The sequence below is a fragment of the Papaver somniferum genome, chromosome 3, assembly GCF_003573695.1.
Source record: "Papaver somniferum cultivar HN1 chromosome 3, ASM357369v1, whole genome shotgun sequence".
NCBI classification, from domain to species: domain Eukaryota; kingdom Viridiplantae; phylum Streptophyta; class Magnoliopsida; order Ranunculales; family Papaveraceae; genus Papaver; species Papaver somniferum.
In genome coordinates, this window is record NC_039360.1 from 156,306,423 (window position 1) to 156,378,511 (window position 72,089).

At 38.0% G+C, this 72,089-nt stretch overlaps 3 protein-coding genes across 3 annotated transcripts; 1 reads left to right on the forward strand and 2 right to left on the reverse strand.

Moving 5' to 3' along the window:
* Window positions 1-19,045: 19,045 nt before the first annotated feature.
* Window positions 19,046-20,251, reverse strand: LOC113360152. Its single transcript, XM_026603692.1, has 4 exons — window positions 20,128-20,251; window positions 19,742-20,038; window positions 19,375-19,700; window positions 19,046-19,162 (listed from the first exon to the last, which is right to left on the reverse strand). Exons 1-4 carry the CDS (start codon window positions 20,249-20,251, stop codon window positions 19,046-19,048), a joined length of 864 nt encoding a protein of 287 aa, XP_026459477.1.
* Window positions 20,252-21,313: 1,062 nt separating this feature from the next.
* Window positions 21,314-60,216, reverse strand: LOC113360153. The gene is made up of 4 exons (XM_026603693.1): window positions 59,983-60,216; window positions 59,645-59,907; window positions 22,219-23,179; window positions 21,314-22,096 (listed from the first exon to the last, which is right to left on the reverse strand). The coding sequence occupies exons 1-4, from the start codon at window positions 60,214-60,216 to the stop codon at window positions 21,314-21,316; spliced, it is 2,241 nt and encodes a 746-aa protein (XP_026459478.1).
* Window positions 60,217-67,826: 7,610 nt separating this feature from the next.
* Window positions 67,827-68,952, forward strand: LOC113360154. The gene is made up of 2 exons (XM_026603694.1): window positions 67,827-67,910; window positions 68,365-68,952. Exons 1-2 carry the CDS (start codon window positions 67,827-67,829, stop codon window positions 68,950-68,952), a joined length of 672 nt encoding a protein of 223 aa, XP_026459479.1.
* The last annotated feature ends 3,137 nt before the right edge of the window (window positions 68,953-72,089 follow it).

Sequence of the window (72,089 nt, forward strand, 5' to 3'; positions counted from 1 at the left end):
GCACATTTAGCTGCAGTTTAGAACAGTCGTAATTGCTACAGTGCCTACGACATTAAGCTTTTATCGTTATCTATAACTATTGAGTTTGTAACAAATATAAGTGTTACAAACCCGGTTTTATTATTGCATCTCCATTTTCATCTTTGAAAACACCCTTTGAGCAATAAAAATGAATTTTGAGCATGTTTCCAAAATGCGGAGCTAGAATCCATCACTGGGACGACGAAGGAAGTTGTTTTTCACCCATGTGGTAATTCTATTTAATTCCTTTATGACTATTTGCACTATTATAATTGACTGATGATTTTTCTTGATTATTTGTGATTTCATTTGATGTCGCATGCTTAGTCTTAGGTACTTTTGATGCGTCATGCTTTTGATTTACATATAATTCTTTATAAAATCTACCTTGGCAAAGATTTAGAGTCGATGTTTGTTATTTTATGAGCTTTAATTGTCCGGAATTAATAGTTGAACCGCATGAATGTGAGAATTGGTGGAATCCCGAGTCCAAGTCATCTCTTCATCCCGTCACGATATTTGTATATATTTTCCTTATTTTTGTTATGAAGTTTTAAAACAAATTCTCAACAAGTCTGAGTGAACGAATCATCTTACTACAACATCATTGAAAATAACCATCATTTTTGGCTCCGCCGACGCGGACTGGTGTATAGATTTGTTTTTAGGTTTCATTTTGATTTTTATCATATTTGTTCTTTTTATGCGTTTGGTATTTTGTGTTTACTTTCAGATTTGGAGTTAAGCTAAAAAAAAAGAGAGGAAAAGAGTGTTGAAAAGAAAAGCGAAGCCAAATAAGAAAGAAAAGAGAAATCCAAAGGAGTAAAACAAGAAGATTTTTGTATATATATATATATTTTTTTTTAATTTTTTTTAGAAACTGTAATTAAGGTAATATTTTTGTAATCTTTTATTTTTGGACATTTATTTTTGGACTTTATTATTTTTAAACCCTAAAGAAGGGTTGGTTTAAATATAAACTGCACAGGGAAGGACGGCGATTACGATATCTCCTCGGCCCCTCGGGTTCGTACACTGACATTGGAGTCAGTGGCCCGAGTCGACTTCAACGGTTCATCCCTCGTCTGAGCGGGAGGTAAGAATTCTAAACACCCGCGAATCCCCAGTCAGCGGGTTTACTGGATGATTTTGTATGCATATATGTTAAGGACCTGAAATCGGATTTAATTTTCTAGTAAAGGGCAAGGCATGGACAAATCAAGATAAGGACTAGGATTTCAACCGTTTCCTTCTTGCCCGCCTTAGGAACACATAACCTACGCGAACCTAAGCCTTAAAATTTGGACTAGAACGAGACTGATAGGGTAACGAGCTTAATAGGAAAGTCGTTCGAAAAATATTGGTTGCTCTATTGTGCATACTTAGAAGTTCATGATGGTTTCTGTAAATTGAATGCGCCGCCTTGTAATGCCGGTGAGGCCTTGGGTATCAAAGCTCCACTGAGCTTCCCTCGCCTCTATTCAACTTACTTTAACTCGGATTGATTCCAGAGAGGATTGCTCAGATTGTAACGAATTCCTTTTCAAAAGAATAGAAGCTGGTCTAGAAACAATCTAAGGGAGCCATCATGCTTTTTGTTTTCTAGATATAATAGGCTTGTTGTGGTCGAGTCATCCTTGTTTGTGTTTGTGTAGAATTCCCTTGCAGTTAGGATGTCAAACTGGTATTGTAATAGCCATCACAATGAATATGAATTTCCAACTGAACAATATGGACATCACTCTTATTATGACCACAGTGTGAATAATGGTTTGGAACGCCATCCTTTTGAAGGATATGGGTCATACCACGGTGAGCCCAATTACTATCCACACGCGTATCGGTCATACGAGCAAGAAGATTATACTACTAGTTCTCCGTCTCTAGAGGATACAATAAAACTTTTGAAAAGTAGTCCTTTTTATGATCCTTCTGTTCCTATTCCTTCTCTAGAAGAGTCCCTCAGGGGTTTAGCTGAGTTGACACGAAATTTAGCTGAATCGACATGTAAGTTAGCTGAGGTGAATAATGTAGTTATGGACGAAAGAACTGCAAAAACGACTGAATCTTTAGAAGATATCCTCAATATATTAACTCAAAACTTAGATCCAACACTAAGGGAAATTTCTTTGGAAGAGAACCTTGAGAGGATAGCTGAGTAGACACGTAGACTTGAGTTAGAGACAAACGAAAGTATTGCTCGAAATAACTTGAATTGCCAATATAGTGTATCCAATAATACCCTTGATAATGAAGATAGTTATTCACATAATCAAGATAACGAGGTTAGAATTGGTAACACTACTTGTTTAGATGAGGTTCGATCATTTTCATATTATTTTAATGATGATTATGATGAGGATAGTGTTGATGAAGAATCAGACACATATAGGCATAGTGATCAGGAATTTGTTACTCCAATTGAGCTTTACAATGATAATATTATTTCTAGTTCAAATCCAAATAATTTTAATAATTGTTCACCTATTCAAAAGGAAGAGGATTTGACTGGAAGTATCCCCGTTTTAGACGACGTAGTATTTCCTTATTACAAAGCCAATGATGGTTTAGAGGAACGTGTATATTTTGAGTCTAGCGATTTAACAATAGACTTAAAAAAAGAATACGAACCCGTCGATGTGAGTGACAGATAAGTTCAAGTCTCCACATACCTTTTTGTCGAGAAGTTCCACCGATTCCTTGAGTAGATATTCTACTTGTATGATGAATCGCCATGAAGTCCTTGAGCTCAACTACACTTACTATCCTAGTCCGAGACTTAGCTGTAAGAGACTAGAAATCAAGACTTATAGTTTTGATCACTAACATTGACAAACATGCTTGAGATTGCAACGCATGCGAGTTTGACCGAGCAGTGCTCTAACAAATATAGTGAGAATGCCGATCTCACGCAACTAATCAATCGAATAAATCCGACTATAGTTGGATACCAGACGATCAAGGTTTGTGCACACACAAAGATATGAGAACTAATAAGAAATTTTCTTCGTCTTCAAATATTCTTTAATCTTTAATAAACACCTGCACAACACCACTTGATTCTCTTATGATCAATCAAATACAGAACGGAGTTTGTTAACAATGGATTCTCACAAGATGTCTTTAGATCTACGAACAGTTCTAAAGATCCCGTCAATACTTCGATCTAGTTTGAGTGAATCTTATAGCAGAACAGAAGATTCTCAAGAATAAACAAACTAGGTGTAATAGTTTCAACAACTGTTAGTCAATCAAATCAATCGAAAACCAATAACACTGTAATTATCTAGTTTCCCACCAACGGTACTCGTAGAGCTTCTTGATCCCACAGAAGTCTTTAAACGAGTGGTCGTAAGAGATTTCACTTAATTAGGATACTTTCTCTCCGAATAGACGGATCCAACAGAAAAAACAAGAATTGAAGTTTGCTTGGCTCTTAGGATAGTTTGCTAGAAATGCAAACATAGGTATTTACAGACCAAGGATGTTTGGACACCAAGGAATTTCCAAAACCGAAAATATTGTCAAGATATGCAATGAATAGCGAAATTCGGTATTCCTAATTCCAATAAATGCTTGTCCAAAATTTCCGAAATCTCTCAATAGAAATCTCCAATTAGTAAATGCACATTACTAATTTTTATTCTCTAGAGATATGCATTTAATTGCTGGTAAAAAGCATATAAAACCTTAATTTCATTCATTCATCATTTTGAACCTTCCATTCTTAACAAATCTTTCCCGTCTTCATCAAATTCCTTCTTTGTACTCACCACAAACAATCCATCCCTAATTCTTGAATAAATCAGTCTCATGATGGTGCCGCCTCTCCTCTCTTGATTTCAGGTGAAACTAATGATACGAGAGAAATAAAGCTTCTCTGAATTCTAGGTTATGTAAGAATATGCAAGTGTATATAACCACCCGGGTAGAGTAGATAAGGGCCAACCAATAATATATTTCTCTTGCTTCTCTAGACTAAGCTGCAATGGTTGGCTTGGCTCCAAATAACAGTTGCACAGGAAATGACGTTTTTGCTCCTTCTTGATCCAAATGGAGAATTTTTTCTTCTTCAAATTCTTCCACCAACATCAGCCGTCTCTAGGGCTGCACATGGGTCGGGTTGGGTCGGGTTTGGCCTCACCCACCACCCGACCCACTGCTGGTGGGTAACTGAACTTTTCACCCGCAACCGACCCACCATAACAATGGGTCGCTTTTCACCCGACCCATAATAAGGAGGGTTGGGTCGGGTCGGGTGGTGGGTTACCCGTCATAACTTGCAAATTACTTGTATCATGATTCATGAAGAATTACAGAATTCAAGTGTAGAAAATTAAAGTTACTTAAAAATGAAGGAGACAAATATTTTCCATAAACTTCTTTGTTAACACCTAATTTACTACTAGGGGTGGATAAACCATTTCCGACGAGGCATGCTGATCAGCTGATGAAGCAGCCATTAATCAATTTAGGGAAGAAGAGTCTCCGTGACTCTGTTTCTGAGAAGAAGAGGCCGAAGTGATAGGTGTGGGCTGCGAGTGCGATGCTTAGTTAGGGTTAGGTATTTTATTTTTTCAATCAAATGGCTGAGATTCATTCTAGGATAGAAAATCTAAGGACTAGCATGCTAGGGAATATTGGGCGGGTTGGTGGGTCGGTTCGGGTGAAGGAAGTTCCTACCCGCAACCGACCCAACATACGGTGGGTTTTCACGTGCCTCACCCATAGTCGACCCATACCTAGGTGGGTCGGTTCGGGTTCGGGTATTTTTTGACGGGTGTGGGTCGGGTCTGCGGGTCGAGTCGGTTATGTGCAGCCCTAGCCGTCTCTCATTTCACAGATCCACTCTTCAATTTCTCTACATCACTAAAGATGTCATGCTTTTCAGACAGATGAATTTGCATCACTAAAGACGACATGCTTTTCAGACAGAGATGAAGAAATAAAAGCAAATAATGAGAAATAATTTCTCTCCAAATTAACACATGCACGTGAGAAATGACGCTTCCGCATTTATTTTGTTCCAAATGACTCCAAAGTACCTAAAACTCAAAACTAAACATAAGATACATAATTTACAAGAAAACTTAACAAAGAAAGCATAAACAATAAATAAATATCAAGGTGTTTTAGACACCTATCATATATATATATAAATTTATATATTATATTAGTTTTTTCCATCCCTATTTAAAAAAATGGATAACTCTTCAAGATCTCAAGAAGTGGTGAATCTTGAAGTGGAAGAAGACTTCAAAGGATGCAGTTCGGTTCAAGAACTTGTTTTGAAAAAGATGATTGCAAGAAAAGAGTACAACTCTTAGATTGCTGAATCAGTCAAGGATTTGATTCATTTTCAGAATAATTCTAAAGTCAATTTTGCAAATCCTCAACTGCAAATAAATCATCTCATTGATGGTCAGACTAAAATCCTTGAAAAATCAGAAAGTCTTGATAAGGAACCAGAAGAAGCTCCTCTCGGATTGCATCAAAGCCAGGCAACTTCACGCACTGTTGATCGAAAGGTGAATGTTCTAACTCATGAACATGGAGTTTCTACGGTCAAAAGAATCAAGGATATCGATAATACCTATTATGACGGAGTCATGGAAAGGTATGAAGTTATCAAAGAAGTATGAATCTTTTATTTTGTCTAGGAAACTTCTTATGAGAATTTATTCTTGTGATTTAAGAAGGATAACTAGGGTTTGGAATAACATGTATGTATATTGTGATTACACATAGCTATTGCCAACGGATTTTCATCTTGCAATACTTTTAGATTTATTTATTTAAATTCTAAGTTATTTGGAAGATGATTTTGCAGTATTAATCTTTATTGGTTTTATATATTGCAAAAATATGTTATGGAATATGTTTGTTTACGTCCGTGAACTATGAATATCTCATATATGTCAAAAGTTAAGTCTATTGTGTCATTATGCAAATATTGATGGAAAATAGAATGAACTTTTGAATATTCCGCAGTATTGATCTTTCCTTGATCCACTTTTATGTGAAAGTACTGTATGGCTCCGTAAGTTTTCTTATGTTGAGCACTTCCGATTAGATTAATCAATAAGGTATCTTGTGGATTAATTTATTCGAGTTTTCTGGATACAAATTCATGTTTCATGTAATTTGTTGATGTTCAAAGAAATCCTTCTTTTCTTATAAAAGTAAGGTTGCTCTTTGATGCGTGTCGTAACCACAACAAATTAGTGAATATTTTTACACTCAATTAACAAGTAATATGGTGGTAGTTAAGTTCGTTCCCACGAGGAGCAAGAGGTTTTATTTGTCTTATAATGTCACAAAAAGGGAGGTTTTGGTTTTAGATTTTATAAAGCAAGAAAAAATAAACAAAACAATTAAAAAAATAAAGTTGAAATCAATAAGAGAGACAAGATCAAGGAATCTTTCTTCATTGCAAAACAATGATTCAAGTTATGTTCCTTTCCACTTTTTATTAGTCATGGATTATCACCAACCGTAGATATAACAGCTAGATCAGTGTTAACCCTTAAATTCCTTATATCACCGGGCATGGAAGTTCTCGACTACCGGATTCGATTTACCAAACCACCTATTAGTAGATCACTCAAGATGTAATTTAGTTAAACGCATTAAGACTCATGAATTTATTAGGTCGATACTAGTAGTTAGACTCTTAGATCAAGGTCTACTTGCTAACGTTGTTTTCACACACAATTGCTCCACGGAATCCCTCTGCAAGTTCTCGTGTTGTCTACTTGTGTAAAGAGTCAAGAAACGATTACTTATCCCCTAACTTTCACTATCTTTAGATCAATTAACAAATCAATTTAGTATGCATCCTAAACGACCTATCAATCAAGCATAAACATTTTTATTAGCAAAAACAAACGATAATCATGTGAAAACTTTAAAGTAGATTTAAAACAAAACTCAAAACATGTCAAGAACTAGGAATTCATCCTCAATCAATAAAAGTATTAGCTACACATGGTTTGGAGTTCACAAAGAATAAAGAAAATAGAAAGCAAACAAAAACCAATGTGTAGTGTGTGTAGAGCTGTGTAAAAGTGTAGAAGTGTGTAGTGGAAAGTAGAGAACTTCTCTATTTATAGGCTTCAATTTCCTTGCAATCCTCTTAGGAATAAAACCCCTTTCCTATTCAATCTCCAAGTCCTTGTGTTTCTCAAATCTTCTTTCCCCTCTTTCCAAGTTCAAGCACAATTCTTCGTCCAATTCCAAATCTAAGTCTTCACATCCCATGAGAGAAACTCACACAAAATCTGTTATTTTGGGTGCCGGAAAAGTCCTTAGGATCACCGTAAATCTTCCGGCAAAGTCACCACCGCGACCTGAGATGCTTCTCTGATGACAGAATATTCCGTCACAGTGCCGTGACACTTAACTGTTGACCTAGCGGTCCTTAACAGTCAAGGGTCAAAGGGAGAGGGTGAGTTATCCACCGAGTCAGCATCTTACTCGGCTAACTGGTCTTACTCATCTGAGTTAAATCGGTCATCGACCGGTACGAGTTGACTCGCCAAAGTAGAAAACTGGCCGAGTTCTGGTTGTATTTTTGGTCATTTTCTCAGGCCAATTGTAGGTCGATTTCTTCACCATTCCTGCAATATTTCAATTCCTAACATTCATCTAAGAACACGACTTCAATTTAGCTCAGCAACTACTCTTGAATTTCAGGTAACCTGATTCCTCTTTCCATGAACTGCTTTCGACTCAGCTGCACCACCAATTATAGCAGCAAACTTCATTTCTCTTACTGCAGACTCATATCTGATGAGAACCCCATGAGTAATCCTCTTCGAATTTCAATAACAACCACAATCTATTCTTCATAACCCATGTATCATTAGCAGCATCAGAAGCTTCAGTTCCTTCATCTGTTCTTCACAGCACCACTGTTCTTTAATTTCCATCATCTAGTTAACCTTCAATTCTAGTGACAGCATCATTCTTCACTGCTTCACTCAACGACTGCATAGTATCTCAATTTCTTCCATCTTCTTTTGATTTCAAATAAAACCCTGTTAGGGTACCGACCCTAAACTCGTCATAAGCCCATGGGTAGAACTCAACTCGAAAATCGGTTGACTAGAAGAGGGAACCCATTGACTTATAAACTACCAATTAAGCCCCATCTAACCAATGTGGGACTAGGATCCCAACATCCAACACGCTTCCAGACCCAACGTCCTCGTTGGCCCACTCTATCGACACTGACCCGAAGGTAGCCCTTTCTCTTATGGCGGCTTCACTTCCCTATCAGTATTCAATGCGGGTAACAACTACGCCCATACATAGGTGCCCCAACACTTTAATCTAGCCTATAGGTCACCCCTTCCGTGAAGCAGGCATGGGTCGTGGTGGTTGGCTCTGATACCAATTTTTAGAGTACCGACCCTAAACTCGTCATAAGCCCATGGGTAGAACTCAACTCGAAAACCAGTTGACTAGAAGAGGGAACCCATTGACTTATAAAATACCAATTAAGCCCCATCTAACCAATGTGGGACTAGGATCCCAACAAACCCACAGATCCCTTTTTAAGCTTCTTCTCAATCCACCACAACAACGGTTAACAGATCGAACCCATATCTGATTTACACCAACAACAATTATATGTTCAATTCTCTCTTTCAACTCACAGCATCGAATTCTTGTTTCATTCTTTGTTCACGACCAAACCCTAACAGATTCAATCCATCTTCCATTTTTCAATTACTGTAAATCTCAGATCCCCTTTTATCTTTAAAACACCAACACAACCCCAATTTTGTTCTTTGTGGCATCACGAAGATCTCCAATTTCTTCTCTTGGTTCTTCCTTACCTCGATCTCTCTGAGACATCAGCACAGCCGCTGTTTTCAGGGAAGTAGTGAATGATGAGTGAATGAGAAACGAGTTTCTCGATTTAGGGTATTGAAGTAGGGCTAGTCATACAACACCCGGTTCTTGGTAAGGGCCAACTAAGATGGCATCCCCTTAACCTTGGATCGACACCCAATAGTGCTTGCTTGTGAATAGACAATTTTGCCCTTCTTTCTCAATGTTGGATGATTTCTTCTTCTTTTCTTCCACATGAATCCAAGGTACCTAATAACTCAAAAACACGCGTAAAACGCATAATTTACAAGAAAAATAGCAAAGAAAGTATAATCGATAGATAATAAAGAGGGTGTATTCTACACCTATCAAATTCCCCCACACTTAGACTTGGATAGTCCTCGAGAAAACTAAACTAATACATACAAATCCATTTCGTCGAGAATACGGTTAAACTTAGCACGTATAACAATCCTTTAAACCCCTAGGTGTCCCTAGTGGACGAGTTATAGTCTCGTGAGGGCTTACTGGAGATATACCCAAAAAACCTACTCCAACTTCAAAGCGTTCCAGCATCCCAAGCATCCAAAGAGCTATGAGGACGTAGAGTTTATGCATGCTAGTAATAAAAAGTTAGAAATACTGAAGAACATATTGTCATTCTTAAATGTTGAGTGAGAAATAACCACACCATAATGAGAGAACACGTGTTTGAGAGCGATCAATAAGCATTTCGCCTCGACTTCTGCCTCACCAAAAAGGGTTTTATGAAATTACACTCAAAAGATGCACTTTTTATGGTTATCACATGTGTACAGGTAGGAATGAAGAGAGAAATCCTACAACACGTTGAATGGTGGGAAGGACAACTTCCGAAATATTTTAAAAACCCACATCTTTTAACGTTTTGAAAAACCATTTTTCTGACGATCTCTAAGAAAGGAAATCAACCACTATTATCGAGGATGAAATTACTTACTCACCTTCACATCTGATTGAAATGATGATAACACCACTCTCACAGCATCCAAAAAAACTTCTTCGACTCCTCGTCTTCATCTTCTTGGTCTTCGTCTTCGGCTTCAACTATTGATGACAAACTCTCGAACTTCGTAAATCCTTGACAATTTGTAACTCTCTTCCTCAAAATCTTTGTCGCTTGAAAGTTCTTAATATATTTTTCCTTCCCCACGGCTTATTAAATAAATAAAAACCAAAAATAAAAATTTCTCTTGTCATCATTTTTTTTATTTTTTTTTCTTTTTTCGTTCATTTTTTTTATTTTTGAAAATAGAATTTTTAAGACAAGAGAAATAAAATACAAAAAAAAGTGAAAATAAAAGAAACCATGGCCGTGGGAAAAGTACTTTACCGCTTGATTCGTCACAACTTGTATCGTCCCGAGATCATAAACTTCAATAATTCTCACCTTTTGCTTTTCTTTGCTCTTGTAAATAAGTCTTCAACATGTATATATAATTCCTCTCCTTATCTAGTTGCTATACTTGAATATGAAGTTTGCTCTTTTCTTGTTCCGTTGCTTGTAAACCTTGAACGTCTTCAACTTTCCTTGTAGATTTTGATGTCGCTCCCTTGTTGACGATGATAGTGTTTCTATGGACTTGTTGTTGTCGAGGAAGAGAATGGTGCTAAGTGCAATCAAACTACAAGAAGGAGGTTTTTATCTATAGATGTCACCCTTATGATTGAAAAAATTATCACTCAAGAGATCAAAAATAATGCTGAAAATTGGTGTGAAGTTGGGTAGCTCACCATTCTACCCATAATTAACGTATGGTGACACACACGCAAAAAAAAAGAACTCTTTAGTTATGTATAAAGAAATCTGGTCGGTGTCTCACATGATATAAATACGGGTAGTCTCCACTAATGATTGATCAACAACTCTAATAATGCATTTCCCTCTGCACCTCATTTGCCACGGGCATGATTAAATCCATTATTTAACACTCTAACAAGTAAGAAATCCGAACGTAGTTCCCTAACACTACCAAGTTCGGTTATGTCGGTCAGAATTCTCTATGTAAACATACCTAGAAGTATGCTAGTGACTCTAAAACCTCTACAAGTTGGAGGTTTTATGCAACTTTTTTTTTTTAACATATGCTTAACCACTCCCCCACACTTAAACCTTACATTGTCCTCAATGTAATTGAATCCTCCTAGCAAAGTCAAGGTAGGAAATCCTAACATGATATGAAACAAGAAAAGTAAATAAACAAAAATAAAAAGAAAAAGGATAAGAAATAAAAAACCTATGGGTTGCCTCCCATGAAGCGCTTGTTTTAAAGTCGACGACCCGACTTAGCACTTGTAAGATTCATTCCCCATATACTAACAATCTTAAAATTTTGGGATCCATCCATATTACCTGTTTTGTAAACAATAACTCCATACAGATGTTAGCACAAGAAAACAATAGTGAAATTATCACCCGATAGAAATTTCCCCCACACTTATTCTTGTCCACACTCATAAGTGTACAGAGAACATAAAATTTGGGAACTTCTATGGATTCCTCTTGGCAAACCTGCATAGTGTTAGTATCAAGTGTTTCTAATGGTGGATATCGAAAAACTCATTCAAAAATACTTTCGAAGCACATCATTCAAACCAATAAGAGGTAAAGGAGAAGAATCAATATGCAATGGAGTAGACAAACCTTGCACAATTTCTTGTATTACGGAATCTTCTTCATCCTTAAAGAATTTGAGTGAATTACTTACCTCTTGCATATCATGGTCCTCTATCAAACCTTGCAACCATTCTTCATCATTTTCTACTTAACTAAAGTCTTGACATCATTAAAATCATTGGCAAGTTCAATCGGGTCTTCCGCGAATTCAATCAATTTGGTTTCATTATCAAGCATCATCTCTTCAACATCTTCATCATCGGAATCGGGCCATTCACTAAAATGATTTTCGTCGGTATAGATTGTAAGATCTTCTTCTGTGGGTGTTACACCATTTATAACAATAGGTAAGTCACACCCAATCTCCTCCCTTTGAATAGGCGAAGGATGGTTATTATGATCCGGAGTTGGAATAGCTTTATCCTTGTTACAAGGATTTTCAAAAGGTTCAAAATCATCATCGTAACCCATAGAATAACGTTTATCATATTCCATTCTTAAAGCTCTTTTAGCTTCAATAATTTTTTCATCTGATGATGGGCCTTCATCGATCAATTGATAGAGCCTTCTCTCAAGTTCCCTCAAACTAGGTTGCCTTACACCAAGGAGATCACGAATAGGTTTAGAAGCATAACTATCCTCACCTCCTAGTGATTGTTCACTTACATACCCGTCATAAGGTTGTTGATATGTATGAGAATATCCATAAAGTCTGTATCCTAAGGATGGTTGGAAGTTGCCATAATGTTGAGGTTGTAAACCATATTGATTGTTGTAATATGCTTGCTCTTTTCCACCATACATGGAAAACTGGTACCTGAAATTAAAATTCTAGAAAACAAAGTTAGAAACAAAAATAAAATCTAAAAACAAAAATTAAACAAAAATAAAAACAACTAAAGTTGCCCGGTGCTCCCCGGCAGCGACGCCAAAATTTGATGTGTGTCGTAACCACAACAAATTAGTGAATATTTTTCCACTCAATTAACAAGTAATATGGTGGTAGCTAAGTTCGTTCCCACGAGGATCAAGAGGTTTTAGTTGTCTTATAATGTCACAAAAAGGGAGGTTTTGGTTTTAGATTTTATAAAGCAAAAGAAAATAAACAAAGTAATTAAAAATATAAAGTTGAAATCAATAAGAGAGACAAGATCAAGGAATCCTTCTTCGTTGCAAAACAATGATTCAAGTTATGTTCTTTTCCACTTTTTATTAGTCACGGATTATCACCAACCGTAGATATAGCATCTAGATCAGTGTTAACCCATAAATTCCTTATATCACCGGAAACGGAAGTTCTCGACTACCGGTTCTATTTACCAAACCACCTAGTAGTAGATCACTCAAAATGTAATTTAGTTAAACGCATTAAGATTCATGAATTTATTAGGTCGATACTAGTAGTTAGACTCTTAGATCAAGGTCTACTTGTTAACGTTGTTTTCACACACAATTGCTCCACGGAATCCCTCCGCAAGGTCTCGTGTTTTCTATTTGTGTAAAGAGTCAAGAAACGATTACTTATCCCCTAACTTTCACTAGCTTTAGATCAATTAACAAATCAATTTAGTGTGCATCCTAAATGACCTATCAATCAAGCACAAACATTCTTATTATCAAAAACAAACAATAATCATGTGAAAACTTCAAAGTAGATTTAAAAAAAAAAAACTCAAAACATGTCAAGAACTAGGAATTCATCCTCAATCAATAAAAGTATTATCTACACATGGTTTGGAGTTCACAAAGAATAAAGAAAAGAGAAAGCAAACAAAAACCAATGTGTAGTATGTGTGGAGGTGTGTAAAAGTGTAGAAGTGTGTAGAGAAAAGTAGAGAACTTCTCTATTTATAGTCTTCAATTTCCTTGCAATCCTCTTAGGAATAAAACCCCTTTCCCATTCAATCTCCAAGTCCCTGTCTTTCTCAAATCTTCCATCTCCTCTTTCCAAGTGCAAGCTCAATTCTTCGTCCAATTCCAAATCTAAGTCTTCACATCCCATGAGAGAAACTCACACAAAAATCTGTTATTTTGGGTCGCCGGAAAACTCCTTAGGATCACCAGAAATCTGCCGGCAAAATCACCACCGACAACCTGAGATGCTTCTCCGTTGACTGAATATTCCGTCACGGTGCCGTGACACTTAACTGTTGACCTAACGGTCCTTAACAGTCAAGGGTCAAAGTGAGAGAGTGAGTTAGCCCCGAGTCAGCATATTACTCGGTTAACTGGTCTTACTCAGCTGAGTTGGATCGGTCATCGACCAGTACGAGTTGACTCGCCAGAGGAGAAAACTGGCCGAGTTCTGGCTGTATTTTTGGTCATTTTCTCAGGCCAATTGTAGGCTGATTTCTTCACCATTCCTGCAATGTTTCAATTCCTAACATTCATCTAAGAACATAGAAAATTTTTGATGGGAGCGTTTTTTGAAGTGGGCATGGGGGACAAATGATATGTTGACACATGTCTTACATATCAATGAATTCTCTTTCCAAAAATACCAACACCAATTAAGAAAACAAGTTTTCTCTCCAAAATACACTTCTTTTATATTTTTGGAAACAGAATTCATTGATACGTAAGACATGTGTCAACGTATCATTTGTCCCCCATGCCCCCTTCAAAATAAGACCCCATCAAAAAAATTCCCATAAGAACACGACTTTTATTTAGCTTAGAAACCACTCTTGAATTTCAGCTAACCATATTCCTCTTTCCATGAACTGCTTTCGACTCAGCTGCACCACCAAGTATAGTAGCAAACTTCATTTCTCTTACTGCAGAATCATATATGATGAGAACCCCGTGAGTAATCCTCTTCGAATTTCAATAACAACCACAATATATTTTTCATAACCCCTGTATCATTAGCAACGTCAGAAGCTCCAATTCCTTCATATGTTCTTCACAGCACCACTGTTCTTTAATTTCCATCATCTATTTAACCTTCAATTCTAGTGACAGCATCATTCTTCACTACTTCACTCAACGACTGCATAGTATCTCAATTTCTTCCATCTGCTTTTGATTTCAAATAAATCCCACAGATCCCCTTTTAAGCTTCGTCTCAATCCACCACAACAACGATTAACAGAGCGAACCCATCTCTGATTTACACCAACAACAGCTACATGTTCGATTCTCTCTTTCAACTCACAGCATCGAATTCTTGTTTCATTCTTTGTTCACGACCAAACCCTAACAGATTCAATCCATCTTCCATTTTTCAATTACTGTAAATCTCAGATCCCCTTTTATCTTTAAAACACCAACACAACCCTAATTTCGTTCTCTGTGGCATCATGAAGAGCTCCAATTTCTTCTCTCGGTTCTTCCTTACCTCGATCTCTCGGAGACATCAGCGCATCCGCTGTTTTCAGGCAAGTAGTGAATGATTGAGTGAATGGGAAACGAGTTTCTCGATTTAGGGTATTGAAGTAGGGCTAGTTATACAACACCCGGTTCTTGATAAGGGCCAACTAAGCTGGCATCCCCTTAACCTTGGCTCGGCTCCCAATAGAGCTTGCTTGTGAATACACAATCTGCCATTCTTTCTCAATGTTGGACTATTTCTTCTTCTTTTCTTCCACATGACTCCAAAGTACCTAATAACTCAAAAACACGCATAAAACGCATAACTTACAAGAAAAATAGCAAAGAAAGTATAACCGATAGATAATAAAGAGGGTATATTCTATACCTATCACTCTTGTTGTTCTTTCGGGAATGACATTTTATGGGGGGAGAGTTCTTAATTGAACTTGTGCTTAATTTCCAAATCTTTGTAGGGGGTGCGGCTGTGGAGTATTGTAGGAATTATCTTGTATCTTTATTAACTCCTTGGTGAATACACTAAGTTTCGACTATGTGAAATCATCAAAACAAAGTTGATATGTTCTCTTTTAGTCATTAAGTATCTATATGAGAATTTTATTATGATCTCGTAGTTTTCGTACCCTTTCCAATTTATATTGACAAAAAGGGGGAGAATTATTTTGTAGTTCACACTACATACATATGGTTTACAGATCATTATGTAAGGGGGAGTGGTTTTCATTGTGAGATGAATTATTGACTAAGGGGGAGTGATACATATCACCATAGTATTATTGTCAAAGTTGTGATGCAATTGGACTTTGATGTTGTGTAATAATACTATGACATTGTATAACAATTTTTGAGAACAACTACGGATCTTCAACAACAATGATGCTGAGTCGAACACATTCAGAATCACTGGAGTACTTGGAGCGTCAAAGAATTCAAGGATGTTAAAGAACCAAGGAAATCAAGCATGATGGATGAGAAGTTACAAAGTTTATTTATTTTGTAATCCATATGTATTGATAGTTTTGTCACTAAAATTGACAAAGGGGGAGATTGTTAGAGCACTGCTCGATCGAACTCGCAACCGTTGCTATCTCAAGCTTGTTTGTCAAGTTTAGTTGATCAAAACTATAGTCTTGATTTGTAGTCTAATTATAGGAGTTTCGAACTAGGATAAATTGTGAAGTTGAGCTTTAGACTTCACGGCACTTACAACTAAAGATGAAGATCTACTGAAGAACTCGGAGGAACTTCATCAACAAAAGGTATGTGAAGACTAAAACATATCTATCACTCAGAAGTCTATTTTATTGTATTATATCCCCTATTGAGACAAAAGTCGTATAGTGATATAGACTTTCATATCATATACATTTGTTATTTCGAGCTGAGTATAACTTGCTTATCTTTTTTTTTTTTTGGTAAATCCAATTGTATTAAAAAATAACATATTTACAAAAAAAACTTAGTTGAAAGAAAAGAGGTTAGGAAACCCCAAAAAATTTCAAAGTAAAAACGAAAATAAGATGCATTTGGATATTCCACAGAAATTAAGAAATCTGGTCTATCCTCATAATTTATCCCCTTCTCATTTGGTAATAAGCAACCTTTTTTGGCCATAGTATCCGCTGCAAAATTTTCCTCCCAATACGTATGCTCAAAATGAATAGAAAGATAATTACCTCTAATGGCCTGCCAACGCTGTCTTGTGAACCATGGTAATATATTCAAATTGAAAACTTGAACTGTACTTTGAGAATCAGACCTTATGCAAACCCGATTAAAACCCCACTTCACAGCCCATTCTAAACCAATAATGACTCCATAAATCTAATCCAAATAGTTCGTAGTCATGCCCAAACCGATACTCATAGCACCAAGAACATTGACTTCACTATCTCTAGCAACCACCCCCATACCTGCAATACCTGGATTGCCTCTAGCCTCACCATCACAACATAACAAAAGTTCATGCCGACTAGGTACACTCCAAAAACATTCCACCGACACATGAGTTTTAATATGCATGTGCCTTACTTTAAAAAAACAAAGTACATTCAAGTCACTAACTGAATTATACATACAACCCCTTAGTCTTCTACAGTATTCATGAACTTGGTTAAAAACCCGTACGTTGTTGGAAGAAACACCAACTAATCATATTGTTCTCATAAACCAAACTGTTCCCCGTCATCCAAATTTCATACCGAATCACCAAAATTGCAAGTAACCAAATATCCTTCACCATTCTACTGCACCCCTTAGCTACGACGTACGCCCTTGTAATATTGAGATGAGCCTTCAAACCAAGAACCCCTTCAATCCAGCTCCAAGCTCTCTTAGAAAAATCACAATGCCACAGCAAGTGACCCAGAGATTCCTCATCCACATTACACATACAACACTTATTAACAACCTGAATTTTAAATCGACTACGAACCTTATGAAGTGTAGCACAAGCGCCCCTCAACCGCTTTCAATCACGAGCCACCAATGATGGATGCACTGACGTCCTCCAAAGAAGTTGAGCTCCTTCTAAACGAACATACTTCTTACACACCAGTTTTATTGCTGAACTGACAGTAAAACTCTCATCCAGGTTCGGTTTCCACCTAATGGAATGGGCAAATCCTCCAACTCCAGGCCTGCAGCAAGCAACGTATACCTGCACTCTTCGGTCAACTCCCATCTTTCATCAACCAAAAAATCACCAACCATGACTTCACGGTCCAAACTCCATCCCCAATGATGCCTGCCACAGACTCTTCCCCACACCAGACGTCTTAATAAAGAACCCTGATTTTGGGCATACCAAAATCTTTCTAGGCATACAAAGTAATAGTCTAACTTGGGTGACCTTATAAGGGGTACCCTATGGGTAGTTCAATTACCTATATACCCTTAAATCTTTTAAATTACTAACAAACACAAAATCAGTTTATTCCAACCTTTCTTCTTCTTCCTCATCTCCTCTGCCACTCGCCGAACCTCCTCTCTATTTATTTTTTCATCCACCATCGCCGAAATTGATTATCGTCGATTCGTGAAAAGTTATTCGATGATTCTTAATAAGTTAATCGAACCTCCTCTCTATTCGTGAAAAGTTAATTGATAATCGTCGATTCATGATACAAAAACCTAAAATTAAGTTTAGATTTGCGCCGAACTGTTCTTGAAACTAAACCCTGAAAGTGCATATAAACGGCTCGGCTTAAAATGCATATCAGTTTTGAGCCGAACTACAAAGAATATCATAAGGTTAAATACTACAAAGGGAAATTAATAGTTATGTTCGGCTCATACGATAATCATATTTTGTGCCGAACCGTGAACATATAGAGGTTTCGGCTTATACGATATTCTCAATATGTGCCGAAACGTTAATAATAATATGTTTGGCTCATACGATTTTCAATATATAAGCCGAGCCATTGACAATTTTTATTCCATAACTCTCAGGAGGAGGTTCGGCTTTCTATTAAACTTTCATACAAGCCGAACTAGTGTCTAGCAAATGGGTTGGAAGTAGTAAATATTTGTTCGGCGCATACTGTAAACAGTTTCAGCGAGCCGAACCGTTCATCAATTGGTTGGTTCGGCTCATAGATTTAAGCCGAACCTCAACCTCGTTCGCCGAACCATGAAGAAATTAACCATTTGGGAATCATTGTTATAGTTGATGTGTATTTTCTTAGGTTTTTTAGATGAATTATGACCCTCCTCATCCTCCATTGAATCAAGACGAAATTTTTTCTCACTTTCTCCTTCTCTTTCTCAATCAAAACTTTGATTTTTTTCCCCAAATTTTTTCATCTAAACAACCTTTATAATTCTGAAAATTATCTTAATCACTAAACAAATGTTTTAATCACTAATCCAAATTACTAACACTAATACGTAAAGGGTAAATTAGCCATTAAAAACAATTTGGTTAAGAGGATATCTGATTTTGTTATTTCACATCCCTTTTGTCTTTATTCAATATGCCTAGAAAGATTTTGGTATGCCCAAAATCAGGGTTCTTAATAAAATGAGGTCTTTTATCCATCCCCAATAAGCATTTTAGAATTTTCTTCCACCAAAGCATGGACCCACTAACCCAAGCAATATAGACGACTTAATGTAAACCAATAATTGTTCGTTGTTCATGAAATACTTAGCACGCAAATAACGAGCCCAAGTCTTGTCCGAATTTTTAATTTTTCACCACAACCTCATTAGCAGTGCCTTATTCGTAACACGCAATTGAGTTAACCCAAAACCACCTTCTTCGTAAGGCGAACAAATTTTATCAAAACCAACCACAAACGATCTATACCCCTGAATCACCAGACCAGAGAAAATTGTGAATAACAACTTCACACTGGTGTATAAACTTTTGCGACCACTTATAAACTGCCATATTATGGATAGAAAAACTAGCAATCACCGATTTCACCAAAACCACCGTGTCTTGAAAAGAAAATAACTTACCCTTCCAACATGCAAGATGATTTTAATTGTTTTCAGTCACATTACTAATGTGAATATACCTTACCTGGCATTAAAAGTACCCCCGAATAACGATTCGGAAAAGTGGCTACCGACATTCCCAGAAAATCAGCAATACACCCACGTCTAGTCAAAGTTCCTCCTCCAAAATATAGTTTACTTTTTTGACGACTAACCGTTTGCTCGGAAGCTATTTGGTATTTTCCTAGTAAATCCATCAAATTCCTCAAGCTTTTCATATTTTCTTTACAAAAGATCATGATATCATCCGCAAAGAATAAATGAGTAGGCGCTACACCCTTTCTGGAAACCATGTGAGTCATACGACCCTCCTTAAAGAGTTTTGAGATATTTCTACTCAAAACATCTTCAATAAGAAAAAAAAAAACAAAGGAGAAAGCGGATCACCTTGACGCAAGCCTCTATCAATCTTAAAGAAACCCTCCAGACTACCATTCACCAAAACAGAAATTCTATCGGAATTCAAGATATTATAAATCCATGTGCACCAAGAGTCTGATAAACCATACCTCTTAAACACCTCTAGAACAAAACTCAAACTTACTGTGTCAGAAGCTTGAGTGATGTCCAATTTAAGGCCAACGTTACCATCCTTCCTCTTTTTTTGAAGATCATTAACCAGCTCAGAGGCCAAACTGATATTTTCATTAATTTTTCGCCCTTTCATAAATGCCACTTTCTCCTCTTTGGAAGAAGCATAAGTAAACAGGAATTCACTCCATGAGGGATAAATTGGTTCTGCCAACTAAAAATAATAGCCGTTGCCAAATCACCGTGGATAGTATCCCAACAATGACGATGGAAAAAACCAGCAAACCCATCCGGACCAAGGGAACTATCCGCATCAAGATCAAAGACGACTTTTTGAATTTCATCCAACGACGGTATAGCATCCATGTTGTTACTTTCTTCCACACAAATAACCTCATGATCAATATCAAAAAGAGACGAATCCGGAACAGAAATATCCCCATTGAATTATGTGTTGGTAGATTTTTACTTTAGCTATATTTATCATTATTCTTGACGAGTTTAGTTTTTTTTTTTTTTGGTTTTGACACAGTCCGCCGGGTTTAAGGAGAACCCGAAACCTTACAAACTAAACCAAAAAAAACAAAAACCGACAAAAAAACTACTTTCAATGGTAAACCTTCCCTGCCCTATCCTCTTCCAATATGCTAAGCATCTCCCTATCAAAACTAGTAATATCTATGATTACAAAATTGTCTCTGGGATGCTCACTAGCAAGCTTGTCACCAGCCCTATTAGTTTCTCTATACACATGGGAGTATCTAATGAAAGAAAATTCTCTGATCAGGTGTTGAATTCTTCTCCAGACATGCAAAACACTCCAACCAGCAACAGACTCCCCTGAGAGCAATTTGTAGACTCCCTTAGAATCAGTGCATATGCGAATTCTTCTGCAGTTGTTAAAAATTGCCAATTTCATTCCTACCTCCACCCCCTGCAGTTCATGAGCCATTATAGTAGCAGGAACAGATCCCCCACAAGCAGCTGCAATGGTTTCTCCTTGGTGATTTCTAATTATTGCTCCACTAACTCCTGAGTTATCCTTTCTAGAGCCATCTATATTCACCATGACCTCATCTTCAGCAGGGTAAAGCCAGCTACAATCCACTACCCTCTCGATTTTATAGGTACATTCAATACCCCAGGCTTCCATAAATCTTCTGATAAAAGGCTTGTCCTTGTCAGTTAGCTTTGAATCTAAGCACTTGAGTCTAACATCCATGGATATTAAATGGCTCACACCAGCAGATGTCATCTTCTTGGAGGAAAAAATTCCGTTGTTTCTTTCCATCCACACATGATAAATAAGACTATTCAGGCATAGCTTTTTGACAGTAGTAATAGATCCATCACCTATAAAAGTGTTCTGGCACCATAAGAATTCATTATCCCATGAGCTTGAAAGCACTCTAAACACTCCCATTTTAATCAGCACCCCTTTCCAAATTCCATGGAGTAAGTGAAATTCAAGAATAAGTTTTCTTCATCTTCAGTTCCATTTTCACAAAAAACACAGCTAGCACTCTCCACAATTCCCCATCTCATCAGTTTTGCTTTAGTTTTCAATCTCCTATGACAAGCTAACCAGCTGATGAACGAATGTCTTGGAATGTTGTTTTTATACCAAAACAGTCTAGTCCAACCAATCTCATCTACTGCACCAGATAAAACCTTGAAAGTATCTTTCATTGAGAAGTCACCTGTTTTACTCCCCTTCCAAATGATTTTGTCTTCATCTCTAACATCATACTCAATCTCCTGAAGTAAATACACACATTCACATTGGGCTCCATGGGAGTCATTTGGTAAAACAAACTTTCCATCATGCATAAAATCAGCTACTTTTCTCTCCCTGTTGGGGCATATAGAACACATGCATTCATCAGCTAACCAGTCCCATAATCTTCCTTTGAGGTGCCAAAATCCAAAAAGAAAGTTTGTAGCTGCACCATTTCCCAAGCAAGTTCCCATAAATTGTTTAGCAACGTCTCTCAGTTCCAATATTCTTTTCCAGATCCATGAGCAATCTTGAGGAGTCACTAAATCCCAGAAATCCCTTTGTTTAATGAGGTTCAAGTGAACCCATTGAGTCCAAATTGAGTCTCTGCCTGAGGTAATGTCCCAAATATGTCTTAGATTGGCTGCAATGTTTGTCTGTTCTAGATCTCTAATGCCAAGACCCCCAGCTCTCTCCACAGTGCAAACTGTAATCTAGCTAATAGGATTGTGTTTTTTACCAAGATCTGAACTAGCCCATAGGAATCTCTGGAAGATGGTGTTAAGTTCCTTTATCACTTTTTTGGGAGAATAAAACAAGAAAACCAAAAGTATACCATACCACTCAGCACTACTTTGATGAGTTGCATTCTTCCAGCAAAAGCTAAGTGCTTTGCCTTCCAAGACTTAACTCTTTTTGTCACACTACAGAGAAGGGTTTGGAAATCTGAATAGGAGAGTCTAGTGGATATCAATGGGACTCCCAGGTACTTGACAGGGAGCTCTCCTGCAACACACTTTAAGCAAATAAGAATGATATCCAGTTCCCTTAGATCAACAGCTGAAAAGAATAGAGAGATTTTATCACAATTTACTATTAATCCAGAGAAGTTGCTAAAATCTATCACCACTTTAGATAGCACCTGAGCAGACTGCACATTACCCTTGAAGACTACCAAGACATCATCTGCAAAGCAGAGATGAGTAAGTTTTGTAGCTCTACACTTTGGGTGAAGCCCATAATTGCCAGATGAGACTTGTTTTTGTAGAAGACCACTAAAAAACTCCATAACCATAACAAATAGATAAGGGGATAGTGGGCATCCCTGTCTCAAACCCCTTGCAGCTCCAAAGAATTCATATGGTGATCCATTAATCATGACTGAAAATTTTGCAGTGGAGATACAAACATAAATCCAATCAATAAATTGGTTGGGGAAACCAAACTTCTTCATCACAGCAACAATTGCCTCCCAGCTGACAGAGTCATATGCCTTATGAAGATCAATCTTGAGAGCACACCTAGGACTTCCAATTGACTTGTGATAATTTCTAACAATTTCATGGGCAAGAAGAATATTGTCCTGAATAGATCTCCCAGAAATAAAAACCGACTGATTTGAGCTCACTAACCCTTTCAAGATAAACTTCATCCTAGAAGCAATTATTTTTGAGATGCACTTATAAATCACATTGCAGCAAGCAATGGGTCTAAAATCAAGCACAGAAGAAGCATTATCACATTTAGCTACAAGAGTGATAAAGGTACTGTTGACCTCTTTGAGAAGTTTACCTGACCTGAAGAATTTCTAATTGCCTTCAAAAAATCATCTCCAGTGATAGACCAAGTGCTTTTAAAGAATAGCTATTGAACCCATCAGGTCCAGGTGCTTTAGAAGAATGAATAGAAGCCAGAGCTTCAATGATTTCATCTATACTAATAGGAAATAGTAGATCTGTGAGGAAACAAGTCTATCAAACTGCAACCCATCAATAACTTCAGAAGTATCCTCAGTGTTAGTGAAAAAGTGGGGGTCTAACAACACCACCCAATATTTCGGTTAGCAATCTGTATGGACAAACTCGAATATACTTTCAAGAGAATCAACAAGACTCAATCAATTAAAATTATATCAAGGAGTTTACATCTCTCTCTTGATTTAATTTACTCAAGCAGATCCTGCGAGTTCTAATCAAATACAAGGAATAGCTTGGACGGTACCAAAGACCAATGTCCAAGGATCAATCAATGACAATCGACAACCAAAGGATTGATTATACTAATTGATGATCTAAACGCACAACCTGTATTATTTCAATTATAAAGATAAAACAATATAATGCGGAAACTGAAATAACACAGACACCAGAAATTTTGTTAACGAGGAAACCGCAAATGCAGAAAAACCCCGGGACCTAGTCCATATTGAATACACACTGTATTAAGCCACTACAGACACTAGCCTACTCCAAGCTAACTTCGTACTGGACTATAGTTGAACCCCAATAAGTCTCCCACTGATCCAAGGTATAATTGTACTCCCTACGCCTATGATCCCAGAAGGATAATGCGCACTTGATTCCCTCAGCTGATCTCACCCATAACTAAGAGTTGCTACGACCCAAAGTCGAAGACTTGATGATAAACAAATCTGTCTCACACAGACAAGTCCATCGAAGGATTAATCTATCTCCCACAGATAAACCCTAAAAGGTTTTGTTCTGTCTTTTAATAATAATCAAGGTAAACAGGAACCAATTGATAATCTGGTCTTATATTCCCGAAGAACAGCCTAGAGTTACCAATCACCTCACAACAATCTTAATCGTATGGTAGCGAAACAAGATGTTGCGGAATCACAAACAATGAGACGAAGGTGTTTGTGATTACTTTTTATATCTTTCCTATCAGATATATCAATCTCAAGCCAATCAATATGATTGTACTCGTACGATAGAAGATGCAATATCAGATCACACAACTACGATAAAAGTAGCATCGGTTTGGCTTCACAATCCCAATGAAGTCTTTAAGTCGTTAACCTGGTTTTAGAAGAAGAAAACCAAAGGTTAAAGGAAAATCAACTCTAGCACGCAAACTAGTATCACACGTAAGGTGTGGGGATTGTTTTTGCAAAGTTGCTAGATGTCCCCTTATATAGCCTTTCAAATCAGGGTTTTGCCTTAGTTACAAAGCAATCAATATCCACCGTTAGATGAAAACCTTATTTAGATTCAAGCTAATATTTCTCAACCGTTAGATCGAAAACTTAACTTGTCATACACAAATGACTGTACGCTTCTAGGTTTGTTAACCGCACCCAAACGTGTACATTGTTGGTTCAACAATAGTCTACCCAAAAAGGTTAACCATATGAGCGTTTCATACCAACCATGTTCTTCACCATAATTAGTTCAAATGACTCAAATGAACTAGTTAAGAGAGTTGTTCAATTGCAAGGAAATCTTATATAACTACACAAGACACAATTGAAGCAAAAATGATTTGATTCACTCGAATCGGTTCATGAACTTTAATAGCCACGGTTTGCAAATGAATTCCTTAGTCTTTTAATATTAAGTTCAGAAATCATTTTAGATATATAACCTTCTCAAGTTCGCAGACTAGGTTCGCGGACTTAAGACACCGGATAGAGTTTACAAACTCCAGCAGAAATTATCGGGATGAGAACTACGCCGGTTCGCGGACTTGGATCACGCAAGTAGTTTGTCAACTCTAGCAGAAATTCTCGGGTTTGAGAACTTCAGCAGTTCGCGGACTTGGCACTTGCCATACTTCCGGTTCTCTTGATCAACAAAGTTCGAAAACTTCGGTTCAAGGAATCCATTGGTTATGTAATCTAAATTCTCATTCCAATCATTGAAACATTCTTAGAGGACGTTATACAGTTGTTATACTATTTCTCGTCAAAGAAATTTTCAAAGTGATTGAAACATATCATGACTTTCATCACTAGGTAAAGATAAACTTGGTCGAAGCGAAAAGCTTACCAACACATATTTCTATATATAGTTAGGCGAGGTATACTCGGCTCGAAATACCAAATGTGTATAATCTAGTCTATATATATAGCATACGACTTTTGTCTCAAAGAGTAGGAGATAGAATAGATAGACTTTTGAGTGACAGATAAGTTCAAGTCTCCACATACCTTTTTGTCGTGAAATTCCACCGGTTCCTTGAGTAGATCTTCTACTTGTATGATGAATCGCCATGAAGTCCTTGAGCTCAATTACACTCACTATCCTAGTCCGAGACTTAGCTATAAGAGACTAGAAATCAAGACTTATAGTTTTGATCACTAACATTGACAAACATGCTAGAGATAGCAACACATGCGAGGTTGACCGAGCAGTGCTCTAACAATCTCCCCCTTTGTCAATTTTAGTGACAAAACTATCAATAGATATGGAATACAAAAAGATAATGATACTTTAGTAACTCCTATCCCACATGTATAATCTTCAACATTCCTCGAAATCTTCGTCACTTCCAAGTACTCCAATGATACCAAAGGTTGTAAGTTTAGCATCACTGTTGTTGAAGATTCGTATCTATAACAATGAGAAAGCATCGGTCTCGATCATTGTTATACAGTGTCATAGTATTATTACACAGTGTCAAAGTCCAATTGTATCACAACTTCAACAATAATACTATGGTGATATATATCACTCCCTCTTATTTAATACTCCATCTCACATGAAAACCACTCCCCCTTACACAATGATCCGAAAACCATATGTATTTATAGTGTGAACTACATATTAATTCTCCCCCTTTTTGTCAATAAAATTCGCAAAGGTATAAGAACGGGATCGTAATGAAATTTCCGTAAGAGACATTTCATGACTGAGAGAAAGAAACACACATCATCTTATTTATATGCAATCATATAGCCGAAGTTAACAACATTCATCAAAGAGTTTAAAGATACAAATAACCCCTCTAAAATTCCACAGCTGCACATCCCTCAAGATATGACCATTAAGCACAAGTTCAAACGAACTCTCCCCCATTATATGTCATTCCCGAAAGAACAACAAGAGCGACGTTAATTTCAAAAGAAAAGAAGGATTTCTTTGGACATAAAAAATCACATTCAAGTATGAATTTGAATCCAAAATATTCAATCAAATTAACCACAAGAGAACCCATGATTAATCAATCGAAGTTCACAACCAAACTAATCACAAAAAATAATCAATTTAATTGGCCATCCTCGCATAAGAGAATCTATGGAGCAATGACTAAGTTAATCATGAAATAATCATCCCAGTCAAGAACGCTCAAACATAAGAAAAACTTATGGAGTCATAACTAAATAACCAAACAAGATGATTAATTTAGTTCAAAAATACTCGACATAAAGTACTTTACGAAACAACAACAAAGCTAATCACAAAAATAATCAACTTGGTTGTTATAATGCTCAACATAAGACACATTATGGAGTCTCACAGTAATATATAAAATATGGATCAGGGAAGATCAATTACTGCGGAATACACAAGGATTCATTCTATTTTCCATCACAATTTGCACAATGACAACCAATAGACATAATCTTGAAAAACAAAAGATTTTAACCTATCTTCCATCAATAATTGATAATATATGATTAACTTTTGTATTAGTCAAAAGTCCATTCATTCCTTTATCAATATAGAAATATCGACTTACGAAAGACTTCACTTTTGACAAGATACGGGACAATCATAGTTCACGGACGCAAACACACATATCCCATAAACAATTGCAATATATAAAACCATAAAGATTAATGCTGCAAAAAATCATCTTCCAAACAATTTTAGAATTTAAACCAATAAATCTAAAAACATGAAGATGAAAACGATGGACATTGCTATGTGTAATCACAATAATGGCTATTCCAAACTCTAGTAATCCTTCTCAAAACAAGAATAAATTCTCATAAGAAGTTTCCTAGGTATCAAGGAAAACTCATAACGCACATATAAGATGATTTGTCCCTAGAGGGTGGAATCAATCTTTTTCGCCCGGATTTACACCAAGAATAGATACCAAAAGCGTATAAAAAGATTTTCTTAACAAAGAAGAATATACAAAGTCATTAACGACCATGCACCATAGTCCACAAAGGATGATTGTGAACATTCAAGAATCTCATAGCAATGCGTACAACTGCCCATTCTTGAACTTCCTTCTTTGTGATTCACAATCAACATTCTTTTAAAAGCTACAAATTAGCTTAGAAGAGTATTGCTCCAAGAATCCAAATGCCCAAGTCCAAGAGCAGTGGAAAAAGTGCGACGAAACGGAGCAAAACACTCAAAAACAAGAGAAGGACAAATATCAATCTTAACTCATCCAAATTCAAGGTTTCTCATCTTCATTTTTAAGAGAATTCAAATAGAAAGAGAATGCAAAAATAATGAGGTCATTCCGAGTTCATACGAAGAATTTACGGCCAAACAATATTTACCTGAATATCAATGTTAAGTATGCATACTGGTTTGAAAACGAATTTTCAAGTCCGCGAACTTGAACCAAAGTTTGCGAACTTAAACCCCTGGATTTTGATTTTAAAAGATGTTATGCATACCTGGTAGGTTTACCATGAATTCCAAACATCCCAAGCTATTATTTTAAAACCTAAATGTTTAAGAACCTTAAACATAGATCAAGTTAGGTAGAAATGAACGATAAGCAAGGTACATGGATTGTTACTCTAAGAAAACACAAAAATTTCTCAAGTTTATAGACATAACTTTTTAGAAGAATCCGATTGAATTCTATAGCATTACCAAGCATTCAAAATCATACCCAACTTAATATGTGTGCCAGGTTCTTGTGCTTCCCTCACAGTATACATAACAGGGCATTTCTTGGTGAGGATGCACTTTCAACACAAACAAGCTGTGTTGAGGTGAACAAAGTCTTGCTCACCATGGAACCAAGAAAGAGTTTCTTTCCAACAACTCTTAAATCTTGTAGTGTTGAGAAACACCCAAGGAACTGTTTTTATAAGTCTATCAAAGAACTTCAAGAGAACCCAAAAAGATTTGTGTTTCTGATTTCTTGTTTTCCAACTTATAAAAAACAGTTTCTGTACATAGTTTCTAGTACTGCGAAGGGAAACTCTTTTGATAAAAAGAGACGTCCTAGATTCTTCATAAAAAAAGACAATACTACTATCTTGATAGGAAGTATCAGGAATTGACTAACGAATCAATTCATTCTTTGAGGTGATACACTCAGATTAGGGCTGCCAATGGGTACCCATTTACCCGGAACCGAACCGGACCCGAATCATACGAATCCGGTTCCGGGTCCTCATATCATACCCGTTATCAATTTTGGTACCCATCGGGTAGACCCGATAAGGAACCGATTATTATCGGGTCTACCCGACGGGTACCCGCGGGTCTCGGGTACCCCGTAAAAATTATAAATATGTGAAGTATACTGATTATCCGTCGTTGTGATTGGTAGTCTGCTTCATTAACTTTGTTTTCATAGGATATATTTAATCTCAAAAACTTATCATTTTCTAATATATCTATTCCCATACTCTACTGTAATCAAAAAATTTCATAAATCCATCCCTTTCACGTCTTAGCTCGTACTCATATTGTAATTAAAAAAATTCATAAACTCATCCTTGCTTTTTCTTAAGTTTATTCACTTCATCTTGATTTCACTTGGATTCTGGTTTATTTTCAAGGATATTCATTTTCCTACTTTCTAAAGATGGGTTTGAGAAGACTCTCAGATTGTTCTAGTTGTCCCATCCATACGGCATTAGTTAACTAAAATAATCAATGTGAAATATTTGTTGGATCTATATCAAACCAAGCAATCCAAACATATTATGACTCTAGTTTTAGTTAGGTTTTTTATTTGAATGAGAAATGATTGAATTTGATTTATGGGTTTTATTGTTATCACCTTGCAGTAGTTTTGAAAGTTCGTCTTAAGGATGTAATCAACATTTGCAGGATCCAAAGGAGTGACGAATCTATATCTTTTACATTGAGTAGCTAGATAGATCTGTATTGAGGGTGAGAATTTGATTAACAGTAGTTGCGAATTTTATTAACCCTAGTGCTTTGTCATTGGATGAAATTTCTTCCTCTTTATCTTATCATTGTCATCCGATTAATAACGACGGCCGAACAAGATCCTCATGATATACGGAGAATAAATCTTAACTGAGTTGATGATAACCGACAAATACCCGGACCCGATAAATACCCGTTTTTTTTATCGGGTCCGGTTCCGGGTCCATAATATTGGGGACCGGACCCGAAACTGCTAAGACCCGAAACGGGCTTAAATAATAGGGTCCGGTTCCGGGTAGTGTACTACCCGGACCCGATAGGACCCGTCGGCACCCCTAACTCAGATGAATGAGATTTAAAATCCTCTTGTAATTCGTTTAGTTTATCACAACTAATTGGATTACACAGAGGAGGAGCATTGCTCTCATTGATTAGTAAATCAATATCAACCTCAACATGAATATTATTCATCATAACTTTATTTAGCCTGTCAAGAGATTCTTGCTCTTTCTGGAGGTATAACTCAACATCAAGAGATAACCTCTCAAGCTTATTTTCAAGCCCTGAAAACACTTCATGGGATTTTAAACCTGGTGGAGGTTTAGATAGAATTTCTTCTACAAATTTTATTAAATCAGTCATGGATGAGAATTCTGAAATCCCTGGATCTGGTGGTGCATTTATTGAGATAACACTACTGTCCATAGAGTCATATCGCTACAAACACAGACTTGTAAGGTCTTGAACGTGTTTGCCTGCTCTAATACCAATTGATAAAGCGGGGGTCTAACAACACCACCCAATATTTCGCTTAGCAATCTGTATGGACAAACTCGAATATACTTTCAAGAGAATGAACAAGACTCAATCAATTAAAAGTATATCAACGAGTTTATATCTCTCTCTTGATTTGATTTACTCAAGCAGATCCTGCGAGTTCTAATCAAATACAAGGAATAACTTGGACGGTACCAAAGACCAATATCCAAGGATCAATCAATGACAATCGACAACCAAAGGTTGGATTATACTAATTGATGATATAAACGTACAACCTGTATTATTTCAATTATAAATATAAAACAATATAATGCGGAAACTGAAATAACACAGACACCAGAAATTTTGTTAATGAGGAAACCGCAAATGCAGAAAAACCCCGGGACCTAGTCCATATTGAATACACATTATATTAAGCCGCTACAGACACTAGCCTACTCCAAACTAACTTCGGACTGGACTATAGTTGAACCCCAATCAGTCTCCCACTGATCCAAGGTACAGTTGTACTCTCTACGCCTATGATCCCAGCAGGATACTGCGCACTTGATTCCCTTAGATGATCTCACCCACAACTAAGAGTTGCTACGAACCAAAGTCGAAGACTTGATGATAAACAAATCTGTCTCAAACAGACAAGTCTATCGAAGGATTAATCTGTCTCCCACAGATAAACCCTAAAAGGTTTTGTTCCGTCTTTTGATAATAATCATGGTGAACAAGAACCAATTGATAATTCGGTCTTATATTCCCGAAGAACAGCCTAAAGTTATCAATCACCTCACAACAATCTTAATCGTATGGTAGCGAAACAAGATGTTGCGAAATCACAAAAAATGAGACGAAGGTGTTTGTGATTACTTTTTATATCTTTCCTATCGGAGATATCAATCTCAAGCCAATCAATATGATTGTACTCGTACGATAGAAAATGAAAGATCATATCACACAACTACGATAAAAGTAGTATCGGTCTGGCTTCACAATCCTAATGAAGTCTTTAAGTCGTTAACCTGGTTTTAGAAGAAGAAAACCAAAGGTTAAAGGAGAATCGACTCTAGCACGCAAACTAGTATCACACGTAAGGTGTGGGGAATATTTTTACAGTTGCTAGATGTCCCCTTATATAGCCTTTCAAATCAGGGTTTTGCCTTAGTTACGAAGCAATCAATATCCACCGTTAGATGAAAACCTGATTTAGATTCAAGATAATATTTCTCAACCGGTAGATCGAAAACTTAGCTTGTCATACACAAATGACTGTACAATTCTAGGTTTGTTAACCACACCCAAACGTGTACATTGTTGGTTCAACAATAGTCTACCCAAAAAGGTTAACCATATGAGCGTTTCATACCAACCATGTTCTTCACCATAACTAGTTCAAATGACTCAAATGAACTAGTTAATAGAGTTGTTCAATTGCAAGGAAATCTTATGTAACTACACAAGATACAATTGAAGCAAAGATGATTTGATTCACTCGAATCGTTTCATGAGCTTTAATAGCCACGGTTTGCAAATGCATTCCATAGTATTCTAAGATTAAGTTCAGAAATCATCTTTAGATATATAACATTCTCAAGTTCGCAGACTAGGTTCGCAGACTTAAGACACCAAATAGAGTTTACAAACTCCAGCAGAAATTCTCGGGATGAGAACTACGACGGTTCGCGGACTGGGTTCACGGACTTGGCTCACGCAACTAGTTTGTCAACTCCAGCAGAAATTCTCGGGTTTGAGAACTTCGGCAGTTCGCGGACTTGGCACTTGCCATACTTCCGGTTCTCTTGATCAACAACGTTCGAAAAATTCGGTTCAAGGAATCCATTGGTTATGTAATCTAAACTCTCATTCCAATCATTGAAACATTCTTAGAGGAAGTTATACAGTTGTTACACTATTTCTCGTCAAAGAAATTTTCAAAGTGATTGAAACATATCATGACTTTCGTCACTAGGTAAAAATAAACTTGGTCGAAGTGAAAAGCTTACCAACACATATCTCGAGATATAGATAGGCGAGGTATACTCGGCTCGAAATACCAAATGTGTATAATCTAGTCTATATATATAGCATACGACTTTTGTCTCAAAGAGTAGGAGATAGAATAGATATACTTTTGAGTGACAGATAAGTTCAAGTCTCCACATACCTTTTTGTCGAGAAGTTCCACCGGTTCCTTGAGTAGATATTTTACTTGTATGATGAATCGCCATGAAGTCCTTGAGCTCGACTACACTTACTATCCTAGTCCGAGACTTAGCTATAAGAGACTAGAAATCAAGACTTATAGTTTTGATCACTAACATTGACAAACATGCTTAAGATAGCAACGCATGCGAGTATGACCGAGCAGTGCTCTAATAGTTAGTAGTCACTCCAAATAAAGTCTTGAAAAAGTCCACACACTCTTCTCCAATCTCCTTGTCTTCTTCCAGTCTAACATTCTCCCCATCCTCCATCTATTTAACTTTAGATTTCTCCTTAAGGAGAGATTTTTCATACTTACTCAATCTGGCATAAGTCTTAACACAATCCTTTTCCTTTGTAGCAAGATCAGTTCTTAGAGGAAAAGCTTGCAACTGCTGTTGAACTTCATCCATTGCATTCTTAGCATTTAACACTTGGTCAGAGAATCTCTTAAATCTCTCATTTTCCAATCAATAAGAATCTTCTTCAATCTCTTAAGTTTGTTCACCAACACCATCATTGGGTTACCCTAAATAGGCTTCATCCAAGAATGTCTTACTATATTTAAAAAATCTGGCTCATCAACCCAAAGTCTACAAAATCTGGAAGGGGGAGGACCATGAAATCTTCCTTCAAAAATACTAACCATCCCTGGACTATGGTCAGAAATTCCTGAAAGAAGGAACTCAGCACTTGAATCAGAAAACTGATCTACCCACTCCATATTAACCATAATTCTGTCAATCTTGGAAGCTACCCTATCAGATCCTTCCTGTTTATTACTCCAAGTGTAAAAGCTTCCCCTATACCTTAAATCAAATATATGGGCCTCTTGTGAGCAATCATAAAACTCTTTGTAGTTTGAAGAAGTAACTGCTGCTCCTCCCACTCTATCTCCAACAGTCAAGAGAGAATTAAAATCTCCCATTAGGACCCATGGTTTAGTGTTAGATTCAGCAAAAGCACAGATATCCCTCCATAAATGTCTTCTTACTGATGTATTTTCAAATGTTGTTGTAGATAGTGGTAAAAACTAGGTTCTTTCGAACTTGTGAAGGTAACCTTTTTTTTAGATTTAATTAAATTGTAAAGAAAATAACAAAGTGATTGAAATATTTTTGGAGGAAACTGGGGCTAAGGATTTCACTTTTCTACCATTTAAATTGATATTTCTAATATTTATTATGCAAATTTTTCCTTTAAAATAATTTTAATTATTGCTAAAACTGATTTTTTAAAATAATAACTGTAAGTTAAAAGCATGGAATATCAAAAACTCTAAGTCAAGCATAATCCATCAATCAAAATAACAATTATTTAATAAAAATCTTCGGAAAAAATCCTATATACTCAAGGCAAATAATTAAATAAATTTAATTGCATAAATAATAAAAATAGAAATTACCAATTTTTTATTGGTGGAATTGCTTCCTCCGTCGCCCCAGAGAATAAGTTTAGCTCATCATGGTATAATACATCTCAAAAGATTTTATTAATGCTCATAAGTTGATTACAAATGATGAAATAACAAGAAAATCAATTTATGACCGTCCTTTGTAACACACAAGAAACGTCTGAAAAGAACAGCACATGAGAAGTGCAGTTGACGCTGTCGTGAAATCACGGGAAAGGAATAGGGAATTGTCGCAGTTCAGCGACACTCCTCTACGACTCTCCTGGTTGGTCTTGGTTCTTCGTGTTCTTAGCTGAGCAGCAGCAGAACTCTTCTTGCTGTCGACCCTTTCCTTCGATTCTCTTGGCTCTAACTCTCTCCCAATGACTTACTAACCCTTCCAAACTCTTTTGCCTTGTATTTATAGTGTTTTAGGACCAAAATATCCGACCATTACTTGCGTATATTCTCCATTTAATCCGTCATTGCTCGCTTCCCTTAGTTAACGATAATTTCCAATTATAACTTTGTCACACGTAAACTTTGATCCTGCACGCTCTAGTAAGCCTTATACATGCCTCATAAGTCATCCAACTCCTCCAAAACACTTCCATGCACAACCAAAACACACACAACACCGTGTACAGGCCGTGTTCACTCCGTGTAGCTCTGTTTTGAGCTCGAGAATCAAATCGATATTTCCAGCCAATTACTATCAAATTCGACACCCAAACTATCTTCCTTAGGCTAAATCACATCTTTCTACCAAAATTCAGCCATTGAATCGACCTACCACTACTTCATTCTTCGATCGAAAATTCTCCTGTGTGTGAACATTTTTCCCGCCAATTTTGAGAATTTGAATTGTTGAAGAAGGTGCCCCTTATCCTGGACTGGGGTGCGAATAGCAGATGCCTTGGGGGTGACCTGGGGGTGCCCCTTAGTAATTAGGTTACCCCTTATCCAAACTTAGGAGTCCGAATAACACGTGTCCTCCGGCCAAAATCAACTTTTCGAGCCGAATTTTCTTAAAATATTTATTTCCAAAAAATACCTACAAATACATAAAATAACAAAATTAGTACAAAATCGAGTGCCAACAATATATAGTATTGAGAACAAATTGGACACAAAAAGTGTCTATCAAATACCCCCAAACTTATTATTTGCTAGTCCGAGCAAAATTTATTCTTGAAAAGTGACCGAGATAATCTCGGGTGGGTTTATCAGAGGTGTACCCACAAAAACCAATACTCCAGACCCTATCTACGCAGAACCTTGGAAAGCACTAAAGAACCTCCTTGGTTGGCATACAATTATTGACTCTAAGAGGAAGAACCCTGATGCGGAATTCCAATTGTTGTACACGAGTTGCACTCAAGCATACTAAAATTCATATAAGTGATAGAGCTCCTAAGATAGTTTCACGATGGACATCATACTCGGAGTCAGACTAATCACATGAAAAGATTAAGAAGATGGAAAAAGAAAAATGTAGATGGTTGAAAAGTGAACGGTGTTTCCCATATCTGTCTGAAGGCCTCTGCCAAGATGAACCTAACCTAAATGACTGAGATACCGGTCTGACTAATATTAACACATGGCATATACAAGGGAACCAGTGGTCAATAACTTAAATCTAGATCAACAAATTGGCAAATACAAGGGAACCAGCAGTTGACTACAATAACCATTTTTTTTTTTTAACTTAACGGCATGAATAGATCTTTTTGATCCAAGCGCATGCTTCTTGTCAGCAGATTACACGATAGTTCCCACGGGTCCTGCATTCCACGCTTGCTTAGGCGACGGAAACAGGGAGAACACACGCATATTGCTATCCAAGTGTTAATACTTATTCCGATTGGTCTAACTGGTCCGGTCTTTTTTTTTTTTTTTTTTTTTTTTTTTTTGGAAAAGTAACTCAGTCACTCTATTTCACCCTAGCAAAGGTAACAACTTGAATCGTGTGCCCCACCAAATCACTTGAAACAAAAGAAAACTAAAATAGAAAGTGAAAAGGACTCGACAAGATATGGCGAAACTATCATGTTATTCTAACACCTGAGCTCTGTGTTTTTATGAATAGACTCTATAGAGTTTCCATCTAGTCAGATTGGTTCCTCAACTCCTAAAACAAAAATGTTTCCATCCACTTAGATTGGTTAGTGCTATCCTTAATAGGCGTAAATTTCTAGGCTCTGGAGTTTATTTATTACAACTTAAAACTAACAAAAAGTTTCTTCCCCACCCCCAAACTTAAATCTAACATTGTCCTCAATGTTTTTAATGAAAGAGCAGTACCAAAGTAACAAAACACGAGGAGAAGTTGGAAATATAGTACCTGGGTGAAGAAAATCAAAAACTAATATACAACATACAATCCGCCTCGATGGTCAATCAAGGGTAAACAGGGTCCTCCAGAGGGACTCTCAACATCACCTGTAGGCAAGGGCTCTAAAAAGGGTTTCAATCTCTGACCATTAACCTTCGAAGAACTACTACCATCCGGTGACTTAATTTCAACAGCTCCATGAGGAAAACAGTGCGAACATAAAAGGACCCGTCCACCGAGAACGCAACTTCCCAGGGAAAAGATGTAAGCGGGTATCATACAGAAGAACTTTTTGACCTGGAGAAAATGTCTTTCTTAGAATATTCCTATCGTGCACAAGTTTCATTTTGTTCTTATACTCCTTCGCACTATCATACGCATCTCTACGAATCTCTTCCAACTCATTGAGCTGGAGTTTCCTATGGGTTCCTGCCTTGTCGAGTGAAAAATTTAGCTGCTTAACATCCCAATAAGCTCTATGTTCTAACTCAACAGGTAAATGACATGCCTTGCCATAAACAAGCCGATAAGGCGACATTCCAATAGGGGTCTTAAACGCAGTACGGTAAGCCCATAAGGCATCAGTAAGCCTAGACGACCAGTCTTTCCGATTAGGATTAACTGTTTTCTCTAATATACATTTTATCTCCCTATTAGAAACCTCAACTTGACCACTAGTCTGTGGATGATACGGGGTAGCTACCTTATGAGTAATACCATATTTCTTCATTAAAAGCCTAAAAGGTCCATTACAAAAGTGCGACCCTCCATCACTAATTATAGCTCGCGGTGTACCAAAACGTGTAAGTATATTTTCTTTCAAGAACTCTATCACAACCCTATAGTCAATGGTTTTACACGCAACCGCTTCAATCCACTTAGAGACATAGTCTACAGCGACAAGGATGTATAGGCTACCAAAAGAATTAGGGAACGGACCCATAAAGTCAATACCCCACACATCAAAGACCTCAACAATCAAAATCGGGTTCAAGGGCATCATGTTCCTACGGGAAATGGTTCCTAATTTCTGGCAACGTTCACAAGTAACACAGTAACTATGGGAGTCTTTCAACAACGAAGGCCAATAGAATCCACACTGCAATATCTTAGCAGCAGTCTTCTTAGCACTAAAGTGACCCCCACAAGCATGATCATGACAAAAGGAAATAATACTGGACTGGTCACTCTCAGGTATACATCTCCTAATAATCTGGTCTGGACAATACTTAAACAAATAAGGATCATCCCAAAAGAAGTGCTTAACCTCGGCTAAAAATCTAGAACGATCTTGTTTACCCCAATGTTGGGGCATTCGACCAGTAACAAGATAGTTCACTATATTCGCATACCAAGGTAATTGGGTAACAAAGAACAATTGTTCATCAGGAAAGCTATCCCTTATAGGAAGGGAATCATCTGGGGAACTAACAACTAGCCTAGACAAGTGATCTGCTACAACATTTTCGGCACCCTTTTTGTCTCTAATGTCTGGAGAAAACTCTTGCAACAACAGAATCCACCTAATTAATCTAGGTTTAGTATCCTTCTTAGACAAAGATATTTTAAAGCAGCATGATCAGTATATATGATGATCTTAGAACCTAAGAGATAGGGTCTAAACTTGTTTAAGGCAAACACAATGGCTAATAGTTCCTTCTCGGTAGTGGTATAGTTCAACTGGGCATCATTCAGAGTTTGCTAGCATAGTAAATCACATGAAGTAACTTATTTTCTCGCTGACCTAGCACAACACCAATAGCATAATCTGAAGCATCACACATGATCTCAAAGGGTAGGTTCCAGTTGGGTGCCTGGACTATGGGGCGGTAGTGAGTAATGACTTAAGCTTCTCAAAATCCTCTAAACAAGCATCATCAAAGACAAACTTAACATCTTTGCAAGCAAATTGCAAAGAGGTCTAGACATCAAGCTAAAATCCTTAATGAAACGACGATAAAAACCAGCATGCCCTAAGAAGACCTATATCTCTTACGGTTTTTGGGACCGGTAAAGTTTTAATAAGATCAACTTTGGCTCTATCTACCTCTATACCCTTTGAAGATACAATATGCCCTAGAACAATTCCTGAACGAACCATAAAGTGACATTTCTCCCAATTAAGCACTAAATTCTTTTCTTACACCTAGTCAAAACTAATGACAAATGATGCAAGCACTCATCGAAAGAAAACCAAACACTGAAAAATCATCCATAAAGACCTCTAAGAACCGTTCTACCATGTCAGAAAATATGCTCATCATGCAACGCTGAAAAGTCGCAGGGGAATTACATAGCCCGAAAGGCATGCGTCTATACGCAAAGGTACCAAATGGACAGGTAAAAGTGGTTTTCTCCTGGTCTTCTGGGGCAATAACGATCTGATTATATCCAGAGTAGCCATCTAAAAAGCAATAGTGACTATGTCCAGCTAATCTCTCTAGCATCTGGTCGATGAAGGGAAGGGGAAAGTGGTCCTTCCTAGTGACCTTGTTCAATTTCCTATAGTCAATACAAACACGCCAACCCGTGGTCACTCGGGTCGGGATTAACTCATTGTTATCATTCTGGACTACAGTAATACCAGATTTCTGGGAACAACCTGAACGGGGCTGACCCACTTACTGTCTGAAATAGGGTAGATAATGCCTGCATCTAATAGCTTAAGAACATCAGTTCGAACTACTTCTTCATATTGGGGTTTAGTCGACGTTGCATCTCCCTAGAAGGTTTGGTGTCTTCCTCTAAATAGATCTGATGCATACAAACAGTAGGACTTATACCCTTAATGTCTGTTATGGTCCACCCTAAAGCTTCCTTGTTGTTTTGAATGACGGTTACTAGCCTACTTTCCTGATCTCTATCCAAGTCGGAAGAAACAATCACAGGTAAAGTCTCAGACGGGCCTAAAAACATACTTCAGGGTATCTGGCAATGGTTTTAGATCCAACTTAGGAGGCTCTTTTAAAGAAGGAACTAGGGTAGACTTAGAAACTGGTAGTGGTTCGAACTTAGGTTTCCATTCATTACTAGTATCTAACAAAGGGTTGAATCTAACAAAGCATTCACCTCATTAATCACTTATCATAAAAATCAATCCCAAAGTGAGCTAGGCATTTCTCTAATGGATCTTCTAACAAAGTGTTTGGTAATGACTCCTCGACTAATGTTCCTATCATGTTCACCTCTTCTATATTCGAGTCATCTAGTTCAGAGGGTAGCTTACTAATATTAAAAATGTTCAGCTCAATAGTCATATTACCAAAAGACAAATTCATAATACCATTTCGACAGTTAATGATCGCATTGGATGTAGCTAAAACGGGCGACCTAAAATCACTGGTATTGGTTCTCTGGGTCAGGGACAGGTTGGGTATCTAGGATAACAAATCCACCGGATATATAAACTTGTCTACCTCTATGAGAACATCCTCCTCGATCACACCACGAGGAATTTTAACGGACCATCAGCTAACTGAAGTGTCATCTGTGTAGGTTTCATCTCACCAAGTCCTAGCTTAAGGTACACATGGTATGGAAGTAAGTTCACACTGGCTCCTAAGTCAAGCAATGCTTTCTCAACGGTACTTACCTATTGTACAAGCAATGGTAGGGGACCCTGGGTATTTATACTTAGGAGTAGTGGTATTCTGAATAATAAATCACGTGACTAGCTATGTAGGCTTTCTTCTGGACACTGAGCTTACGCTTTCGCGTACACAAGTCCTTAAGGAACTTGGCATAAGAGGGATCTGCCTAATTGCATCTAATAATGGAAGGTTGATATTAACCTGCTTAAAACCTCCAATATATCATTAAAGTTTGGACTCCCTCCTAGTCGGAACTAGCAGCTGGGGGAACGGGGCTCTGGGAACAAAGTCGGGCTCATCAGGACCCTCATTGGTCTCTTTGGAGACTCTATCAGTCTCCTCATTTTCTGGCTCATAAGGGTGAACTACAGCATGTTCACTTTCAGGTATGCCGACCTTATTATCAACTTTCCTTCCACTCCTAAGGGTCGTAACAGAGTTAACATGACTGTACGATTTCTCTCCTCTAGGGTTACTAGACTGGCCTTGATTCTGGCCCTTAGACTAAGAGAAATTAGGATGGTTTCTCCAACCAGGGTTGTAGGTCTCTGAGTAGGGGTCAAACTTCTGACGGTTCTCAAACCTAGCATTGTTATAGATAGCATGAGCTTGCTCTTCACTAACCTGACCTTCCCAAAATGAGTTATCGGGCTCTATTCCACAAGTAGAGATTTGAGAGGCTCTATTAGGTTCAACAAGGGACTTATTTTTAGGTTGACCCATTTCTAACGCTTCTAACCTTCTAGACAAAGCAGCAAACTTAGCATCAGACGCAAAACTCGTATCTACCACATTGGTGCTACTTCTATTGACCAAGAGTCTTTTAGGGGGTTCAACACAAGATTCCCACTGTTGGGATTTTTCAGCGATAACTTCTAAGAAGGTAAAAGCATCATCATCACTTTTACTAGTGAACTCACCAGCGCACATAGACTCAACCATGGCTTTGGTCGAATAGTCTAAACCATCATAAATAATTTGTACAAGTTTCATCTTATCAAATCCATGGTGAGGACACTGAGATAGGAGATCATTGAATCTCTCTAAAAATCTATAAAGAGACTCTCCCTCTTGTTGCGCACTAGCACTAATTGTCTGCCTAACAGCTGCAGTTTTATGCTTAGGGTATAATTTCATATAGAAAGCGGCAATAAGTTCCTGCCATGTTTCAATGGATTCATATGGTAGGTTGTTCAGCCAGGTCTTGGCTTTATCTCTCAAGGAAAAGGGAAACATCTTAAGTTTCAAGACTTCATCAGTAAGGTCTTTTATTCTAATTGTCCCACAAATTCCTCAAAGTCCCTAATATGGAAATAGGGTTCTCATCATCTTTTCCTAAGAATATAGGGATCATTTGGAGAATACTAGGTTTTATCTCGAAATTAGCCGTAGTGGCTGGCAATTTAATGCACGAAGCTCGATTGGTCCTAGTTGGGAACATGTAATCTTTCAAAGTTGCCATCGCTGGCACAACATAAGTACTAGGGGTTATGAGATTTTCACGAAGAGACAGATTCTCAAAACTGAAGTTTCCAAAAACAGGGCTCTCAAAAGAACAGTCTTCGAGCTCCCTGCTTAAATCAGAAAACTACGAGGTTTTTCTCTAATCAATCGACCTAGAGTATTTCTTTCCAAGCCCTATAAACAAAATCGGGCATACACTAAAAAAATCAAAAAGAAATAAAAATCATAACAGGAAGGTTCTAGCAATCACACAGCAGGCTGACTCGACTTACCATAGCAAACCTAGAGATTTCTAGCAAACAACAAGCATGATGGCTCACTTAGATTGTTTCTAGACCAGCTTCTATCTCTCGAAGGGGAATTCGTAAAATTTAAGCAAACCCCTCTGGAATCAATCCGAGTCAAAGTAAGTTGAATCGAGGCGAGGGAAGCTTAGTGGAGCTTTGATACCCAAGGCCTCACCGCAGTACAAGGCGGCGCAGTCACGCATTCAACTCACAGAACCGTCATGAACTTCGAAGTATGCTAAAAGAATAACCAATATCCTTCGAAAAATTTTCCTAACAAGCTCGATACCCTATAGGTCTCTTTCTAATCAGATTTTAAAGCTGGGTTCGCGTTAGGTTTTTTCTCCTAAAGCGGGCAAGAAGGGAGCGGTGATGAAATCCGAACCCTTATCTTGTTTAGGCCAGGCCTTGCCCTTTACTAGGAAAATAAAGACAGTCCAAATTCGTCCTCAATCAATGATCACCTTAAGGAATACAGTAACCCGCTTGCAGAGATTCGCGAGTGTTTCGATTGGACTTACCTCCCGTACCAGACGGGGGATGAACCGTTGTCGTCGACTCGGGCCACGACTCCTATGCCGTGTGCGAACCCGAGGGGCCGAGGTGATACTGTAATCACCGTCCTTCCCTGCACACAGTGTATTTAACTACCCTTCCGTAGGGTTTAAAAAAAAATAATAAAGTCCAAGAGTCCAGTCCAAAGTCCAAATAAAGTAAAGTGCAAAAGAAAAAAGAAAATAACCTAAAAAAAAATATAAAAAATCTCTCTCTTTTTTTTTCTCTCTTTTCTATATAAAACAAAAAAAAAAAAAAAAATTCTCTTTCGCTCCTTTCGCTTTAAGCTTTTCCTTCCAAGGTCCTTAGTACTCCACTTCGAACCTGCAAATCAAAGACAAAAAGAAACGTAAAAAGGAAAAAAAAAAATAATAAACCTAAAAAAAATTCTACCTAAGCACAGGTCCGCGTCAGCGGCGCCAAAAACTTGATGTATTTTCAAATGTTGTTGTAGATAGTGGTAAAAACTAGGTTCTTTCGAACTTGTGAAGGTAACCTTTTTTATAGATTTAATTAAATTGTAAAGAAAATAACAAAGTGATTGAAATATTTTTGGAGGAAACTGGGGCTAAGGATTTCACTTTTCTACCATTTAAATTGATATTTCTAATATTTATTATGCAAATTTTTCCTTTAAAATAATTTTAATTATTGCTAAAACTGATTTTTTAAAATAATAACTGTAAGTTAAAAGCATGGAATATCAAAAACTCTAAGTCAAGCATAATCCATCAATCAAAATAACAATTATTTAATAAAAATCTTTGGAAAAAATCCTATATACTCAAGGAAAATAATTAAATAAATTTAATTGCATAAATAATAAAAATAGAAATTACCAATTTTTTATTGGTGGAATTGCTTCCTCCGTCGCCCCAGAGAATAAGTTTAGCTCATCATGGTATAATACATCTCAAAAGATTTTATTAATGCTCACAAGTTGATTACAAATGATGAAATAACAAGAAAATCAATTTATGACCGTCCTTTGCAACACACAAGAAACGTCTGAAAAGAACGGCACATGAGAAGTGCAGTTGACGCTGTCGTGAAATCACGGGAAAGGAATAGGGAATTGTCGCAGTTCAGCGACACTCCTCTACGACTTTCCTGGTTGGTCTTGCTTCTTCGTGTTCTTAGCTGAGCAGCAGCAGAACTCTTCTTGCTGTCGACCCTTTCCTTCGATTCTCTCGGCTCTAACTCTCTCCCAATGACTTGCTAACCCTTCCAAACTCTTTTCCCTTGTATTTATAGTGTTTTAGGACCAAAATATCCGACCATTACTTGCGTATATTCTCCATTTAATCCGTCATTGCTCGCTTCCCTTAGTTAACGATAATTTCCAATTATAACTTTGTCACACGTAAACTTTGATCATGCACGCTCTAGTAAGCCTTATACATGCCTCATAAGTCATCCAACTCCTCCAAAACACTTCCATGCACAACCAAAACACACACAACACCGTGTACAGGCCGTGTTCACTCCGTGTAGCTCTGTTTTGAGCTCGAGAATCAAATCGATATTTCCAGCCAATTACGATCAAATTCGACACCCAAACTATCTTCCTTAGGCTAAATCACATCTTTCTACCAAAATTCAGCCATTGAATCGACCTACCACTACTTCATTTCTTCGATCGAAAATTCTCCTGTGTGTGAACATTTTTCCCGCCAATTTTGAGAATTTGAATTGTTGAAGAAGGTGCCCCTTATCCTGGACTGGGGTGCGAATAGCAGATGCCTTGGGGGTGACCTGGGGGTGCCCCTTAGTAATTAGGTTACCCCTTATCCAAACTTAGGAGTCCGAATAACACGTGTCCTCCGGGTGCCAAAATCAACTTTTCGAGCCGAATTTTCTTAAAATATTTATTTCCAAAAAATACCTACAAATACATAAAATAACAAAATTAGTAAAAAATCGAGTGCCAACAATATATAGTATTGAGAACAAATTGGACACAAAAATGTGTCTATCACTTACTATCATATCATTACTTCCATAAACAAAAGTTACAACAAAATTTCTGTTTTTCAAATCCACAATATCCAAAAAAATGGCTTGAGAAGAGCTGTGAATAACTCCCACCTTCACTTCTTGAGGATCCCATCCTACCCAAATTCTGCCAGCACCATCTAAAGTATAATTATCAGTGAAGTCCAAAGTGGACAAATTCTATTTCTAATTCTATCCTTATTAACCTCTTGGACATGAGTTTCAATAACCCGTACAATGCTCAAACTATTATTTCTAATAAATCTACTAACTTCTACTTGCTTCAAGGGGTCATTTAAACCCCTTGTGTTCCAATATCCCACTCTAAACATTTATAAGGTTAGGGGGAATGGCTTTCTTCCCCTTGACAGGTTTCACTACTCCCTTTACCCCCAAATTAGGTTTACTTACTATAGATGGTGGATTTTCGACAAAGGATAAATTCGTAAACTCATAGTTATACGAAACTCTGATTCAACAATCAGACGTGAGTATCGATACACGAGTCTCTCATCGGATTCTCAACGGAGAGTACTTTCTCTCAGAGTACATGTAGATATGTAGTCTCACGACTGGACAACGGTATATCTCATGAATACTGAATACTTTCAGTGATTATTTCTATATAGCATCAGGAGATGGAAAACTCCTAGACATCTTTCTCTGCTAGTATAGAGCGATAACATCTTCAGGAACAAACAACAAGTTTACCCTGACTATATAAAGGATATGACTTACCGGCAAGCTCATATCGGGATAAATAATGATCCTAGACAGCTTGCTCTGCTAGTATAGAGCCACAAAGTTAATTATTCCTAATTACAATTGCTCCTATTCCATAGTCGAATCCACGACTGGTCCCATGGAATGGCAATAACGATTGTTCTGATTCTATGATTGAATCCACGATTTGATCTCATAGAATAAAAATAACTATATTATCCCATTACTCCGATTTCATGATCGAATCCACAACTGGTCTCATAAATGGTAATAGATAAACCTTAATTACTCCGATTCTATGGTCGAATCTACGATCCCATGGAATGGTAATGCTCATTTTATTATTATGAATCGTAGCCGAATCCTCAGCTGATCCTATGAATTAATAATAAACATCTTATTACACAGTTTTGTGAATTATTCTCCACTGAATTCCACAATTAGTAATAAATAATCAACAACCGGGCGTCTGAGCTACCTCTAAGTAAGCCCCGATTCAAATGGTGAAGGTGTATCCAACGACGATACACTAACAGTCACCGCATGAATGAGTATTTCAAAAATACAACGAAACGATGAACCTATGCAAAATAGAGAAGAAAATAATAAATAATTAAAAATGTTGACCAGGGTGCTGGAGCACGGACACACGACCGACCGACCGTGTCGTGGTCAATCCCACGCCAGTTTTATATTTTTAATGCATTTTTATTATTTTTCATGATTTGATGAAAATTCTCTCCTTTTATGAAATTTCCTTCGTCTCGAAGAAACTCCTCGGTTTCATGGTACGTCCATAAATCCATAAAAAATAATATAAAATTAAGGAAAGGAGTGTGGGGCGTGACCATTGGCCAACCGGCCATGCCTTGGTCCCGACCGGCCCCACACCCCACGGTTCCTTATTATTTTATTATTATTATTATTATAATTTCTCTAATTTCATGAAAAAACTCCTTGAGTCATCAAATAATAATAAAATAAAATAAATTTTGAAAACTTGTGGGACCGGGCCTTAGCCGGTCCCACGTTTTATTATTTTATTATTAGTTTTCCTTGAATTCATCAAATTCCTTGATTTCATGGTATTTCTCTCAAATTAGGAAAAATTCCCTCAAATCATCAAAAATACATAAAAAATACACAAAAATTAGGGAAACTCGTGGGACCGGGCCCAAGCCGGCCGACCATGCCTCCCATGGTCCCACACGCCCTTGTTTTTATTATTTTAATATTTTTTGCTTCCCTGAACTCATGAAAACTCCTTCAATTCATGGAAACTCCCTAAATTCATCAAATTTCTCAAAATTCATGAATTTTTCATAAAATCATCAAAATATTATAAAATTAAGGAAAAGGCACCACAGGACCGTTGTCACGACCCGCCGACCATGCCTTGACCACGGTGGTCCCACGCCTCCTCATCCCTTATTTTATAATTATTTTTCATCATCTCATGGTGTTTTCCTCAGTTTCGTCGAAACCCTAATTTTGACATATTTTCTCGAATGGATGCTCAATTGCGCGCCAGAAAATATCAAAATTCTCAGGACTGAGATGTGGACGCCTTGGGGACACGAGCACGCTATCTTGACCGACCAAGATTGGCTCTTTGGCTCACGGAAGCCAGTCCCATCAATTTTCACAGTTTTGACCTAATTTGCACAATTTCTCGTATTAGGTCCAAAACTCTTCCAAACACTTTGGATTTTCATGAAGTGATCGTCAGGTGGTCACGTGACAACCCAGGGCCGGTTTCATGACTTCATGTTCGGTCCCTCGCCTCGTCATAATTAACTAGGTTTTCTCACCTAAGGCTCAGACGAGCATTTTCGAATAAATGATTAAATCAACATTTGATCATTCTTTCACCAACAACTCGTCAACTCTTCATGAGTTCTTCGTATTTTCTCACGTGAGCATATGGAAACTACATGGTTGATCCACGGTCCCATGTAGTCGCTCCCTCCTTCGTCCCATGGTTGAAATTCTGACGAACCATGAATTGATCATCAATTGATCAAATTAGGGTTTCTGAATCCAAGGATCATCATTCCAGATTCCAACCTTAATAATTTTACGACGACCTCATGGTCATTAATTTTATTAATTATGCTCGGTTGAACGACCAGTATTCTAATTAATATTTTTGGTATGCTGCTAATAATCCATCAGATGAGCAACACATTCTCAGACGATCAAATATTCAACAATTCATCACATGAGCAACACTTGCTCAGATGATGAATATTTTCTCAAACCAAGGAATATTGGTTTAACAATCAATATTCAACGGTCCATCGAATGAGCAATGCTTGCTCACTTCATCGTAAGAACTATACCTCTGTCTCATGAGATGTTCAATTCATGATTTTCAGAACATCATGTTCTACACTCAACAACTACATGGACTCATCGTCCCATCAAACCACGAAGTCATCAATTGACTAACAAACCACGAGACGTCAATCGTATCACTTGGGGGATATCACTTAGGGTTTTGGTATGGCGGTCTACGACACGTGTGTTCAAACACACGATGGAATGTGAACAAGTCGTGCAATCAGTTGAAGGAATTCGCGAGGTAGTGGGTGGAAAATCGACCAAGTCTCCACACGTTGAGCAACTGGTTTCAAACACGATCTCCACTTCCCCACTCCTTGATTCCATCCACTGTCACACTTCATGGAATCATGGTGTCTACAATTCCAGCAATATAAATAAGTCTCTAAATCATGATTGAAGCATCAATAGTATCATCAATATCACGTCTCATCGACAACACGAGATCATCAACTCATCAATTGAGCAACTACTCTCAATTGAGCAATTTCAATCACTCAGAGCTTATTGTATTCGGAATTCACACACCCACAATCTTTGATTACCATTGATTCCACACATTTCTCAGCTTCCCTCCTACATATAAACCCATCCTTTCTTGTGACCGAATTTACTCTAGAACGGTCATTGTCTTGATTTAGGCCAGAGTACTATAAATTGATCTCTCGAATCTAAAATCACCCCCTTTGCAGTGGTGCATCTGTGTGAGGTTTAACATTCGCTCGGTTCGAGGAGTCTCCTCCGTACGGTCGTCTCCTCAATTCCTTAAAAACCAGCAAATCGTTTTTCCCCATCTACAGATTGGCGACCACAGTGGGAGATTAATCTCTCAGGTCAGGTTCAGTTACGAATCCTAACACAAACCGTGCTAGCACTAGCAACAACAACAATCAGAATATCCCTGAGTCAATTCCGACCTCCAATACTGATGGTGGTGACACTACTCCTCCTCACGCCGAAGGTCATCCACTGTCCGGACGACACCCTGAAGAAGTCAGAGGAGATCCACCTCCTACCATTGCTGATCTTATAAAAGCACAGGAGACTCTTGCAAAGAACCAGACTAACATGGCTGCTACACAGAAGGAGCTGTGTAATTATCTCAAAACTCTTACTGACAAGATGTCGAAGAAGACTCAATAGAAGGGAGAGGAGAAGGAGAAATCCTCAGACGATGGTTCTGGAGAAATTCCAACCCATACAGTAGAAGATGACGAAGTCCACAAAACTGCTGCAGACAACTCATCAGCGAAGGGATCATCGAATTTCATCACTCACGAGGATCTGGAGCACCTTTTGGAGAACCGTGGAAAAGACAAAACATCGCATGTCCATCGTCATCAACCTCCTTATCCTGCCGCTACGCAGAGGACTCCACTCCCCAAAGGTTACGTTTCTCCAACCTTCACCTTATATGATGGAACTGGCAATGCTAGGGAACATGTCTCTCGTTTTCTCGAATCCCTGGGAGAACATGAACACAATCATTTCGTCCGTCTCAAGGAATTCTCAAAATCTCTGAAAGGCAAGCATACACCTGGTATAACAACATCGCACCAGGGACTATCAACAATTGGGGAGAAATGGTTAACGCATTCTACAGGAAATACTTCTTCGTGTCAGAACAAGTCACCCTCTCCGACCTTGGAAGATGTTTCAGAGGGTCAGTGAAAATCCCAATGATTATGTGAAAAGATTCAGAGTCCAAGCCCTGGATTGTCATGACCCAAACGTCACGGAGCAACAACTGGTGGACTTGTGCATCAATGGCATGCTCCCGGTCTACAGGGCCTTGCTAGAAAACCTTCGATTCCAGACTTTCTCAGAGCTTCACGAAGCTGCGAAGAGGTCGGCAACCACTGCACCCGCTCTTTTGGAAAGAGCAAAGTCTACAAAGACTGAAGATTCAAAAGACACTCGAGGAAGCAGGCGTCTGATCAACAAGCAGTATAACCTGCAACCTTCAACAAATGCTGTCGCGGAAGGGAGTAAGCGAAAAGCAGAACCACAACACAAGCAGACTTCCTCCACCCCTTCAAAGACACACAAGAAGGAGAATTCGAAAATCCCTCCTCAGCATACGGAAGATCCAGAAGCACCTGATTTTCCCTGTTCAATGGAAGAAGTTAATGAACTACTCGATGCCTGGATTCAAGACGGCGCAATCAAATTGCCTTATGTCAAGAAGGAACCAACTGAAGAGGCCATGGAAAATCCTCGGTATTGTCGCTTCCATAGATACGTCAGCCATCCCACGAGTGATTGCAAAATTTTGAAGCGCATATTCAAAGAAAAGGTCGAATCAGGAGAGCTCAACCTGGGGACTGAGGGGGTGCACAAAAACCCCTCCCAGTCAGAACTTTTACCATCTCGAACCTCCTGTCAAGGAAACGGTCCAATCTCTGATCGAACATGTCTGCGAGCTGTTGTATCTTTCGAAAGCTCAAAGGAAAGACATGTTTGCTGCACTGAACCACATCGTGTCCGGAAGACGTCCGCTGATCCAAGAGACTACCACCGGACCTTCACCACCGACACAGAAATGTATGACTGGGGACTGCTCACCACAGTGCACATTAAAGGAAATGAGTTCAAGAGGGCGTTCATCGATGTTGGTACCGCCGTCAACATCATCCCTTTGAAAACTCTCAGAGCTGCTGGTATTACTCGACGGGAAGCCACCCACGCTCCCATAGCAATCAGGGACCACGAAGGAATCTCCAAAACGCATACGGCTTCATCACTCTCAAAGTTACGGAAAGATGATCTGCACTGAGGCCAAGTTTTTCATAATCCGGGAAGACCCTGGATACGACATGGTCCTTGGGAGAACTTGGATTCATGCTGAAAGGACAACGATGCCTTCAACACATCCTGTCATCGACAAGGATTCCGAGTCGGAAGACGAAGCAGAGGACGCACCACCGTTTGAGCATCTGGAAGAAGTAAAAACTCTGATGGGACTTACGCAGGAACTTGGAGATAATCCGCACACCTTTGTCAGAAGGTTTCGAGCTCAGGCAAGTCTTATTCCTCCTCTTGCTCCAATATTACCAATGTTCAAATACGCTACTATGGTCCAGGGACTTCTCCCCATGAATAATTTAGCAGTCATCAAAAGCTACGAGTGGGTAACTTCACCTCAGCAATATTACACTCAATGGTTGGGTTCAGAACTTCTTCAAATCGGTCACTCCATCGAGAGGTTTATTGCTGAAGACTTGGCTAAGCATGATCAACACTATGCTGGATACTCTCTTCCGCGCGAGTGTCCATACGGTCACAATTGAGGAATTCCATCAAACAGGAATTCCGAATCAGCGGAAGATATTCAAGGCACGATCGACCAAGCCTAACAAGTTTCATGAAGGGGACCTGGTTCTCAAAGCAGTTCGCGGTCTTCATTCTACAAGGAACTCCAATTGGGAAGGACCATTCATGGTCGCTGAGTCCGTGGCCGGAGGATACTACAAATTGACCAACAAGATGGCAGAACCCTACCAGTAATTCACGAAAATTGGCTCAAGGCGTTTATCTGAAATTATTGGACATTTAAGGTATTGGGCGTTTGAAGCACTCATGGTGTTGGGATTTAACATTTAGGATTTTCTTTCATTTGTATTTCAATTCCTCCAAAACATTTGCAATACTTGCAATCAGTATTTGAATTCAGCAATTTATCAAAATTCAGTTCATATTTCGTAAAAGAAAATCTCTATCAAATCTACAAGAAAATCCTAACCATCAGTCAATCCAAAACCATCTAAATATCAAAACCCAAGTATAAACCTCACATCTCTCAGAAGTTCAGAAGTTCAAGAGATCAGCAAGAAAAGGCTTTCGCTCATCAGCATCCTTCAAGATTTGCAAAGCCGCCCTCTCCTTGTTCAACTCCTCGGTCAGCTTGGCAATCTTGTCCTCCTTCTCCTTCACAGCATCGTTGGAAAGGGTATGTTCTTCTACATGAATCCTTGATAACGTTTATTTGCTTACGAGCCATTTCACTTGAGGCCAAGTCTTTCTGAATTCTCCAAGTTAAACTCCCAATCAAAGAGTATATATGGAGTCACGGTATTCCTGGGTCTCGTATGTATATCACTCACGACACGCAAGATAATGCCTACTTGCATGGTTAAAGCATAAGCACACACAGGGTTCCTGTAACCAATCATGTGGCCGAACTTCTTCCATATCGTCTCATACAAGCGTGCATATCCAATGGGAACACTGAATCTACCGACCATTTCATGATACGGGAGTGAAGTGTTAAAGGGAGGATCGAAAGAAACCCCTGAAGTTGGATATTCATACACTATTATACGGTTCTCAGTCACTGGAGCGGCTTCCACGACCAAAGCAACATTTCCTTCGATATTCTCCGCTGCTATCTCGATTTCTTCTATCACTGAGGCAACAACCATCTGGTCTTCCATAACATCAGCAACGACCATCTCATGGCCTCGAAGTTCAGGGATGGTTGTCTCTTCATCAATAACTTCGGAAGGGTTAGAGTGGTCATCATGGGCTCCAGTATCCTCAACTTCGGTATTTAGCACCTAATACGAAGATTACATAAGGTTAGAATCACGAATCCAAAGGAGACTATGAAACACAATATACCAGCAAGGAAACATCATCAAGGTTCATCACACTACATTCAAGGCACGAGCAAATAACATGAAAGTCATGAAAACACATTTTACGACGAGTCCGTCTGAAGAAACTGAACTCTGCCCTGTACTAAGAGACAAACTAGGAGCAATCTACAAGAAATCTGAGTATGAGTCATATTCCATTCTCTTTGTATGGATGTCCTCTATTACATGTCAAAATTTCATGACAATCCGATGAACGAGCGAGTAGATGTGGCCAAAATATCAAGTGACGCGCAATCTGGAAAAGTTCTGGAAGTCTCCTGGAAGTCTCCTGGAAGTTTACTATTTCGCCTTTTTCAGGCTCTTAACGTACTCAAAACTTAAAAAGCTTCTTAACTAAAGCTTGGAAATTTTCCGGGCTTGAATTTTCACATGCAGATCATCATAATCCAACTCCGGACGAGGATTCTACAGCGTTTTTACTAAAAAGCTGAGTTCTGAATTTTCTGACGACGAAATTCGACTAAGTTTTCATATATTCACATGGGTTCTCATTCACAAGTCAACACTTTTATACTACTATGAAGAATATACAGGATATATACTTACTTGAGGAGTCACCGAAGTGTCCAAGGGGTTGGAATTGTCCACATCAACGAAAAGAGGAACATCACTTCCATCCGGTTCCGAATCTTGGGAATTACCTCCATTCCCCTTCCCAGAGGATGATTGAGTTCCAGAATTCTCCATCTCCATAACGACATCCTCCTGTACACGTCCTTTACAATCAATATTTTCATCCATGAAGTACCACATTTGAACATGTGAAAAAATACTTACAGTTTCCTCGTCACTCAAATCAGCAATTGCTTGTTCAGTAGCAGAAAATTTAAGACCTTCAAGACTCGATGGAGTAAAATTCTGCAACAAAATTAACAACATGGGCTTCATGATTCTAATGTTAATAGCAATGAAATTCATGGTAAGAAATATTGGGAACTCACCAAAGCACCAACTGGGGACTTTACGGTATTGGGTAACAAATTATAACCTTTATGCCTGCCTTCTCCGCCATGAATAACCGCCTCAGTCTCTGAGAAATCAACACCGATTCGAGGTCGTATATTACGACCGTCCTGTAGTGAAATCCAGCAATATAATCAGAATACATTTCTTATAATTTTGGGAAGATTATATAAAAAAAAACATACCTGGGAGCATCCTGGAGACGACTTTCGTTTATCACCAGAAAGATACTTCAATCTTGGTCGACTGGAAATCATCTCAACCGAAGGAAGATCCTTGAATGGAGGTCTGGGAAATCTTACAAAGCCACGCAAACGCCCAAGTTGCTGATCCCATAATTCTACATAACCTGGGGTTACATAGGCGAATCTATCAGAACCAGGAAACTAGTAGCTACTCCCATCCACGTGAGTATGATCCAAATGAGTCCTGAGTTTCTCAACTGATGGCTTCCTTCTCCGTATGGTTGGAACACACTGATCCATACCCATTTGTCGAGCTGCTCTATCAATGTTATACTCCTCCACTGAAAGCTCTCCAAACGTGGCTGATAGCAAATGTCCAGGGGTGCAACTCAACATGAAAGATCTTTCGCCATCACTCAGATGCACACCAGACGTCAAACTCGTGCTTTCTCCAGTATTGAAAGTCATCGGTTGAGAAACATAATCAGGGACTGACACCCACGGGCGAAAATTGAACTCAGATTCTTCATCTAACACATCAATAAAGCGTATTTTAGAACGAGTCTGCTTTGTGGACCAACGCATGATCCTAGCGTTATCTTTCTCAGGGAAAGTATGGCGCGCATCAGTATTCGGTCCTTGCAGAATATTACGTGGAGTAGGTGCATAATTCTTAAAATGCTCCCACATAAAAGCTTGAAGAAACATCGTGTTGGCATAACACTCAATCTTCATAGAGCCGTTCGACACACTGGAGTCTATAATCAAGGAGTTCAGGTTATAATACAAGGAGCCTAAGAATAAACTACCTATCGGAAGTTGCTCACCTTGAGCCATCTTAATAGCAAAGGGAATCACAAAAGGATTCAACAAGTTTCCACTGTCTTCAAAAAGGTCTCTGGACAACCATAAACATAAGAAAGCAGCAATGGGTAACATACCGCCGATGGGTTTATCAGAAACCTCGTCTTTGGGCCACCAGTGTGTCAACCAGGAAGCATAACATCCTTTACTACCAGCCTTATTAGCTTTCTCCATTGCAGCTGTCAAGACATGAGAAACGGCGGTCTCCTCATCTGAAAGATCCCCAGGAAGATTTCCCGTGATCGGGAGATGCATCAGAGCTGCCACGTCTTCCAAGGTAATGGTAAACTCTCCCCATCTACATATGAAAGTGTGAGTGGGAATGCACCAGCGAGCAAACAGAGCCACAATACCACTTGCGTCATGATAAATGAACAACTCTCCAGAAGCTTGAATAGCTCTCGTCACCTGCGCCTGGTCGAGCATAGTCCTCACATGAGGAAAACCCAACATATGCCTCGCCCAGTCGGCAAATTTATCCAAAGGTCGTCGAGAAAGCTTAAACTCTATGATTGATGAGGTGAAGACCCCTCGTTCAAGACAAAATCGAATCACTGTCTTAGGAGTCACCAATTTCTTCTGAGTAACAGTTCTGGGATTTATCAAAAGACGATACACTGGGGATTTCAAATGTTGCTCAGCTCCTGGAATATCTTTTTCAAAGAATGCATCATCTATGTTCTTGACATTCTTAATCCCAGGGATTTCGTCTTCGTCTCCCCCAAAAGAAGTTTCATCCATGCATGTCTCATCTCTGGAGATACCATCATCAACGCACATCTCTTCCCTCGAGGCGTCGTCAGCTTGGGAATTGGTCATCTTTGCGGAGTAGCTGAAAAGGTTCACACTACATTCTACTTCAGTATGCCGTCAAGATATAAATCAAGGAAATACAAGCAAAAATGGTAACTCTTAACTCTTACCTTTTATACTTACACTAACAATAGTGATAGTAATGCTAGAGTTAACACCTCAAAATCGTTCGTCTCTTCGAAAACTGCAAAAACGAACGAAACTTTATTTAATTTCGAAAATGATTTTTCATGGAATCACGGACACAATTTTCATAATGCGAACATTCACACAACCGACCTATGAAGTTCATAACCATACAATATTCTATCATAAATATATTGTCTATCTTTGAAGAATCCTCAAAACCCACGCTTTGATTTTTCGAAAAAAAAATCAGCAATTAATACAACTTGTATACATAAATTCTCAAGAATTTTATCTAATGAAAACAAATTCATGAAAATAAAATATACCATCATATTTTACACAATATATGTCACGGCTGCATATATATATATATAAATAAAACTTTATTTTCCTTCGTATCGTCGTTATTTGTCTTTAAAACGAAGGTTTATTTCAAAACAATATTGTGAAAGCTCACATCTCATACATATGATAAAGTTTTGTATTTACATGAAATCTCATAAGCAAAATTTTATCACTGGACACAAGTTCATCATACATATTTTCCTTCGTGTCATCGTTATTTGTCTTTAAAACGAAGGATTATTCCGATTTCATGAAAATTCACTTCTTTTATGATAAAACCTTGGTACACATGAAAGCTCATAAACTAAGTTTTATCACTGAACCTAGGTTCATATACTAAAAAAAAATCTCTCCTAAATCAGGGATTATAGTTAGTTTACAAAACTGACGATCGAACGAACATACGTTTACAAAAAACTAGGGTTTTTCATAAAACTCACACCAATTGTATACACATGTATATGATCTAAACATGATCACTTCATGAAATTCATGACATAAAAAAAAAATTTCGCTCACCTGGTCGGCGCCGGTCGGAAACTGGCGGCGACGGTCGGCGGCGATCGGAGCTCTGGAAAAAACTCCTGATGCTCGGACGTGATGAAGATGAAGGCGTGATGGAGCTCTGGGCGTGAAATAAAAAAAAAGGATTAATCCCTTTTATATCAATTTTATTTCCAAAACCTAATTTTCTAAGGATTTCCTTATTGAGCCCGCCCCGCGAATCCTAACCGACCACGGACTCGTCGTCCAAACTAGCGGTTCAACACCAATTTATGCTCATCAAACGATGCTCCAATCATGACATTGAAGCCTTCATCAAGTCGTGGTTTGATCATGCTCTCTAAATCCGGTAACATCTCAACTTACGACTAAGTTCAATTACTGGTATTATTATTTATGGCCGGAAAATCACCATTTAATGCTGACTGAGGAACACAGCTTTCCTCAGTAAGCAGGGGACTTAATGTAGATGGTGGATTTTCGACAAAGACTAAATTCATAAACTCATAATTATACGAAACTCTGATTCAGCAATCAGACGTGAGTATCGAGACACGAGTCTCTCATCGGATTCTCAACGGGGAGTACTTTCTCTCAGAGTACATGTAGATATGTAGTCTCACGACTAGACAACGGCATATCTCATGAATACTGAATACTTTAAGTGATTATTTCTATATAGCATCACGAGATGGACAACTCCTAGACAGCTTGCTCTGCTAGTATAGAGCGATAACATCTTCAGGAACAAACAACAAGTTTACCCTGACTATATAAAGGATATGACTTACCGGAAAGCTCATATCGGGATAATTAATGCTCCTAGACAGCTTGCTCTGCTAGTATAGAGCCACAAAGTTAATTATTCCTAATTACAATTGCTCCTATTCCATGGTCGAATCCACGACTGGTCCCGTGGAATGGCAATAACGATTGTTCTGATTCTATGATTGAATCCACGATTTGATCTCATAGAATAACAATAACTATATTATCCCATTACTCCGATTTCATGATCGAATCTACAACTAGTCTCATAAACGGTAATAGATAAACCTTAATTACTCCGATTCTATGGTCGAATCTACGATTCCATGGAATGGTAATGCTCATTTTATTATTATGAATTCGTAGTCGAATCCTTAGCTGATCCTATGAATTAATAATAAACATATTATTACTCAATTTTGTGAATTATTCTCCACTGAATTCCACAATTAGTAATAAATAATCAACATCCGGGTGTCTGAGCTACCTCTAAGTAAGCCCCGATTCAAATGGTGAAGGTGTATCCAACGACGATACACTAACAGTCGCCGCATGAACGAGTATTTCAAAAATACAACGAAACGATGAACCTATGCAAAATAGAGAAGAAAATAATAAATAATTAAAAATATTGACCAGGGTGCTGGAGCACGGACACACGACCAACCGACCGTGTCATGGCCAATCCCACGCCAGTTTTATATGTTTAATGCATTTTTATTATTTTTCATGATTTGATGAAAATTCTCTCATTTTATCAAATTTCCTTCGTCTCGAAGAAACTCCTCGGTTTCATGGTACTTCCATAAATCCATAAAAAATAATATAAAATTAAGGAAAGGAGTGTGGGGTGTGACCATTGGCCAACCGGCCATGCCTTGGTCCCAACCGACCCCACACCCCACGGTTCCTTATTATTTTATTATTATTATTATTATTATTATAATTTCTCTAATTTCATGAAAAAACTCCTTGATTTCATGGTATTTTTTGCACAAATCATCAAATAATAATAAAATAAAATAAATTATGAAAACTTGTGGCACCGGGCCTTGGCCAGCCTGCCATGCCCTAGCCGGTCCCACACGCCCCTTTGTTTTATTATTTTATTATTAGTTTTCCTTGAATTCATCAAATTCCTTGATTTCATGGTATTTCTCTCAAATTAGGAAAAATTCCCTCAAATCATCAAAAATACATAAAAAATACACAAAAATTAGGGAAACTCGTGGGATCGGGCCCAAGCCGGCCGACCATGCCTCCCACGGTCCCACACGCCCTTGTTTTTATTATTTTAATATTTTTTGCTTCCCTGAACTCATGAAAACTCCTTCAATTCATGGAAACTCTCTAAATTCATCAAATTTCTCAAAATTCATGAATTTTTCATAAAATCATCAAAATATTATAAAATTAAGGAAAAGGCACCACGGGACCGTGGTCACGATCGGTCGACCATGCCTTGACCACGGCGGTCCCACGCCTCCTCACCCTTTATTTTATAATTATTTTTCATCATCTCATGGTGTTTTCCTCAGTTTCGTCGAAACCCTAATTTTGACATATTTTCTCGAATAGATGCTCAATTGCGCGCCAGAAAATATCAAAATTCTCAGGACTGAGACGCGGATGCCTTAGGGACACGAGAACGCTATCTTGACCGACCAAGATTGGCTCTTTGGCTCACGGAAGCCGGTCCCATCAATTTTCACAGTTTTGACCTAATTTGCACAATTGCTCGTATTAGGTCCAAAACTCTTCCAAACACTTTGGATTTTCATGAAGTGATCGTCAGGTGGTCACGTGACAACCCAGAGCCGGTTTCATGACTTCATGGTCGGTCCCTCGCCTCGTCATAATTAATTAGGTTTTCTCACCTAAGGCTCAGACGAGCATTTTCGAATAAATGATTAAATCAGAATTTGATCATTCTTTCACCAACAACTCGTCAACTCTTCATGAGTTCTTCGTATTTTCTCACGTGAGCATATGGACACTACATGGTTGATCCATGGTCCCATGTAGTCGCTCCCTCCTTCGTCCCATGGTTGAAATTCTGACGAACCATGAATTGATCATCAATTGATCAAATTAGGTTTTCTGAATCCAAGGATCATCATTCCAGATTCCAACCTTAATAATTTTACGAAGACCTCATGGTCATTAATTTTATTAATTATGCTCGGTTCAACGACCAGTATTCTAATTAATATTTTTGGTACGCTGCCAATAATCCATCAGATGAGCAACATATGCTCAGACGATCAAATATTCAACAATTCATCACATGAGCAACACTTTCTCAGATGATGAATATTTGCTCAAACCAAGGAATATTGGTTCAACAATCAATATTCAACGGTCCATCGAATGAGCAATGCTTGCTCACTTCATCGTAAGAACTATACCTCTGTCTTATGACATGTTCAATTCATGAGTTTCAGAACATCATGTTCTACACTCAACAACTACATGGAATCATCGTCCCATCAAACCACGAAGTCATCAATTGACTAACAAACCACGAGACGTCAATCGTGTCACTTGGGGGATATCACTTAGGGTTTTGGTCTGGTGGTCTACGTCACGTGTGTTCAAACACACGATGGAATGTGAGCAAGTCGTGCAATCAGTTGAAGGAATTCACGAGGTAGTGGGTGGAAAATCGACCAAGTCTCCACACGTAGAGCAACTAGTTTCAAACACGATCTCCACTTCCCCACTCCTTGATTCCATCAACTGTCACACTTCATGGAATCATGGTATCTACAATTCCAACAATATAAATAAGTCTCTAAATCATGATTGAAGCATCAACAATATCATCAATATCACGTCTCATCGACAACACGAGATCATCAATTCATCAATTGAGAAACTACTCTCAATTGAGCAATTTCAATCACTCAGAGCTTATCGTATTCGGAATTCACACACCCACAATATTTGATTACCATTGATTCCACACATTTATCAGCTTCCCTCCTACAGATCAACCCTTCCTTTCTTGTGACCGAATTTACTCTGGAACGATCATTGTCTTGATTTAGGCCAGAGTACTACAGATTGATCTCTCGAATCTAAAAGTACCCCCTTTGCAGCGGTGCATCTGTGTGAGGTTTAACATTTCGCTCGGTTCAAGGAGTATCCTCCGTACAGTCGTCTCCTCAATTCCTTAAAAACCAGCAAATTGTTTTTCCCCATCTACACTTAATCCTCCAGGCTTTGAGATAAAATAAGATATTTCTCCTCCTCTCTCCTCTGCCATTTGTCCTTCATCTATTCTTCCAACTTGTGAGAGTACATACCCCCCTGATTCACTACCAGACAAGGGAAGATTCCCCTCCCCTACTGGTAGGTCACTAGAAAATTCAATCATCTCCATGTTCACTGCCCCATCCTTTTTTCCTTCAGTCTCTCTAGAATAAGTCCTTGATCCTCCCATATCCTCATCCGTGTAAGTTCCAAAGAGTTGTTGAAATTTGTTTTGCAGAACAGCTGTAGGTCCACCTTTACTCCCTGAGCCACCTTCACTGTTAGGCCTATCATGCTTTCCTCCATTTGGACCTCTCTCTATTTTTAAAGTTTTAACTTTACAAACCTCTTGACTAGCAGGATTCTATTTCTGATTGGCTATCCCCTGAACTAGCTTAGCAGCAGCAGCAGTAGCTGCAACTTGTGCAGCAGAAACAGCAGCAGCTGCTATAGTTGAACCACATTTCTCTTGATGATGTCCAAAAACTCCACAATGATAGCATCTTGGAGGTTTCCAACTATACTTCACTGGGATTTGAATTGGTACTTTACCTACCATTGCATCTATGTGATCTGGAAAATCAGAATCCACAGCTATTTCCACACAGACTCTTGCATAAGCCATTCTTGATCATGTTTCTGTCTGCTTATCCAACATTAGAGGAACTCCTATAAAGCTAGCCAGCTTTCCAAGACCCCTATTATTCCATAAGTGCAAGGGCCCTTTCCTTAGATTCATCCAAATAGGAATTTTCTTGAGTTCATTCAGTTCCTGCTCAATCATCAATGTCCAAGGTCGAACCACAAACAATGGACCTCCAATGAAAAAGCGTCCATGTTCCAACACAGAAATTTTATCCTCCTCCGACTGAAATTCAAAAACAAAAATAGAATCTCTATGTAGAGTCATTCTGAAGTCATCCTTCAATTTCTATGCTCTCCTAACTGAATTTCTCACTACCTGATAAGACAATCGTCGACCAACAAAACACCCAACAACCATATCTTCACAACTACGAATATCCTTCTCAATCTCTTCTTCTGAAAAACCATCATTTTCTTACCTTCAACCATCGATGGAGATTCAAAAGGTAAAGGTTCCTGAATCCCCTCATCTTTCTCTCTCGAGAGAAGATCTGACCATTTAAGAGAATTTACTGGACCCAGTCTAGAATTAACAGAAACCCTAGGTCCTTCTACCACTTGAGAACCAGAGGCCATAGTGAACAATAATAAAAACAACCAGAAATAAGACACTTACTAATCAACGCCAATCATCTGAATCAACACCATATGGAAAGAATGAGAGATCTGAGAAGAAAAAACTCAAGAAATTGATCGGAAAGAAGACTTTGACTTTGGTCAGCGTCACCTGAAAATCGCCTCTATCCAGTCCCTCTCTCTCCTTTACTTAACACCTTTCTTCCTTTATGATCATGTGGAAATTACCTTGAAACATCTTACATGATTTGTGTGAGACAATCATTTGATGTCGACTTGGAAAGTTTCGTATTGATCATTCAATCACTTGAAAATTGCTTATAAGCTAATTGTTTGTGTGAGACAGCCATTGTCGTCTTCTGAGAATGTTTCAATGATTGAAATGAGAGTTTAGAACTAAGACCTATGTATGGAAAACATCACAGTATGCGTACTTGGTGTACAAACTGTGTTGGTATGATTCAGGTACGGAAACCAAGTTTGCATACCAGTATGTGAACGGTTTTAACTGAGAAGTCACCAAGTTTGCATGCCAATACGCGAACGGTTCTACCTGAGTTAGGTCCGGGACGACAGTTTGCGTACCCGTTTGCAAACTGTTGGACAAGAACAAAGTCCGGAACTTTAGTTTGCATTCCCATTTTCAAACTGAGTGGTTAAAGTTCTAAAGTCTGTTTAGTATCTTTACATACTCATGAACAAATACATTTATGAAATAAAGAATGCAATCTTTGCAAACCGTGGCTTTATGTTCATGAACTGATTCTTGTACTTTGTACATTATGAATCAATCCGATTTTGCTTCAATTGGATCATATATACTTCTATATGATTGTCAACAATTGAACAACTCTATGCAACACAATTAGATTCATTTGATTATCTTTCATGATTGATTGATCATCATAGTTGATCTAGATGTGTTAGATGAATGTGGTTAAGACAAAAGTGTTCATATGCCTAACTTTGGTTAACTATTATTTAGCTAACTCAATATATACGTTTTGGTACGGTTACCCATATCAAAATGAAAGTATATTTCATTTGTGTGTGACAAGCTAAGACCATCTAACGGTGGATAGATATTGCTTTGGTTTCAAGCAAATTTATCTTGTATCTTAAATCAGATTTTCATCTAACGGTGAATATGGAATGCTTTGTTTCTAAGCTAACTTAGCAAACCCTGATTTGAAAGGCTATATAAAGGAGAACTCTAGCAACTGGGAAACCTAATCCCCACACCTCATGTGTGATACTAGTTGCGACCAGAGTCAAATCTCCTTTAACCTAGGTTTTTCCTAAAACCATTATAGGTTAACGACTTGAAGACTTCATTAGGATTCTGAAGCCAGATCCAACTAGTTTCTCTGTAGTTGCGTATTCTGACCTTACTTGTTCTATCGTGTTGAGTACTATCTTGTAAGATTTGCTCGAGATTTATCTCCGATAGGTAAGATATAAAATGTAATCACAAAGCTCTTCGTCTCATTCTTTGTGATTCCACAATAACTTCTTCTACTACCATATGGTTAAGTTATTGTGAGGTGATTGATATTTCTAGTCTGTTCTTCGGGAATATAAGACCGAATTATCAATTGGTTCGTGTGCACCTTGATTTATCATAAGACAAAACAAAACTTCATAGGTATTTTTGTGGGAGACAGATTTATCTACCAGAATAGACATTTCTGTGGGAGACAGATTTGTTTATAAGTCTTTGACTTTGGGTCGTAGCAACTCTTAATTATGGGTGAGATCAGCTTAGGGAATCAAGTGCGTAGAGTCCTGCTGGGATTCAGAGGCGTAAGGAACAAGACTGTACCTTGATTAGTGTGAGATTAATTAGGGATCAAATACATTTCAGTCAGAAGTTAATTTGTAGTAGGCTAGTGTTTGTAGCGGCTTAAGACAGTGTGGTGTTCAAATCTGGACTAGGTCCCGGGGTTTTTCTGCATTTGAGGTTTACTCGTTAACAATATTTCTGGTGTTTGTGTTATTCCTTTTACGCCTTTTATTTTATATAATTGAAATATCACAGGTTGTGCGTAATTCAATCAATTGGGAAATCCGACCTTGTTTGTTGGGTAGTAATTGATTGACACTTGAACATTGGTATTTGATACCGTTCAAGTTATTTCTCATAATCAATCGGGCTCACAAATTCCTATATGTTCGATTGCATATTGTATTGAGAAATAGAGATACAACTCTTGGATGTATTTCCTTGATTGATTCTGACTGTCTAGTTGATTCTCACGGAATTATATTGGAGTTAGACCATACAGATTGCCGAACAAAATATTAGGTGTGGTTGTTAGACCCTCGCTTTTTCAAATATTTTGCCTCATTTTTGCGGATACAAATCGTGTACCGCCGCCTTTGCATTTTGTTAGAAAATCAATTTTGTGAATGAGACCTTCAATTCAAGTCAGAATTAGAGATATGATGGCACATTACACAGCTTACAGTCAATGGACTAGTATCTTATAAAAATGATCCAAAAAATATTTTCCCTCTTTTTTGAGGATACAAAGCGTCTACCGCCACCTCTGCATTTTGTTAGAAACTCGCTTTCGTGAATGAGAACTTCAATTCAAGCCAGAAATAGTGATATGAAGGCTTGTTACAAATCTTACAGTCAATGGAATAATATCTTATAAAATGATCCAAAAAATATTTTGCCTCATTTTTGCTGATACAAAGCGTGTACAGTCTCCTTTGCATTTTGTTAGAAACTCGCTTTTGTGAATGAGACCTTCAATTCAACTCTAAACTAGAGAAATGATGGCTTGTTACAAAGCTTACAGTCAATAGAATAATATCTTATAAAATGATCCCAAAAATATTTTGCCTTATTTTTGCAGATACAAAGCGTGTACCGCCAGCCTTTGCTTTTTTTTTTTCTTTTTTTCTTTTTGATTAGTAAAAAATTATATTACTTAAAAGAGATATTTACAAGATAGTTTATGAGAAAATAGGTCACAACGCAACCCCAAAAACTCATAAAAACAATTTAAAACGAAAGAAGAAACATTTGCAAGTTCTATTGAAGTAAGAAAAGAAGGACGACCCTCATACCTCATTCCTATCCCTTCCCCAAAACTACATCCCCTTTTAGCCAAACAGTCCGCTGCAAAATTCGCCTCTCTAAAGGTATGCTCAAAACAAATTGAAGTATAGCTTTGCTGAATTTCTCTCCATCGGTGTTGAACAAACCCTGGCATTGCACCTAAAAAGAGAGCTATAATAGCACTCGTTGAATTTGAACGAATCTGCACTCTACTGAAATCCCATTTTAAAGTCCACTACAATCCCACTACAATGCCATAGATTAGTAGTTTGTAGTCTTTCCAAGGACAAAAGATATCGCTCCGAGAACATTACAGCTTGCATTCCTAGCTATCACTCCTGCCCCCGCGATGCCTGGACTCCATCTAGCCGCTCCGTCACAACAAAGGTGAAGTTCATCTTCTTCAGGCGGATTCCAAAAACACTCTACCGGAACATGGTGCTTTACTTTTCTATGTCTGATACGAAAATAGTCAAGCATACGGACATCTTCACAACAATTCTTCATATTGACCTTAAGACGAATAAAATAATCTTGAATCAAGTGAAGTACTCTTTTATGAAAAAACGGCCAGTTTGGTTTTTTACCTTCAAACACAGCTTTATTTCTAGTAAAGCATAATTCAGACCTTATGACAAGCAAAAACAATAACCATAAATCATTTATCATTCTGTTTCGGCCTTAGACATTTTGTAAGAAGTAACTAGATTAGGATGGTGAAAAAACCAAAAACATTAGATAATCATAACCAAGCTTTAGCAGCAAAATTGCAATGCCATAAAATATGGTCAAGAGACTCTTCAGCAGCTGAACACAAATAGCATTTGGTAGGCATTCCATTTTAAACCTCTTACGAACCTGGTCAAAAGTTGCACAAGCTCCTCTTTGAATTTTCCAGTTTTGTGCCAACAGAGTTGGTCGGATGCACTTATGCCAAATCAAGTTAGCTCACTCCATAATTTTGTAATGAAATTTGATCAATTCTCTAGCTGTACGAACAGAAAAAGTCCCCTTGTAATCTGGCATCCAAGCGAAAGAATCATGACCTCCCGTTGGTTTTGGTAAATTTTGCAAATTAATACCAGCAGCAAGAAGTCGCTGGCCATAGATATTTGTAATATTCCATTCACCTATTAGAATGTCACTGCCAAGCATGAATGAATTCTTAAAAGTGCCACTCCTGGAAATGGGTTTCCAAAAGTGCCACCCTAAATCCAAACCTACCAAAAATGCTACTATATGACATTTATGCTCCCGATAGTAGAGGACCCTTAGTTGTTTAATATTATTTCCAACTTTCAAAACTTAAAATAAGTGTTTTTCTATGTGGTTTTCAGTGCAAGGGTCCTGATGAAAAGGTCTAGACTCTTTACTGGACCCTAATATTTTTTAAACAAATCTTATTATATGAATTGAAAATTTAGAAATCACTTTTTTTAATGGTATTTAAGTATTTAGGGTCCCCTAAAGAGGGTCTGGACTCCGAACAAGACCTTTTTGGACCCCACTCTAGTCTTCTAATAGAAATAAAAATATTAAAATAAGATAATTTTTGTTAATATTTTATTGTCAAGGTCCAGGACCTTTTACTACACCCTTTACCAGACTCTTGGGTTAGTAATAAAATAATCTTGTAAATGGAGTTAAATAAGATTTTTAGAGTCAGGACCCAGGACTTGTGGGGTCTGTACCATGTCACTCGACCACCTAGGCGCCATGTAGGTGACAAGTAGGATGAACGAAGTGAGGACGTTTTTCTTCAAGGGTCAGGACCCCCGTTGTCGGGACCCTAACGCTTCACCTTCACCTTCCTTACATCCCGTTGCAGGGTGAGGACCTTCACATTACTCCACCCCTTGCACCTCCGTTACACAGTACAACCGTTGTCATATGTATTTTATTTAAATAATTCTTTTAAATATAATATTATAAAAGTCTTTTGTTATTGGTCAATATAAGCGGTCCTTTTCTATTGGTTAACTTGGGGGACCTTTCTATTGGTTAATTTGTGCGGGACCTTTCAATAATTCTTTACCCTCATTCGCTCACTCTTCTTCTTCCTGCTCTTTCATCTTCTTGAGGTTCCACTGCTCTATCAGGGACACCTCTTCTTATTATTCTATTTTTCTTCTTCTTCTTTCACCATCTTATACATTTCTTGTCCTTTTTATCGTGTTCATATCATGGCAGCTGCCACACCATGAAAGCCAGGATTTTATATTTTACTAAGCATCCAACTGAGATAGAGAAGGAAGGATCTATATAGTGTTCAATATGTGAGTTTAACTTTTAGCTCTTTCAAATTCGATATTAAATTTTGGTTAATTTCAATTTCAAACTCAAAGTTAGAGTTTTTAAATATGTACATTCCGGATTTAAATCCATGTTTATTTATATAGTTTAAAGTGAAATAAGGTATGGGTTATCTTTAATTTTGTGGTTTGGTTACATAATTTATGTAGAGTTTATGATATTGGATGATCTTAATTTTGGCCTCTGTTTATTTAGGATGTGTTAACTGCGGCTAATTTTTTTTATGGTTAGGTTACAGGAAAATAGTTGGTTAAAATAGGCATGCGATCTAGTAGATCATCAGTATTTGCAATCAAGGGTTAAGTTGTGCGATTTCAATGTTCATTTAGGAATTGATTGGTAATTCGCTTTTTGCTCAAGAAGTTTATATTGTATATAAATGATAGTATGTTTTGTTTCATGCAGTTGCTTTTAGAACCCTAAATTGTCGTCGCCATAATGATAAGCAAAGTTGTTCTCATCCACGACAATGGTGAATGGGTGCACAAAGAAGGTAGATGGTGATCCAAGATGCTTCCCCACACTCCCTTGACCCCTCTTAACAATCTCACGTCGAGTTCCAGTGAGGATTATCAGTCCAACAATGAAACCGCCAAGGGAGATGGTAGTGTTAAAGGTACGTTTATTTGTCCCTCTTATTATTGTACTTTTGTATAATGTTTGTCCTGACCAAATAGTCACACTAATGTTGAATGTTTTATTTTTTCAGCGAGTAATAGTGGTCCAAAGGCTAGGAGATGTCTTGAACCAGTAATGACTCCATCAACCAAGAAACTCCGCTGTCTTCATGATGCGCCAACAACTTCAGCGCCGGTTCTGGATATTCCTAAACACCCAAAGGATATGAAGTACAATGATCTACGTGCGGGTAACACTTTCAAAAGCAAGGGGAAGATGAAACTTATACTTGCAATAGACAAAGTAGAAAGAAATTTTGAGTACATAGCTTTTAAATCCGACATCCAAAGGTTTATTGCCAAATGCAAAGACAAGACATGCGAGTGGCGTCTGCGAGCAGTTCCCTTAGATTCTTGTGGGTGGTGGAAACTCACAGTTGCAAACGATGTGCATACTTGTGAAAGCAACAAAAGGACTGACCCTGAATTAAGAACCAAAGCGGCCGCTACTGGAATTGCAGAGCTTTTCAAGAACAAATTCAAAGAACTAGATGCGTCCTTTATGCCCAAACAACTGGTTAAGGACATAAAAAGGGATTATGGAGTGGTTATAAATTACCGGCAGGGATACAACGCTTGCAAGCGTGGTATTGAGCTGATCAAAGGTAGCCCCGATGAATCGTACCAACACCTCGTTGGTTATAGTCACATGCTTGGTGCTCGTAACAAGGGTACTGTTACCGAGATTGTAACTGATTCAGATGATTCTTTTCTATATTATTTCTTTGCTTTTGGAATATGTATTGAAGGATTCAAAAACTGTTTCAGACCCGCATTTGTGGTTGATGGTACACATCTTACAGGGCCACGCCAAGGAGTTCTACTGTCAGCCATTGGAATGGATCCCGACGAGTCGATCTATCCTATTGCTTTTGATGTTGTTGATTCAGAAAATAATGAATCTTGGGAATGGTTTATGAAAAGTTAGTCGGAGTACTTGGCGATAAGTATACTATGAATGGAGATGTTGTTGTGGCAACAAACAGGCACCCATCGATCGGTAGAGCCATAAGGTTGGCATTTCCTTGTGCTAATCAAGTATAATGCATCCACCATCTTTCAGGTATTTAACAAGACTTTATATACTATAAACACACAAGTTTTGTGTTTAAATAGATTCAATGTTAGTTATCTGAATGGATACAACATTAACCTTGATTTGTGTTTAGTGTTACTTATCAGACTGTAGGTCTTTATTTGTACGTATCTAGATAGAGTTATGAAGTCAATGACAATAGCATCATATTGCATATAATGTACTTGGTACAGCATTCAGGTCCATGACAGTAGTACCATATAGAATATACGCACACAATAGTGGTCACATATATATGTACAGTCCAAACAAGTTTTGTTGTCCACCCTGCTGTATGATACATTTCAGACATATATATATATATATATATATATATATATATATATATATATATATATATATATGCATGCTTCATGTTGTTCTCATAGGTCAGTCCTATAATGTTTGACCTTGCAGAAAATATCAAACAGACCTACCACAGCGCCGCGACTTCGGTGGCATTTTACAAGAGCTGCAAAAGCGTTTAGCAATGATGAGTATGAACTTGCTATGAGAGACCTAGGTTTAGTGAGCCCCGCTGCTTTAAAATATGTAGTGGATCTTGGAACGGAAATGTGGGCCAGGGTGAAGGCTAGAACATTTCGTTTTACTCTCATGACTACAAACGCCTGTAAAACTTTCAATTCTAGAATAGCTGATGTTAAAGGTATTCCAATCTGCCATTTAGTCGATTACATTCGCAGGTTCCTTATGGAATGGTTCTGCGAACGTAGACAACTAGCTCGTGATCGGCAAGATCCTTTGAGTGAACATGCACGGTATATAATCAAAGAACGGTGGGCTGTGGTAAAAAGGTTTGTGGCTTGCCATGTCGATGGGGACGAATATGAAGTGGACGAGGGTGACTATGAAGAGCAACACACCGTCTATCTTGACCAAAGGTCTTGCACGTGCAACGTGTTTGACTATCAGCATCTTCCGTGTCCCCACGTACTTGCAGTGTGTGAGACATATAAGATAAAAGAAGAACGCCTTTGTGGGTAATATTATAAAACATAGGTTTGGAGATCTATGTATGAACCTTAAATCTATGGTGTGTTGAGCCCAGAAACTTGGGATGTCCCAGCGGAGGTGGCAGAGGGGGTGGTGCTTCCTCCAAAAACTACACCGGAAGTTGTTCGTCGGAGCATCAAGAGGAAAAGGTCTTGTTAGAGCATAGCTCGGCCAACCTCGCATGCGTTGCTATCTCAATCATGTTTGTCAATGTTAGTGATCAAAACTATAAGTCTTGATTTCTAGCCTGTAGTTGCAGGAAATCCTATACTACACCCCTCATATGATTTCATTGTTGATCAATTCATTTTCAGGTTTACGCTCTTGATTTTATTGATAAATTTTTGGATGTTGTTACAAGAAAGATAAAGAAATTAGGAATGATCTCTGCTCTCAACTTTCTCTCTCCTATTTACTTGTTTCTTACTCAAAAAAGGTCTCTCCTCCTTTACAACTCGAATGACTATTTATAAGGAAATACATAGTGGATGACAGCTAACCTGTCCTTTATTTTCGGATTTGATAATTTCGCTGAGACATAATTGTTGCGAGATTCTGATCCTACATCTTGCCTCTTCTCATATATTTCTCTGTAAAGTAGAGAATGATGTGAGAAATGACGCAGCTGCTTATCTTTTTGTATTCCACATTTATCACACGTATTCTCTCTTCCATTTATTTCTTGACACGTCTTCTGTAACCGCTAATTTTCAACCGCTCACGTCTCTTCGTCTTAATGGTGTTTATTTCTTCGAGTAAAAATTTTTTTCTTTATATACTCTTATCCCCCCCTTTTCCACTTTTCTTTTTACTTACTCTTCTATTTTTATTCTCTCATCTCTGCAACTCTGTTATTCTTCTGCAAATTCTGTTGCTGTAATTTTTTCTTCCTTCAATCCTTTTACTTTCCATACATTCCCATACTTTATATTCAAACATGGCTCCAAGTGGTCATATATATGAGAAGAATTTACAAGATGTCCAAAAGATCTTGCTGATAAAGGTTTTACACTCTCCACCATTCCTGGTGAGAATGCCAAATCAATTCTTTCTGTCAAGATTTTTTCTAATCAAAATTGTGATGATCAATCAATCATAATTTCTCTAGGTCAGATTCTCGCAGATCTCCCTATTCCTCTTTATAACCCAGAACTCCCTCTAAATATAAAATTCTCGCTCATCCAGGATTTTCGCGAGCCATCTTCCAACTAAGTGGGGACTGCATCCTTCTGATGCTAGAGTTCGCTAATCGTGGTGCTGGTAGAGGATCTCTTTACTCCAAAGAACTTAGGGATCCAAAATTCGCAAACCTAGAGATAGTTGTTGAGAAGTATACAGTGGCAAATTTCTTTGAAAACTACGAACTTATCTCCATGAAGAAAGAGAATACTCGCTGGGGTATCCGATTAAGAAGGAAAGATAACATTAATGAAGCCAAAATTCTTATGCAAGATATTGACTGGAATTCTGGTAAAAACACAACTCCTCGTCATTCCAAAGACGATAAATGGTGTGTTTTTCCTTTAATGTTAAAGGGACCCTACATTGCTGGATCAAACGTTCTTCCTGCGAATCTCGCTGCATATCAACCTTGGGTTTTCTCTTGGCCCGTGAAAGAGAAAGAGGTATGTTTTTCCCCTTTAACTCATTTTATATTTCTTTATTGATTTTTACTATTCTATTCGCTAACTCTTGCGACATTCCGCAGATCCAAAAATTAAAGGATAGTTATAACAGGACTGGGAAATCTAGTACTCTGTTAGCTCTTCGCTCATATACAGATGAGGTAAAAAAATTTCTCTTATGAATTTAAATAGTATTGTTATTTCCATGATTCCATTTTTTATTTCTATCTGTGTGCGAAGATTATTGCTGAAGTAAAAGAATCTGCCGATGCTGCGAAGATTGGTGATAAAGGTAAAGGTGCTCTTCGCAGATAAAAGTCAACTGGTCCTCCTCCAAAGAAATGAAAAGTTCGTTCTTCTTCTCCTTCAAATGTTCTTCCTAATGAAAATTCCGAAAGTGACAAGGATGATGAGGATAATGATGATCTTGCTGCAACTGAAGATTCTCCACCTGAATCTTCTATGGCTAAGCTTTCTGGCCTCTTTTATGATTCTCTAAATGGAATGGGAGATAGCCAATTCGCAAATACCTTCAAAGCTCTCGCTACCCTTTGTGATGTCCCTTTACTAGATGGTGATAGCTCTCTTCGTGGAGTTTCTAGATCAGTGACTCCCGACTTCTTGCATTCTTTCAATAGTCTGGTATACTTTTATCTTTTTACTTCTTCATCGTTATAACTCAAAATCTCTTTCTATATTAATATTTTTTATTTCTTTTCACAGGCTGGAAAAGCTTTTTTTGCGGTTGCCTCAGATCTAGAGAGAAGACGCGAAAATCTTGAAAAGAAGAATCTTCAATTTCGCAAAAGGAATGAAGAATTGGAAGCTGAAGTTAAAGGTTTTCGCGAGAAGAATAGACAATTAGAAATTGATTCTTCCTCTTATAAGAACCAAATTTCTAGTCTTCAACAAGCTAATATTCAGCTTTACGGTATATTACTTTTCTCTTTTCTCTTTATTCATTCATCTTGTTGTTTTATCTTATTTAAATGATCCTTTTTGCAGACATTTATGTTCTTTCTGATGAAGCTACCCTTCTTCGTTCATTTCCTAATGCCTCGGATAATGATACCCTTCTTGATCGTCTTAACAATTCCTTAAATAGCTTTTCAAATGATAGAATTTCATCTCTTTCTCTAAATGAACTTAGATCAAAATTTCGCCTCTTAGAAATTGATCATAGATCCAGTTTAGGCTTAGCCAACAGATTTAAGCGTCTCCTTATTGATTCCAAAGAGAAAACCAATGAGTTGAGAACCAAAATTAGCGGTCTCATATGATAAGGATCGTATCTCTGATCAAGGTGCCAAGGCTTTGTCAAAATTCCAAGAGGCTCTCCTTGAAGTTCAACTTGAGCGAGATGAAGCTAACCACAAGAATATTGAACTCTGTGAAAGGGAAAATCAAATTCGTTCTCGTCTTCTCATAAGTAGTGAGGATGAATTTGTCTGGGCTGCGAAAATTTTAGATGACGCTAGAAAAGATTTAGGCGTAAATGTTAGT

Coding starts and splice junctions, on each gene's coding strand:
- LOC113360152 (XM_026603692.1), bottom strand. CDS start 20,251: ATGGATGCTATACCGTCGTTGGATGAAATTCAAAAAGTCGTCTTTGAT. Junction 19,701..19,741: donor TGATAGAGGCTTGCGTCAAG/GTGATCCGCTTT, acceptor TTCTTATTGAAG/ATGTTTTGAGTAGAAATATC. Junction 19,163..19,374: donor TACTTTTAATGCCAGGTAAG/GTATATTCACAT, acceptor CTGGTGATTCAG/GGGTATAGATCGTTTGTGGT.
- LOC113360153 (XM_026603693.1), bottom strand. CDS start 60,216: ATGGCTTATGCAAGAGTCTGTGTGGAAATAGCTGTGGATTCTGATTTT. Junction 59,908..59,982: donor CTGCTGCTGCTGCTAAGCTA/GTTCAGGGGATA, acceptor TTAAAAATAGAG/AGAGGTCCAAATGGAGGAAA. Junction 23,180..59,644: donor TCTGGTAGTGAATCAGGGGG/GTATGTACTCTC, acceptor GAAATTCTTCAG/GTCAGGTAAACTTCTCAAAG.
- LOC113360154 (XM_026603694.1), top strand. CDS start 67,827: ATGAATGGAGATGTTGTTGTGGCAACAAACAGGCACCCATCGATCGGT. Junction 67,911..68,364: donor CATTTCCTTGTGCTAATCAA/GTATAATGCATC, acceptor TTGACCTTGCAG/AAAATATCAAACAGACCTAC.